At 43.6% G+C, this 71,800-nt stretch overlaps 4 protein-coding genes across 5 annotated transcripts; 3 read left to right on the top strand and 1 right to left on the bottom strand.

Annotated features, from left to right (window-relative positions):
- The first annotated feature begins 23,303 nt into the window (after nucleotides 1-23,303).
- On the top strand, nucleotides 23,304-24,817 carry LOC124162995 (putative nuclease HARBI1). The gene is made up of 3 exons (XM_046539778.1): nucleotides 23,304-23,782; nucleotides 23,964-24,207; nucleotides 24,524-24,817. Exons 1-3 carry the CDS (start codon nucleotides 23,304-23,306, stop codon nucleotides 24,815-24,817), a joined length of 1,017 nt encoding a protein of 338 aa, XP_046395734.1.
- Nucleotides 24,818-33,984: 9,167 nt separating this feature from the next.
- LOC124162300 lies at nucleotides 33,985-35,178 on the top strand. Its single transcript, XM_046538786.1, has 2 exons — nucleotides 33,985-34,155; nucleotides 34,365-35,178. The coding sequence occupies exons 1-2, from the start codon at nucleotides 34,046-34,048 to the stop codon at nucleotides 35,002-35,004; spliced, it is 750 nt and encodes a 249-aa protein (XP_046394742.1). The 5' UTR covers nucleotides 33,985-34,045; the 3' UTR covers nucleotides 35,005-35,178.
- A 1,297-nt stretch (nucleotides 35,179-36,475) lies between these two features.
- LOC124162994 (protein ANTAGONIST OF LIKE HETEROCHROMATIN PROTEIN 1-like) lies at nucleotides 36,476-44,120 on the bottom strand. Its single transcript, XM_046539777.1, has 3 exons — nucleotides 43,791-44,120; nucleotides 41,983-42,877; nucleotides 36,476-36,505 (listed from the first exon to the last, which is right to left on the bottom strand). Exons 1-3 carry the CDS (start codon nucleotides 44,108-44,110, stop codon nucleotides 36,476-36,478), a joined length of 1,245 nt encoding a protein of 414 aa, XP_046395733.1. The 5' UTR covers nucleotides 44,111-44,120.
- An 8,155-nt stretch (nucleotides 44,121-52,275) lies between these two features.
- Nucleotides 52,276-55,470, top strand: LOC124162326 (piggyBac transposable element-derived protein 4-like). Of its 2 annotated transcripts, none has more exons than XM_046538832.1 (2): nucleotides 52,276-52,910; nucleotides 52,990-55,470. In XM_046538832.1, the coding sequence occupies exon 2, from the start codon at nucleotides 53,164-53,166 to the stop codon at nucleotides 54,886-54,888; it is 1,725 nt and encodes a 574-aa protein (XP_046394788.1). In that variant the 5' UTR covers nucleotides 52,276-52,910; nucleotides 52,990-53,163; the 3' UTR covers nucleotides 54,889-55,470. The 2 variants fall into 2 exon arrangements, with proteins under 2 accessions (XP_046394788.1, XP_046394787.1); XM_046538831.1 differs by having other exon boundaries at nucleotides 52,276-53,079; nucleotides 53,155-55,470.
- The last annotated feature ends 16,330 nt before the right edge of the window (nucleotides 55,471-71,800 follow it).

Genomic DNA, 71,800 nt, shown 5'->3' with positions numbered 1-71,800 from the left:
GCACAAGCAGAGTTATCTTTCGAACCGTCAGTGTAAACGGGGGTAAGGTTGGGGTGATTCCATCGGAACATGGCAAACAAACGCTGGTATTCCGAGGGAGTTGTGGAAGACTTCGGTCGAGATCGTGAAAGAATATTCACCACCGGAGTGGGAGTGATCCAAGGGGGGTGTTCCGAGAATGAAACAGGATACACTTCAGGTAGCGTGAATTCGCATCCGCGAATAAAATCGTTAAAACGAACGCTTACTGGTCTGGTTGCTTTAGTCCTTCGGTTAAAAACATTAATAAAACGGGGTTTAAAAAGTAAACTATAACATGGGTGACTCGTCATTGCTAAAATTTTGGAAACGTAGCTTCAAAGAAGCCAGGTCCTTCGGTAGCATAGAGGAGGCTCGCCTGCGTCGGTATATATACTGGGAATCGGGCTGGTCCTAAACGCCCCAGTGCATAGTCGCAGACCTGCGTTGTGCACTGAATTAAGTGCTTTCAAATACGTCTCGCGAGCGGACGCATACACGAATGAGCCGTAGTCTAATTTCGACCGCACCAGTGTGCGGTAAAGTAAAATTAAGGTGGTGCGGTCTGCTCCCCAAGATGCGTGGCTTAAAAACTTTAAAATGTTCAAAGACTTCAAACAGTTTACCTTGACAGAATTAATGTGCTCCTTCCAGTTGAGTTTGTGGTCGAGGGTCATCCCCAGAAAACGGACTGATTCCACAAATGGGAGGTTTCTACCACCTAGGTGTAACGTGGGATTTACATGGACGCCCCGAGTGCGAGAAAAGTGAACGCACTTTGTTTTCTCCAAAGAGAAAAGGAAGCCGTTATTTTGGGTCCATTTGTGAAGTTTATTGATGGTGAGTTGCGCCATACGCGATGCATTCACGACCCTAGCTGATCTGCAGAAAATCGCGAGATCATCCACAAACAGTGACCCTAACACTGGCTCCTTGATGCAGTGAGCTATGTCGTTGATCGCAATAGCGAACAACGTCACGCTCAGAACGGAGCCTTGGGGAACTCCGTTGTCAAGAGGGTAAAAATTTGACAACAACTGTCCCGTCCTTACTTTAAAAACACGGTTGGTTAAAAAATTTTGTATAAAAATGGGCAAACAGCCTCTAAAACCCCACTCGCGTAATACGCGTAGAATCTTACGTCGCCAGACCCGGTCGTAAGCCTTCTCTAAGTCGAAAAATACCCCGACTACGTGTTGGCGGAGAAGGAAGGCTTCTTGGATGAAATTTTCAATCCTAACCAAGTGGTCCATTGTGGAACGGTTCCGTCTGAATCCGCATTGTATCCTAGAGAGGAGTTTTCGACGCTCCAGCCACCAAATGAGACGTCGATTTACCATTCGCTCCATTAACTTGCACAGGCAGCTGGTGAGAGAAATCGGCCGGTAAGAATTCGGATCAGCTCGGTCTTTTCCATGTTTTGGGATGGGAACAATGACGGACTCCCGCCAGGACGGAGGAAAATCCCCATTGGCCCAGAGCTGATTAAAAGTTTCAAGGATTTCCAGCAACGCCGATTCCGATAGATTTCGGAGGAAGGCATTGTGGAAAAATATGTATAAAACAATTTTCTTAATCTCATTAATAAGAACAATATAATGGAAATTTTAATATGTTGGATGTTGATTGATGCCCTGAAAAGCTTCTGAATTCTCATTTATTCTGTTTTTCTTTTTGTTTATTTGTTATTTTTAATAATTTTTGGACGAAATTTATGTTGCAATAAGTATAAAATGTTAACATTTAGAATAAGACTTTATTAAAAATACAGGATAACATAATTCACTCGCCAAAATTATGAAAATAAACCATTTCCTAATCAACACACATGATTTCCATGTGTGTTGACATCCATAGGGACATATATGTCCCTGACGATATCTCATAAACTATTAGAGATATCACTTTGAAATTGATATTTTTGGAATCTACGCACCAATATTAGCCTAAAAACGCCAATTTTGTTTTAATATTATGGCTACATTTCTTATGGACCTTAAAGGGTTAAGGAGACGCATCTAAACCCCACACAGCACATTCACATTCCCGATTTTAAAGTCTATCGTCGTGATCTCTCGAGCCGTGGCGGCGGAGTGTTGATCGCAGTTAAATCTTCAATCAGACATAAAGCACTGCCTTCGCATGCACTAGAAACCATTGGTATTTTTCTCCAACGGGCGATTTGTATATGTAGTCTGTGTACCAACCCGCGGCCAAACCTCTCCTCATTGACGAAGTTCGTTTTTGTTATCCGCCGACCGTAAAATCATCGCTTTCGGTGACTGGAATGCAAAGAACGTAGATTGGGGCTGTCAACACAATAACACGCGTGGGACAATTTTTAACGGTTTTGTCTCTATGGCCTGAGTAATGTCGAAGTGCCGCTATCGGCGAAGCATGTTGATACCGTGGGTAACATGGATATTCTTGATCTCTGTGTGACAAAAAATATCCACTGAATTTCTACTCCCAAAGTAATTGACGATCTTTCCAGCGACCACTTTCCGATACGCATATTTGGTGAGCGCCACAAGAGTTCTTTCTATCACCTTCAGTGAAATCCAATTGGCAATTTTTTGTCAATCATTAGAATGATTCCTTTTCCTAAATTGCTTTCCCAACCATAACATGAACAGTTTGGTTTCCGCAGGTGTCTGTCATGCACACAACAGATACGGAGTCCTTGATTACATATGTGACGGTTTTAACAAAAAAGAGACGACTGTTGGTGTGTTCATTGACGTATCGAAAGCCTTCGACAAGATGACACGAAGGTCTATTATACAAAATGAACGAGTGGGCTTCCCATAATGGATTTTAAATATGACGCGCTCTTATTTGAGCAAGAGGACTTTCGCGACCAGATGGAAAGACGTAACTAGTTCTGACAAGGTAATGACTGCAGGGGTGCCACAAGGCTCTGTGCTTGGTCCCCTGTTTTTAACATTTACGCTGCGGACTACCCTATAGAAAGAGATGACTGGCATATAAAAAACTGCATTATACGCAGATGACGCGGCAATAATAGCAAGGATCAAATGCCCAAATAAAGCTATCGAATACTGCCAGGAAGCTTTTGACGAGGTTATCAAATGGAATAGTAAGTGGAGGATGCGAATTAACGCGGAAAAGACAAAAGCAATTATGTTCCGAAAGCAGGCAACAATTGAAGACAATAGACGGGAGAGATTGAGGATTAGACAACAAGCCTTACCCCGGGAAGAACATCACATATTTAGGCGTAGAGTTTGATAGAAAACTTAACATGAGCCGCCAACTTAATTATACGATAGCGAAATACATAGGCACGAGGGTGTCTGTCAATCCCATTCTGAAAATCAACGCCACGCCGGTAACTACAAAGACAATAATATACAAGTCATACATCATCATCATCACTGGTCAACAATCCTAGGATTGGTTTGACGCAGCTCTCCACTCAGTTCTCCTATCAGCTAATCTTTTCACTCCTACGTATTTCTTCTCTTTCACATTCTTCTTTACTTGTTCCATATATTTTGTTCGAGGTCTTCCTTTTCCATTCTTGCCTTCCGTCTGTCCTTCGACGATTGTCTTCATCAGGCCATCATGTCTCAAGATGTGGCCTATAAGGTTGTTCCGTCTTCTTATTAAGGTTTTCATGAGGCTTCTCTTCTCTCCTACCCTTCTTAGGACTTCCTCGTTACTAACTCGGTCGATCCATTTGATTTTCATCATTCTTCTGTAGCACCACATTTCAAAGGCCTCTATCCTTGCTTTCTCCGCTGCGGTCATTGTCCATGCCTCACTTCCGTATAGGAGCATACTCCAGATGTAGGTTCTTATAAATTTTTTCTTTACATCCATATTTAAGTTTCCCGCTGTAAGCAGGTCTCTCTTTTGGTGGAATGCTCTCTTCGCCTGGGCTATTCTGCTGATAATTTCTTTCTTGCTTCTCCCGTCACTAGTTATCTTGCTTCCCAAATAACAGAATTCATCCACTTGTATCAGTTTTTGCCTCCCTATTTTAATGTTGGTCTTGACTTCTTCTCTTCTGCTGCTTACTAAGATCTTGGTTTTCTTCGTGCTTATTTTCAGTTGATATCTACTCATTACCCTACCCATATTAACCAGAATATTTTTCAAATCCTTCTCTGTTTCTGCTATAACGGCTATGTCATCGGCAAATCTTAGCATGCTTATTTTTTCTCCATGGATATTCACTCCCAATGCCTTTTCTTTGATTTCCTTAATGGCTTTTTCAATGTAAACGTTGAAAATTACGGGTGACAATGTACAGCCTTGTCGCACTCCTTTCTTAATTCTTGCTTCTTCACAGCTGGGCCCTGATTTTATCACGGCTATTTGGTTTTTGTATAAACTGTGGATGATTCTTCTGTCATTATAAAGAACCCCAATTTCCTTTAGGATTCCAAGCATTGTGCTCCAATCCAAGTTATCAAATGCTTTCTCTAAGTCCACAAACGCAACGAATGTTGGCTTGTTCTTTTCCATTCTCTTTTCTATGAGCAGTCTTAGGGCCAATATTGCTTCCCTTGTGCCTTTGTTTTTCCTGAATCCAAATTGGTCCTCATCCAAGTACTCTTCTGCTTTTCGTTCTATTCTTCTATAGATGATCCTTGTCAGTATCTTTGATGCATGTGTAGTAAGGCTTATGGTCCTAAAATCTTCGCACTTCTCCGCTCGTTTCTTCTTAGGAATAGGGATTATAATGTTCCTCTCGAAATCCTTTGGTATCTCACCTGTCGTATACATTTCACTAATGATTTTGTATAGCTGGCTCAACGTCCTCTCTCCTGAATTTTTGATTAGTTCTGCAGGAATGTCATCAATGCCAGACGCTTTATTTATCCTGAGGTCTCTTACAGCCGCATCAAATTCCGATCTTAAAATTGGGGCTCCCATGTCATCGGCATCCACTTCCCTCTCGTTTTCGATAGCATTCGTTCTGAGGCGACTTCCTTTGTACAAATCTTCCAGATATTCCTTCCATCTCTTCCCTTTTTCTTCGTTTTCAATCAATAGCTCTCCGTTTTTGTCCCTAAGGGTATTACATCTTACGCCCCTTTCCTTAAAGTGGTTCCTCACCTATAAGCGGCCTCTACTTTTCCATGTTTAAGATTGTTTTGCACGTCTTCGCAAATGCTTTTCATCCACGTTTCTCTAGCCTTCCGCGCTTTACGACATATTTCGTTCCTTATCCTCTTGTAACGATTCTGTCCTTCCTCTGTTTTCGCAGCCTTGTATTTTCTTCTTTCTTCAATGAGATCTAATACTTCCTGCGTGATCCATGGTTTTTTCATAACGACTCTTCTTTTACCAAGAACTTCCTCAGCTGCCGCCTGCAGACCACTTCTAATGGTTTTCCAACTCTCTTCCATTGGTTTGTTGGTCGGATCCTCCCCTATTTTATTTTCTACAGCCTCTTTAAAAGCCAGTTGATGCTGAACCTCCCTCAATTTTTCAACCTGCCATATGTTTTTCACGGCTTTCTTCAACTTTTTAAATTTAAGGTGGCATTTCATCATAACTAGGTTATGGTCACTATCGATATCTGCCCCTGGATAGCTTTTGCAGTCCTTCACCTGGTTCCTGAATCTTTGTTTCACTAGAATGTAGTCGATTTGGAATCTTCTACGGTCTCCTGGCATCTTCCACGTGTATCTTCTTCGCAGGGGATTTTTGAATAAAGTGTTGGCAACCACTAGCCTGTGCTCCGTGCAGAATTCAAGTAGCCTTTCTCCTCTTTCATTTCGGTTACCTAACCCATATTTCCCAGTTATTATTCCGTCTTGACCTTCGCCGACGACAGCGTTCCAGTCCCCTAAAATAATAAGATTTTCTTCCCCTCTTACCTGCTTGATAACTTCCGCTATATCTTGGTAGAAATCTTCTACTTCTTCGTCTTCATAATCTGACGTAGGCATGTAAGCCTGTACCACTACAGTAGCTACGGGTTTAGTATCTATCTTCACCATTACTATCCTTTCATTAAACTGCAGGTAGCTTTTAACACGCATCCCGGCGCTCTTTCTAAGCATTATGCCTACTCCAGCATTACCATTTAGCGATCCCGTGTGTATCATTCTGTAGCTTCCACTCCAAAAGTCTCCTTCCTGGGGCCACTTCATTTCGCTGATGCCTAATACATCGAGGTTCATTCTTCGCATCTCCACCTTCAAGTTCTCTAGCTTACCGCAGGTACGAAGTGATCTGACGTTCCATGTTCCTATCCGTAACATTCTATCTCGTTTGACCGATGTACCCTCTCGAGTAGTCCCCGCCCGGAGATCCGAATGGGGGACTAGTTTACCTCCGGAATATTTTACCCGAGAGAATTCCATCATGTCATTATATAAATTGAGTGGAGTAGCTGTGACTCCTCGGGATGATAATGTGGTGGTTTCCCCTTGCCTTCCACAACAAGTCATACATACAATCATAATTACTATACGTAGCACCGGCGTGGTGGGGCTTACTGACCAAAGAAAAAATCGATAAGATGTAGAGACGACACCTGCGCTCAATCTTTAAGATTGGAAAATGTTTGGGAAATGGAGCGGTATACAAAATAAGCCAAGTAACTGCAGCCAAGGAGGTGGTACGGAAAATAGCGGAAAAATATTATGACGAACTGGAGGCAAATGATAATGAAGCTATACAAGAAATTATATCATACGAAACCTTGCGGGATAAGTATAGAAGACCGGAGCAAATATTAAACATTAATTAATAGAAGTAGTAGGTTTGAGGTTACGGGTGCGTCGACAGCTAATATCATTAGCACCACACGCAATCAAATTGCTACATAAGCATATACTATAATTTCAGTTTAGTGCGGCACTGTTGCCAATATTGATGTAAACGTCAAGCCAATCAAATCGAATTCACAAGACCAATTTTCTTAATGAATTCTATGACGCGGCATAGGCGGCCAGGGTCATCGCCCAGAATACATTCTAGGTTGCCCCTACGCCTGCCCTGGCTCGCGTAAGCTGATATTCATCACACTCCGAAGAGAGGTGTCTCACAGTCAGGGGGCAGCCACAATAGCCACATCGAGGTGGGATCTTCTCTTCGGTGAAGAGATAGGTATGTGTCAGGGCGCAATGACCTAGTCTCAGTCTAGTAATGATGACCTACTCCCTACGATTCCTACCAACAGAAGAGGGCCACATTGACGTAACCGGTTTGATCATTCTTAGTTTGTTATTCGTTACGTTCGTCCATACCTCACTCCACTGCCGTAGAACTATTCTGCGCATGGCAGTCTGTAAGTCTTGATAAGTTACCGAAGTCGAAGTCTGCGCCGGCAGCGTGAGTGCCGCCTTTGCAACTGCATCTGTTTTTCATTTCCTGTTTTTCCCATGTGCCAGGGAACCCATAGGAATGACACTTTGCGTCCTCGTTTACAGATATTGTATAGGGCGATTTGAATATCTTGCACAATAGGGCGCGTCGGGAAAATAGTGGAGATGGATTGCAGAGAGTTCTTTGAGTCGGTGCATATGATGGTGGTAGGGTTGCAATCGTCGGCGACCATCCCCAACGCCTTCTTCATGGCGATGAGCTCCGCTGTGTATATGCTACACAACGGGCTGAGTCTCGTCTGCATGATGCCGTGGTATACCGAGGACACTGCGCAGGCATAGGCGGCTTCCGACTTGGATCCGTCTGTATACACGAGTCGACTGCCCTTATGGCGACTGACGAATTCATTAAAATGACACTGATACTCTGCGGTAGCGGAGTATTCTTTCTGAAGTCATGTAAAAGCATCATAAATTTTGGGATATGGAATTATCCATCGCGGGATGTCGGGGTAAACGATTGGAGCTACATCTGGGAGTTGAATTCCGGATGCTTCGATTAACTCTTTCGATCTTAATACTGGCTTAGTGGCTCTCGTTCTTATAACAAAAATTCTTAAAAACTCTGGATTAAAAACAATGTTAAAGCACGGGTGACCTCTTGAAGCTAGGATTTTCGTCATGTAGTTCAACATCAGAATGTTTCTTCGGCTCTGCAAAGGCGGCTCTCCAGCGTCAGCATAAATGCTGAGCACCGGGCTGGTGCGGAAGTCACCAGTTGAGAGCCGCATTTCTGTGTTGTGCAGCGTCGTCAAGGTTCTTAAAGTTGACTCGCGGCCAGACGAGTAAATGAAACTCCCATTGTCCAGCTTGGACCGAAAAAGTGCGCGATATAGTAAAAGCATCATGCTGCTGTCGGCGCCCCATGAGGAGTGGGTTAAAAACTTTAAAATATTTAGGGTCCTAAGACAATTATTACTTAAAAACTGAATATGTTCCCGCCAATTTAATCGGTGGTCTATGGTCATACCTAGGAACCGAGCCGACTACACGTACGGAAGGGGTCTGCCATCCAGTTTTAAAACTGCAGGGGCAAAGTAACCTCTCTTCCGCTGAAAATGTAAAACCAATTATCCGCGATCAGTTGCCTTGGTTATTTAATGCTAGCTGTAGTCGTCTGGCTACAGATGCAAGTCCGGTCGACCGGCAAAAGATTGCCAGGTCATCCACGAACAGCGAGCTCATAGTTGGGGCTTTGACACAATCCGCCACGACATTGACGGCTATCGCAAAAATTGTTACGCTCAATAAGGAGCCATGTGGCACCCCATTTTCCAGGGTATAAGATTGCGATACGTCTCGGCCTATTCTGACCTTAAAGGTGCGGTTCTTTAAAAATTTTCAATAAATATTGGCAGATGGCCTCTAAATCCCCATTGGCGGAGCGTCAAGAGTATTTTTCGGCGCCAGACCCGATCATAAGCCTTCTCTAGATTGAAGAAAATACCAACAACGTGCTGACGAAGGACAAAGGCCTCCTGGATATAGTTCTCTGTCCTGGTCAAGGTGGTCAACTGTCGATCGGTCACGTCGGAAGCCACAGTATTATTAATCGGGACTGTTGGGGGCACTTTCCCTTTCCCCTCCCCCCCTCCCCGCGGGACTGTTGGAGGCACTTTCACTTTCCCCTCCCCACTTCCCCGCCCCTCCCTCAGGACAGTTGAGGACGCTTCCCCTTCCTCAGGGGTTCATTCTCCCCCCTAATTTTGGCACCCCCTGCCACTACGTCACTCTCGGGGTGATAATTAGGTAAATTGCAACACATGATCCACTGTGGGCCCCTTACGTTACACCCACCCATCTGTCGCCGCCCCGTTCCCCCTGATGTCGCGCCTTCCCCTATTGTCGCCTATCAGAATTAATTTTAATATTGGAATAAAATACCTTGTAGTGGTCTCGAACGCGGGTCTCTTACTACCGCTACATCTCTTGGAAAAGGAAAATTATGAGGATGCTATGGGATCGCTGTTTCTCCCGCATTCGAATATTAAAGGCTTTAAAAGTTTAATATCTAAACCGGAAATTGATAATAATTGGCCAAGACGGTTTCAGGATGGAATGAGTTCGTAGGTTTGGCATGTTGATAATACAATTAAATGCATTGGATGGTTTTCAGTTATTTATTTTCATAACACAAGTACACAAGGTAAATAATCACCATTAGAATAGAAATGTCAGGTAGCAGTGTCTAATGTAAATACTTGATAAATTCGATGACAGTACACATGAGCAGTACACATGCAACACAAATTTTCAATGACCCGAAAATTTAATTAACAGATTGCACATTTTGATGGACCATGCGTAAAATCAAATGCTTTATCATTCAATGATTTGGATAAATTTCAATTCTCATTAAATGGGTACAGACTTTAAACACATTTCACACTGCTTTTTTTTCAATTAACTAGAATATCTTAGTTCAATTTCCTCCTCGAGGAATTGCTTTCCGTCACGCGTACGTAGAACTGAACTGATTTCCTCCAAGAGTATCGGTAGATTTAAAGAAACTGGCGTGTTGATAAGCTCCGATAATTCTATCTGATTACGGGAAACATCTTCCCATGGCATGCACTCCCGAATTTTACCTGCTTCTAACTGGTCTTGATAAGCACGAAACACTGAATTCACATAGAGATTCACAGCTTTCTGCGCGTGTGAAGACCACGAATTTCGCTCATCGCAACGGAGTCTGACACATTCGGCGTAGTTCAAAAGTCCGAACCACGAAGTTTCAGCTAGATATACACAGGGTGGGTCACTTTTATGATTAACTTCCTCCAATATCACTGATTTGACGCCGTATACCGTTTTGAATTTTAGAATGCACTTATCAATGGGGATGTTATGTGGTACGACGTCGTTGCAAAAATATGATGAAATCAGTTTTTCACTTTTCACTGGTTCGCACCAATCCGTGTATTCCAGTTTCACACGTGACCCACCGACCTTGCCAATTGAGATGAAAGGGAGACAACTATTTCTCACATCCACTCCGACTGTAATTCTTTTCGTGTTACTGGGGTTCACTCTGAATATGCACTCGAAGATGGCAAGGGGAACAGGGCGAGATTCATGCGAAGGCTGGGCCGTAGCTGTCTTCCTCCTCAGCGGTGCGCTCGACGGAAGGTTCGTATGCCGGGCGTCGATATCTCCCACTGGTCGGCGGACGGGGTGAATACGGTCGGGTCGTCAAATCATCAAAAATGAGCCTCTGGAAAAACTCGAACTTTAATTCTTTTATACTGAACCTCCTCCTCCACTGTCGAGTGTCGTTCGGATTCAACACGAGGCGTCTCCCGTTGCTGAGTTGAGACTTCTGGCTCGGTACGCGAAGAATGGTGGTACATTTGCAGCCGTTGCCTCAGCAAGGGAAAATCTTCATATGAAAGCTGTTGTTCTTGCTCCATCGGCTGAGGCGACGGCTGCTGTGGACGCGAACAAGCAGCCGGGGGCAGCGCTCGTTCACCACGTTGTAGCTCCTCCTCCCGCATCTGCTGTGGCGTAGGGTGTTGTGGACGCGAACTAGCAGCCTAGGGCAGCGCTCGTTCACCTCGTTGTAGCTCCTCCCGCATCTGCTGTGGTGTAGGGTGGTGTGGACGCGAATTAGCAGCCGGGGGCAGCGCTCGTTCACCGCGTTGTTGCTGCTACCGCGCGTGTTGTGGCGGCGGCTGCTGTGCTCGCATGCCCCGCAAGCACTCACCACATTCCACAGCAACCGCTGTGTGCTGCTGTTCTTGCTGGCGAATCAGTGGAGGAGGACAAATCACCATCGCCTGACAGCACTCTGCACACTCCGTCCACGGCCTCACACACATCGCCAAATTTCTATTACAGCAATCGCAGTTGAACACGCGAAGGTGCTCAAGGGAGAGAAGATGTCTCCTTTCCCTAACGTTCCACCCCAAACGGGATGCGCAGAACAAGCAGAGCATAGCCCTTGCTGCGACTAGATGGTACACGTCTATGATGGCACACAGCATTTCTGCGAGAGGCGACTGCGAAGGGAAGAGAGAGAGCTCTTGTCCGTGTTGTCGGTTGAATGGATGGAGGGACACTGAAGAGAGCTTTTTGCGCAAAGACTCAACGCATGTAATATAAGGAATTCGAAAAAGTACTTGGTTGAGAGACGATTGAAATATTAAAAACCAATTAAAAGGAATATACGCTAACATTTCGCCACAAACTTAGCTAAAACCTCTTTCACAAAACCATACGGAACTAAAAATACGAATTTGAAAGTATACCCCTACTTTACTATTACAAAAAGTTTGTCTAAGATACTAAAATTATGATTAAATACTCTTCTCTGACATTTAATACTCAAAATCACTTGACACATCATATTTTAACAATTTTAGGGTGGGTTTTGTTCATCATTTGTTCAAATCATTCCGATTATCTCTTGTTTTGCATTGGCCTAGTGCCCAGTAGATGGCAGCACCTGCGTAAGGATGTCCCAATTCATGCTCCCTTGTGGTTGGCTGCCCAGAATCTGGCTGGCTAAATACATGATGCCTAATGGCTAACGAGTTGGGACACGGCTTTAATAACTCTATGGATTTAACGCACGCATTCACGCCTGTGCTCCAGACGCTTCTGTGAAAACTAGGGTCCGAGGAGGAGCGAGTCATTGGGCGCATTCAGCCGACGGAGCAGCTCCGGATCCGCTCCGGAGCGATTCGGCTGAATGCGTGCGCTCAGTAGACGCTCAGTGAGAGCGGTCGGCCATCTTTCTGAGCGTAATAAATCATCGCTCAGTGCTCACGGAGCGGCAAAATATGGCGGAAATTTGAAGAGTATGTGTGTTATGTTGTATGCGTGTTGTTATGCAAGAATTTATTTGTCAACAAATTGTGCAATATAAAATCTTCAGTTTGACGAGTAAGTAACGAATATTTTAATTTAGTTCAAAAATAATTCTCATTAGTATTCGTAATACTGACGAAAATCCAGCTCTGCTGCCAGAATAATAGGTGATTAAACTTATTTACGACAGTGAATTCTTCCGTCACATCTTCCGCAGCTGCACATAGTAGGAAGGTTTGTAATGACGATTTTGTCCCTCGTGGTATAATACCTTCATACTGAATATAGAGGTTAGAATAATTGCCAAATCTCAAAATTTAACAATTTTCGTGATATCTATTGAAATGTTTACTCATCTAGTGTAGGGTATTTCTATGATGAAGATGCACTAAACATCGAATAAGATATTTGAATGAGTTCTCTCATTTTTAAATGTTTCTTTCAGTAAATCTATGGAGCAGACAATACTGTATGACCTAAATGGCAGTCGGTATGCCATCACGGATAGGGAGGAAATACATAAAAGAATTCAGGAAGGTAAATTTATTTTTTGCTACTTATCATTTGCATATTTTTATAGTAGTTGAATATTTTATGATGCCTGGAAAGTGAGATTCTAATATACATATTTTGAAGATAAATATTCAGCAGTTGAGTAAATTCATTTTCAAATGAATCATAGCACCATATCCGGTGAGTTTTGATCATACATTATGATATACAGGTATCAGGTAATATCTAGAAATACCAAGTTAGAGCTAATCAAATCATAAGTGATATTGGAACTTTGGGTTGCATTTAATATTTATCGTTTCACAGATGCGGCTTTTGCCGGTGAATATTTTAAGGGGAATTTAGCATCAGCTGAGCTACAGACTCCGTCCACAGAGGCAAGCTCGTGTGCAGGTTGGTAACAGTTAAAAAAAATTAAAGTACTGTAACAGCCAATCTGATTCTCTTGAAATACATGAAATTTAATAACATGAATCTTTACAAACAATATAATCGCTTTTTAGGTCCGAACTGGAAGAAAGAGCAGACCCTCTTGCTTTTGGAGGAGTATAGGAGGAGAGTAGACTCATTTAGAGATCCAAAAATTAAAAAAAAAGATTTATGGCAGGAAATTTCCAGAACTTTTACTGAAAAAGGCTACAATTTCTCCGAAGATGTTTTGGACAAAAAATTTAGAAATCTTAAAAGAACATTTACCAGCCTCAAAGACAACCATAAAAATTCTGGCCGAAATAGTGTACGGTGGGAGCATCACGATTTTTTCCTTGACCTTTTTGCCAATGACCGGACCGTAAATATTTCAAACATAATAAGTTCCAGCATTATTACAGACACCTCACCAACACGCCATCAGCCCCTACCCACAGAACCACAGCCTTCAACTTCCCACCCCCTTCCAGAAATAGATGCCGAATCCTCACCCAGCTTACATTAGAAAAGAGCCATGCCACCAAAAAAACACCTTCAACAAAAAAAACTTGATGCTTAACGTAAAATGCAATTGGATGTTGAAAAGGAAAAATTAAAAAAATTAGTTTCGGCAATTGAAAAAAATAATGCGATCCAAGAGGAAAGAAATCAAAATTTTAAGTGTATTGCTGAAAACATGAAAAAATGATATATATTACATTTAAATTATTTAAATCCTTCTTTATTTAATGATGTATGCCTTGTTCTTTGAAATTGTTCTTTTACTTATTAAACTCTCACTAATAAATCTACGATATAATTTCTTTTGTGCTGCCCTCTTTCATTTCCTTCCCTTTCATTGGGCATCATCTCTGCTGGAACCTCTTCTGCTGCTTCTTCCTCTAAGAATTCTTCCTCATTTAGCCGCTCATTATTTAAAATAAAATTGTGCAGAATACAACAAACTGCGACTGTCTTATTAATAAGGAGTTCATCACTCATGTCTAGGTACTTAAGGCGACGAAATTTTCCTTTCAATAGTCCAAAAGCTCTCTCAATTATGCAGCGTATTTTGCTCAGTTTAGTGTTGTAATTCACTGTTGCAGCATTAAGGTGTCCATTATTACGGAGAGGAGTCAGTAGGGAGCCAAGGAGGGGATATGCACTATCGCCAATTAAGTGGTTTTCAGGTGATATCAGAGGATGGGCAGCATTCATCATTTGTCTGTACAGGGGGGAATTTGGAAAGACTCTTGAGTCGTGCATTCGGCCAGGCATACCCACAGTAATGTTAGTGAATTTCATTTCGTGATCACATGCGGCTTGTAAAATTATGGAATTGTATCCTTTCCGATTGTAAAAATCTATTGGGTTGGCCTCAGGTTGTTTTATTGGGATGTGACATCCATCGATGGCTCCTATAACACCAGGCATACCATTCGAGCGTTCCTTAAATACCTGATGAAATAACAGGAGAAAATTGTAATTTTTATAGAACTGAAAATTAGCTGAGCAATTAATAACTTAAGCAGTTTACGTATTACTATTTCTTTCTCTTGTATCAACTTACATTTGCAATGGCTGTGGCTCTTTGCATGTTGGGCCAAGTGATTACATCATCCATCAAATTCATTACACCATCAACAATTTGACTATATATTGCATGAGCTGAACTTGGGGCAAGACCAAATCTGTCTCCTGCAGCTAAAAAACTCTCTGGCTTGGCCAGAAGCCAAATTCCCAAAAGAACCTTTTTCTCGAGAGGTATTATATGGACTTGCGGGTTATTTTGCCTCCCCAAGGCAAGTGTTATTAGCTGACAACAAAAAAATTTGTGTTTAAAATTCCATGTGCAGTTTAATAAGTAAGATGCACTTATAAATTCTTATGCTGAAATATATTTTCTACATCACATTTCTCTGAAGGATTGGGATAAACCGTTTAAAATGTGAAATAATAACGTATGTGCAGCTTAGTGGACAATGGTATCTAAAGATATGTTTGTGATAAAGTTAAAAGGTATACTTATACTGAAGACTACTAAGAAAAGCCATATCCCTACCTCAAATGTTTGTCGCTGCATCCTGAAATGACGATAAAAATCGTCCATTGTGTATCGAGGAATGGTTTCCTCGAAGTAGTTTTCATTTCGAGGGGGTACATCTCCGTTATTACGAATTATGTTCCTTCTGTTATCGTCAAATTCGCCGATTACGGCATTTGCAATATCCGGATAATTCAAATCTTGATCTAGAAATCCTATTGCAGCTAATAGCGCTTGCTGATCCATAATATTATATGTTTGCTGTCAATTCTATTTTAGAATGCAGCACAGACGCCACTTCGAAAATCTTCAAAACAAACTTCCCGCTCCGGATCGTAGCAACTGAGCTTCTCATTCACCGGAATGAGAGCGCTCGGAAACCTACCCTTGAGCCGCTCCAGAGCGGCTCCGACGGCTGAATGCGCCCATTTTGTGGCGGAAACTTGAAGGGAGTGGATCACAAATAATGGAAGGCATGGTAACCCTGCAACTTCTGGACGCGGAGTCAGGACGCGTCTTTTCGCTAAAAGTGATTCCAGCGGTAGCGGAAAAGGCGCACATGGGTAAGATATCGTACATTTATATAATTGTAATTGTTTTAAAAATTATATGTAGTGGAAGAGCTCGATTACAAATGCGAATTTTACCTCTTTCAGACATGGTGTTCGCCACTAACCTAATGAAGTCCGTGAGGGCACAAGGTATGTTACTACGTCTTTATGAAATGTTTTAATGAAACTATTTCTCTCTTTGGACATGTATTTCTTATTTCCGTGTTATTTTTATCATTTTAGAAGACTGTTTGTGAAACACATGGTCCGTACCACCGGCCACCGCTAGACCGTAAGTCAATGCCTCTAGCGTTTCATTATTACAAACTCGTGTATTATAATGTTATCTTTATTACTGCGTATATATTTTTCTGTGAATATTTCTCGAAAATGCGACGTAAGTTTCGTTCCGCTCTTCTATGCTATGACCATGTGCGTGTAGGTATCACTGCATCGTTTTACTATCTATTAGCTAGGTTTTCCCGTGTATTAAATACAGTTATTTCTTTATTTTATACTACTACAGTTTCGCTGCAATTCTGAGATTTTAGTAGAAGTAGAATTGAGATAAAGGGTGCGTCGACGGCAAGGTCATTTTGCACCACTACTCAATCGTTTGATTCAAGACTCATTATAAATGGATCTTTACTATGCAATTTTTTAACATAAAATAGAGGGAGGCTTTTAAATTTTGTTGAAAAGACCTATTTCCTTGAGAAACAAAATTGTACTATTTAGATTGGTGGGGTGGTCTCCTAGAATAGATTCTAGGTCCCCATCCAGATTGAACCGTGTCCGCGCATCACGGTATTTGTCGCACTCTGTCAAGATATGTCGGATGCTTAAAGGGCACCTACACTCGTCACATTGAGGTGCTTGCTTCTCTTCGGTAAAAAGTGTAGGAGGAAGGTGGACGCCTCTGACACGGTGGAAGTGAACGCATTTGGTTTTCTCAGTTGAAAATCTAAAACCGCTACTATGGGTCCATTGGTCTAATTTGTTCAACGTGAGTTGGATCAATCTCGATATGTTGGCCACTCTAGATGACCTGCAGAATATCGCCAGGTCATCAACGAATAGAGTGGCCATTATCGGCGTCTGGATGTATTTAGCTACGTCGTTGATCGCAATAGCGAAAAGCGTCACGCTCAAGACGGACCCCTGGGGTACTCCGTTGTCAAGAGGGTAGGGACGCGTTAGGAACTGCCCTGTCCTTACTTTAAAATACGGTTTATTAAAAATTTTTGAATTTAAAGTCGGTAGGTTACCCCTAAAACCCCAATCATGCAGAGTACGTAAGATTTTTCTGCGCCAAACCCGATCGTAGGCCTTCTCTATGTCGAAGAATACCCCAACCACGTGTTGGCGGAGGATGAAGGCTTCTTGGATATAATTCTCGATCCTCACCAAGTGGTCCAAGGTGGAGCGGCCCCTTCTAAATGCACTTTGAATATTGCAGAGAAGGTTTCGGCGTTCCAACCACCAAATGAGCCTCCGATTAACCATTCTCTCCATGAGCTTGCATAAGCAGCTGGTGAGTGAGATCGGACGGTAAGAATTTGGGTCAGTCTTATCTTTCCCATGCTTGGGAATGGGGATGATGACACTCTCCCGCCAGGATGAAGGAAAAGTGCCTGCTACCCAAAGTTGATTATAGGTTCGCAGGACTTCCAGCAACGCGGATTCCGGGAGGTTACGAAGAAAGGAATTGTGGATTTCGTCTGGTCCTGGAGAGGTATCATGTGAGTCGTGGATGGCAGAACGCACCGCCGCCTTCGCACATAGAAAACGGAATGTTGTAATCTGCCGTCATGCACGTCTCCTTAAAACAAATAGGGATGGCTTCTAGGCGCCGCTTGAAAGAGCGAAAAAATAGGCCGTAGCTTTCGTCGCTGCTTGTTTTGGTGAGTAGCTGGCCGAAGATGTCGCCGATGGCAGGAAGTGAAGTTATGGTGGTTCCGTTGACTTTCAAGTAGGAGACACCACATTGCTGACGGCTACCCGAAATTTGCTTCACTTTACGCCATACCTGATCTAGTGGTGTCCTAATATTAATACTAGAGACGTATTTCATCCGAGAGTTCTTCTTTGCCTCTTTCACAACTTGGCGGGCTTTCGCTCTCAGGCGTCGGAAAGCGGACAGGTTATTGGCCGTGGGATACTTGTTAAAAATTCTCAATGCTTTCTTACGTAGACGGATAGCCTTGGCGCATTCATCGTTCCACAATGGAACGGCAGGCCTCGATGTAATGCCCCGAGATCGTGGCACACTTATGTCCGCCTCGTTGATGATAGCTGCCGTTAAACATTCGACATTGGAGACGCTATCGCGGTATTCATCACATATATACTTAAAGTTTTCTTTAAAACTATACCAGTCGGCTTTCTGGATAACCCAGCTGCCCGGTCTGATAAATTCAGGGTTAAAATTTAGGTCCTTGGAGAGTAAAATAGGGAAATGGTCGCTTCCACTAAGGTCGTCGTGAACGCGAAATGAAATTTTGTTGACCAAACTAGTCGACAAAATACACAAGTCAATGGAGGAGAAATCGCCGCTAAAAGAGTTAAAACGGGTTTTCTCGCCATTATTGAGTAAAAATAGGTTAGTCACAAATAAACCTTGATAAAATACGTCCCCTGCGGTTGCACTGTCCCGGGGTGCTTCCCCATAGACGATCGTGAGCATTAAAATCTCCGAGTAAAATAAAAGGCTGAGGTAGCTGGTGAACAAGGGATTCTATATTGAAACGGGTGACGGGTGCACCCTCCGGCAGGTAAACGTTGCACACCGTTATCGCCTCGGGAGCGTGCACCATCACCGCTACCGCTTGGAACGGTGTGTTAAGATTTATTCGGGAGGTGTTAAGTGCCTCCCGAACAAAAACCGCCACTCCACCATGGGCTCGTTGGCCGCTGGTATTGTCCAATCTAAAAGCGTTAAAATGTTTTAAATATCCCTTGTCCGTGTCCTTAAAATGTGTTTCCTGCAAACATATACAGGACGGGTTAAAATCTGATTAAAATGTCTAGCTCCTCCTTATGCCGATAAAAACCGTTACAGTTCCACTGTATGATAAAAGCCATTAAAAATTGTAAAAATTAAATAAATAAATAGATTAATTAATTTAAAACTGCCAGAGGGAGAGTCAACGCTTAATGCGTCTACTCTCCTTAGCCTTCGCCCGGATGATTTCTGACTCGGAAATATATTCGTCTTCTTCCATAGACTCTGGTTGGCTACGCGTAGGCGAACCAGATGGACCCGGGGACAGATTTTCCACGCCTGCTTTGCGTGGCCACGGTGGGTGTTGTGGTTGGGTTCTTCTTTGAAGAGCCCCGACTAGCATCGTTTTTTTCCGGCGGTGTGCCCTTCTTCGTTGCCGGCTTGATAGCCTCATCCGGCTTGGCTTCCTTTACATTCTTAATGGTATGTTCTTCCTTATTTTTCTCTTGCGTGTCTGTATTGTTATTTTTCTCACTATCTACTACGGCAGCATACGAACGGGAGAACGTAGGCGCGATGAGTGTTCTATATTTTTCCGGGCTTCATGATATGGCAGCTTTTCCACTGTCTTTATCTCCATTATTTTTTTCTCTTCTCTCATCTTGGGGCAATCTCGAGAGTAAACCGGATGTGATCCCTTGCAATTCACACAGGTTGGTTCAGAGGTGCACGCGTCACCTTCGTGTTTCTCTTTGCCACAGCGCGGGCAGGTGGCCTTGCCCTCACATCTGGTAGCGATGTGGCCGAAACGCTGGCATTGAAAACACCGCATGGGGCTAGGAATGAATGGCCTTACGGAAACAGATTCGTATCCTACATAGACCTTGTCAGGAAGTTTGTCACGACAGAAAGTGAGGATGACGGACGTGCTGTTGATCAGCTCACCGTTCCTCTTTGTCTTAAGACGGCGGCAGTCTATTACACCCTGAGACGCCATCTCACTTTATCTCATCTTCAGAGACGTAGAGCAGGTCGTAATGCGAAATGACTCCCCGACATGTATTGAGTGTTTGGTGCACCTGGACCTTAACGGGTATTTCGTTAAATTTTGTCATTTTCAATAACTTTTCGCTTTGTGAACAGTGATCCATCCCTTAATTTTTTGGCCGATTCTAAGTCACCGGGTATCGCTGCCGACAGAACTCGTCTTATTAGAAAGGGAGATACCTGTGTTAGGGTCTCACCATCATTAGCACATCTCATAACAAGGAATTTCCGACATGTGGTAGACTTACTTTCTCCCCCGCCCACTTCCGGACGGGATCTTTTCGTTGGAGGAAGAAAGTTGTAATCCATGGACTCAAAACAGAAATTCATCCCCTGGGCTCCCCACTAGGGTGGTGCGAAAAAAGTCAAGTTGCAAATTCAGTGCCGTAATAGCGCGGAAAAGTTGCGATACGTTAGTACAAGAAAAACAAAAAAAGAATTATTAAAATCGGACGTCATCTTCCGATCCCGCAAAGCACCTGAAAAAATGACAAAAATGAAAAAAATTGTTTTTTTTTTGTTGTACAAAATATTAAATAAACTTTATATTTTTTTAACGCTATAGCTAAAAATGATTACAAATAGTATAGATTATTAGTAATATATACATATTCATGGCTTTAAACAACTATATCCGATCGCGAAAAATCATTAAAAATGTATAAAAATTGCAAATTAGCCGATTTTTCAGAGTTGTGTAATAATTACTTGAGGTAATATTTTAGTCTAATATACATGTTTGATTATGCAGCTCTACCTTTATTAGGATATGATTTAATAATATTTAAACATCCCAGAACTCTCCGGGGGGAGGTGGCCTTACTTCGGGTTCAACCCTTTCCCTTCCCTCAATCCAACCAATGAGGGTTAGTGCTACTTACAATATTTACATTTTTTGTCCTACTTTTAGCTTTTAGTTTTTGAACGCTACTTTATACTACGATTTGGAGGTGACGTCTGACATAATGGACCTTGATTTGAATATAGCCCTAATAAATCCATCTCTGGATAGATAACCACAAAGCTTAAGGGATGCCTCTGTTACCAATTTCACTCACGGCTCCACTGCTTGCGTGTGACATGGGAAGATTTAATATGCCAATCTGTTTTATCGCCTGATTCAATGAAGGGAGCTATTTCTTCATTGGTCATTCTCCGAAGAGCAGGTGGAGTAGACAGTTTTACTATATTCCCGTCAATCTATATATTCAGTTGCTTTGAAGTCCATGGTAGGAGTAATTAAGTTTCCGATGGGTTTGCCTTTTGGTTAAGTCTGTGGCTTTTAATACTCTTTTTAGCCCTTGCTCTCTAATGTGCCTTCTATAATAAAAAAAACATCGCCATCAATACGTTCTCTGGGTGAGCAAAGTAAGAGTTCCGTTCAATAACCGGGAAAACTACTTTATTTTAATCTTAAGTCAAGAATCAAGAGGTTTCTATTGCTCTGTACACACGAACAGGCATGTAAGATTTAAAATAAAAGTAGCTACGTCTTTAAAAGCATCTGAGGGGTTTTCGGTACTTACATTAAGTCGGAGAACTCGATTTGGATAGATAAGCCATCTAGCATGTGAAAATGGTCCTGGTTCACGGTTTGCTAAGTCCTTTGGAAAGTCACCACAAATAATTGCTTGACTTATGTTAATAAGGTATCTTTGGCCCTTTCTCAAAATTTATCCATCCATATTGTAGAATTTCGTATTCAATTGTTTGGAAATGCAGTATTGGAAGCTTTCCATAATCATTCAGTTTTAGAATTCCCACTTAAGGATTTTTGGCCATTTATTCACCATACAAATACTGAAAAAGACGGCGGAAAAGTAATTCAATGGAATGAAGTAAACCAACTGCCCACTGCAGCGGATGTACAACGTGTTCTTCGATCTCTCTCATAGTGCCACCTTTCTATCCAATGTTGGTGTTGTGCCATCACAGCAAACTAAATCTAAGTACTTCAACGATACTCCTTGATCAGAGAAATGAGATAATATGAAGGCCAAATGTCTTTAGCAGACCCGGAGCTTGGATAAACATGACTTACATACACAGAGGACGGTTCTTTTATAAGGGAATGGTGCTCCTCATTAACTGTCCAGCGGTACTCCTTCCAATCAATAATTTCTATTACTAGGGTATCGTCTATCCTTCCCTCTCAAGTATTACCCGTGTAGTTCACCTAAATCAATTTGCAATCACAATGCAAAGCTGTAGTTTGTAATTTTACCCCTCTGGATTTACTGTAAATCGCTTTTAGTATTTCTTCTTTCCCTTCTAATATCACATCATTCAATGAACTTGAAGTATCTCCTTCAGCTATAACACCAATGTCTTCAAGTGCACTTGATTGTATAACAGCAGCTGCACGGTCACAATCACAATGCAAAGCTGTAGTTTGTAATTTTACCCTCATTTGCCGTGGTGACAAATTTTTCTTGGATGTACTAGACATTTAATCGTCAACGTCATCATATTGCTCCTTGATTGTTAAATTTTGCGTGGCGTCATTTAAAACCTCAACATCTTCACTCTCGATTTCAACAGGGTTAACATGCTGCTTTTTTAAAGCACAATTTTGCCTTTCAAGTCTAGTGGTCAGCTATATTGTCTCTTTTTGATCTACTGGATTAACAAAAACTTCACTAAAATGTGTCATAAGTAATTATTAAATAACTCTGAAAAATCAGCTAATTTGCAATTTTTATACATTTTTAATGATCTTGCGCGATCGGATATAACTGTTTAAATCCATGTATATGTATATATTACTAATAATCTACACTATTTGTAATCATTTTTAGCTATAGCGTTAAAAAATATAAGGTTTATTTCATTTTTTTTACAACAAAAATAAACAATTTTTTTCATTTTGGTCATTTTTTCAGGTGCTTTGCGGGATCGGAAGATGACGTCCGATTTTAATAATTCTTTTTGTTTTTCTTGTACTAACGTATCGCAACTTTTCCGCGCTATTACGACACTGAATTTGTAACTTGAGTTTTTTCGCACCACCCTACTCCCCACCCACCACGGAGCCACATATTCGGGACGCCACACCGAGATCCGGTGTGGTCGCCAGGGCTACCCGAGGGATATAGGAACCTTTGATAGGGGATCTCTCTTGGGTTAGAACCTCCAGCGCGGGGGCCCTCCGAACCCACGCACCTTCGGCCGCCCTACGGAGACCCCCATATCTCCAGCACTAACCCGTCCTGGCGTACGCTCGGAAGGAGCCGCCAGGAGCCGATTGACCTAGCTGGGATCTTCTCGGCCGCCCGTTTTTCGGGGAATCCAGGGCCGAAGTGGGGTATTGAACTACGGCCCATACCGGGTTTCCGACGCCCAGCTGGGTGCCGGAGAACTCACCCACCAGGATCCCCTTCTCCCCCTTGTACGGGTGTTCACGCACGGCAAACACGCGGGTGATCAGGACGCCAGATATTTCGGCTACTCAGCACAGCAGAGTCACATGCTGTCTGGACGCTATCCTAGCGTACGAAGGGTTTTTTGACGAGGTTGTCTCCCCGGTGGGCTCGGGTCCGTGGGGGCGCGACTCCCCAAAGGAAGAGATTACTCTCTTCCCCCGTGCGGGGAACTGTGACATGGTTAATGGATTTGTTGATAGGGGGAACCATGGTCGGCTCCATATTGTTGCCCGACAAGGCCTAGTTTTTATAGCCAAAAGCGTCAGTGGGTCATGGAAACAGCCAGTGGCTTATTATTTAAGTGAGGCTGCTACCAATTCTTCTATTTTGGTGGACTTGCTCAAGCAAGTCATTGTTGCCCTGAGGAGAGTTGGGCTGATCACAGCAGCCACAGTTTGTGATATGGGGCAGAACAATGTAAAAGCCTTGAAAAATTTGGGTGCTACGTATAAAGAGCCTTTGTTTGAAGTTGTTGGTGAAAATTTGTACACATTTTTTGATTCTCCCCGCTTCTTGAAATGTTTCAGAAATTCACTTCTGAAGTATAATGTGGCCACAGACATTCACATTGGGAATGAGGTGGTGAATTTACAGGCCTCTTGGGCACACATTAAAATTTTAGCCGAAGAGTCTGCTGTTAGCAGCCTATTTGATCCGTAAGTAATTATAATATTTGTTAAAAATTATTTTATAGTGGGTGCATCATTTACCTTAATAATACAGGTTATCAAATTTACATTTTCTTATAGCCAACAATGAAAGGTTTAATATTCCTTGATACTTCATCAACAATTCCTAGGACACCTATTGCCTTTCTTAATTAACCTCTAACTTCAGATCAGAAGCCACGGCAGTGAGAGCTGTGAGGAGAGTGACTCTCGCTCTCACAACATTAGCCAAAAAGTATTTAGTGTGGCCAACCGGGGAAGCAGCTGTGGGTGTCATTGATGGATTCGCACGGTCAAGTGGTTTCCCCGGCGTGATCGGTGCCATCGATGGCACTCATATTGAGATACCGGCACCAAGTGAAAGTGCTGCAGCCTATGTAAATAGGAAGGGATACCACTCTATCCACTTACAGGTGTGTATGAACTTATTAATTCCATTGATTGCTAAGAAAGAAACTTTGTGAAATATTTGGCATTTTATATGGGTATCCACGCTCAGTTTTTATGGATTATGAAATGGTTTTCATGACATCTATGCAATTGCTTTTCTGTCTGACCTTTGCTTGTTGCCTTTTAAACGATGATGGTGTCATCTGTAATTATATAACTGGGGTAGTTTGTGGGAGAGATTCAGGCTGATAGTCTGTCCTATTGGCACCAAAATTATTCTGATTATCTGATTCATTTCCTGTTAGTTTATGTCATAAACTAATTTATTCATCTTTTTAGGCCGTCTGTAACAGGGAAGCTGTATTCACTCACTGCTATGCGGGCAATGTGGGCTCTGTCCATGATGCCAGAGTCTTTCGGCTTTCAGCCGTTTATAATTTCCTAAACGATCAAACGAAATTCCCCAATGACAGCCATATCATTGGGGATGCTGCCTATGGGTTACATCCCCAGCTCCTGACCCCTTATGCTGACAATGGCCATCTGTCACAAAGGCAGAAAAATTTTAATTTCAGCCGTTCTTCAGCCAGAATGGCCATCGAGAGAGCCTTTGGCCTCCTTAAAGGCCGATGAGGTCATTACTTCACACCCTGGCTATGCGGGACTTAGATCAGGTGCCAATAGTCAATTTATCCTGCTGCGTGTTGCACAATATCTGTGCGATACGGAGAGATAGGCTGCTGGCCTTGGCTGATGGTCGGCCTGCACAGCAATTTCAACCTGGGCAGGAAGAAAGAGCTCCTGATGGCAGAGATGCAGGGAGGTTGAAAAGAGATTTAATTTGTGCGCGTCTGGATGTAAGGGACGTTTAATTAAGATGTCTCTAGTAAGTCTATATAATGTAAATGTCTCTATAAAATTTGAAACTTTTTCATTCATTTGTATGATGGTAGGTAGTAGTTAAAGCCTTATACAGGATTTTAATGTATTGAAATTTAAATTGTATGATGCAAGTTTATGTTGACCTCTGATACTTCTATATTGTGTTGTTTTTTTGGTTTAAGCTGATGAAATTGTGATTTATATATGAAATACAAAATAAATTGAAAATAAAACCCCTTACTTATTTTTTTGAAACTACTCTTTAATAGTAGCTATAATGCATGGAAGTCTTTCCTTCCACGATGCTCACCCGATCCCGTGTACCGGGGTGGGTCTCCCTACCACCCCCGGAGGTCGCGGAACCCGCGACAAGTGATCACTCTGGACTCTGAGGAATCTGACCACGAGGAAGCTTAGTCAACAACATGTGAATCAGCATCCGCGGAAAAGCATTTTCCACCTTCGTTTTGGTCTCCTAAAATACGAAGGTAGGAGGACGGAGGATTGCGATTGCGATAGTGATTGCGATTCACAGGCATCCACTGTGATATTGAGGATAATGTTTAATCTGCTGAGGCAGGACCCCCTAGGTCAAAAGCCATCTTCCATGTACACAAAAACAAGATTGTGAGAATTTAAATCGAAGTGAAACGAGTGACTTCGAATTACCTAGCCTGCGATATGAATGGTTCGCGGATGACATGTGGGAAGTTGTGATGAGTGATTTTATACGTGTTTGTGACGATTGCGTTGATCGAGTATATTGTGCCAATGTTGGACAATCCCCAAACTACATATAAGCCATTTTCACAATATCAGTTATTTCAACTACCCCTTTGAATAACGACACTTTGTCTGACTGACTTAAAATCATCTAACCTTGCTAGTATACCGAAAAAGGTGATCGCTTGAATGGTTGGTGGGACTTGGAGGGGAGGCAGGTGAACCTGTGATACGCTATCAGTACGAGCTGGAACTCGCTAGTCACGTTGGTTTTCCGTAGTGATTGTTTGGTGAAGCAGGTTTTGCTCGTGCGTTGTGAAAGCGTGTTAACGACCCGATGTGTTTGTGATCACTTGATATTTTGTAAGTAAAAGTATTGTTTTCAATCAGTGAACAATGAACATGTCAGTGGAATTACGTTGTTTTAAAAAGGGTATATTTTTAATAGGGTGCGTAAATCATCAAATAAAAGGTTCAAAACTGCCCTCTAATGAACAAGTTCTGGCAGTTTTATTTTATAATATCCCTTAAGTGACTTTAACTGTCAATGAAAGTGCAAATCTCACTATTCGCGAATGTATTATCTTTTGGGAAAAGGCGCGTATACCTACCAAATCTTTCCCTAATTGTGTGAAGAAACTAGTGAACCTATATTCATTTTGGAGGGAGTTACAAAAAAATTCACAAAAAATCCAGAGCGTATTTAAGCAGCGCCGACAAGAGTTTGTCAACAATTTAGATAATTTGTTTGACATTGCACACGCCGATGCGCTTCAATTAATAAAAATTGATGAAGACAGAATCTTCTTACAGCGACAGAGAGCCAGGTCGGCCTGGTCACTTAGCTGGAGTGGACAAAAAACTGGCTTATAAAGAGGAAAGGGCGCGCCTCAGAACTATTGAAGAAAAAAAGCGACGTGCTACATATTTTTCCACCTCAACTCCTTCAACATCATCTTATGACCCGTTACAAAACGACTCATCTTCTGATTCTAATGAAAATGACATGCATTTAAAAGAAGATTTTCCACCTCTGATCCAGAACACACAACCCGGAACCAGTAAAACTACTTTGCGGAAAAATTTCATTACTCCAGAATTAGTAGCAGCGCTAGATAGGTGTCAGTTAAACATGAGATATTCAGTGTTTATTCTTGAAGCTACCATTGAGGCACTTGGATATAATACTGATGAATTTCCCATAAGTCAGTCCTCGTTTCAAAGAATTCGTACGGAAAAACGGAAAGAGCGTGCGGAAGCCATAAAAGTTCGTTTTCAAAACGAGGTACCAGATGTTGTGACTATTCACTGGGATGGATTGACTGTTGCCTGCTTTAGATGCTCGAAAATCAAAAGAAGAACGTCTTCCAATAGTTATTTCATATGCAAATAAAGAACAACTTATTAATGTGCCACGGTTGGAAAGCTCTTCAGGAAGCGGACAGGCGCAGGCTGTTTGGAACGCGATTGTAGACTGGAATCTCGAAGATAAAGTGCAAAATCTTTGTTGTGATACTACGGCTTCAAATACGGGTCATATCAATGGTGCCTGTGTGCTTCTTGAACAAAAACTTAATAGAGATATGCTTATTTTTGCTTGCCGCCATCACGTGCCTGAATTGGTGTTAAAAAGCGTGTTCGAAGTAAAAATCAGTCAAGTGACAGCAAATCCCGACATTCCACTCTTCAAAAAGTTCCGAGATAGCTGGAATGGTGTCGATCCAGATAAAGCACAGTGCTATAAAGAAAAGCTCGCATTGCACCTGACTTTCCGAAATTGACAGTCTCCTTGAGTTTTACCGAACTGAACTGACCAAATAAATAGTCAGAGATGACTATCGAGAGTTTATAGAGCTTTCTGTGATATTTTTAGGCGGAGACACACAGAGAAAATTTAAAATTCGACCTCCAGGTGCCATGCACCAAGCTCGATGGATGGCGAGAGCAATTTATTCCCTAAAAATATCATTACTAAGTGATCAATTCAAAATTATGATCAAGGATAAGACAGCGCTGTTAGACGTTTGCCTGTTCATTGTGACATCCAATGTCAAGCCATGGCTCCAATGTATTTTGGCCGTAAAAGCACCTTACCAAGATTTGTGCTTTTTGAAGTCAATGAAGGCTTACGAAAAAAATTGATTAAAGCATCTCAAAAGCAGCTTTACAGAAGATCCAGCATTTATGGTACTTGACTGATGAAATTTTTGTCTTGTCACTGTTTGACGATGATGTGGATCAAGAAACTTAAGGCAAAATGGTTGAAAATTTAACCAAAGCGTATTTATCAACTTATGGCAAACGTTACATTCCATCTAATTTCTTCATCCAACATCCAACATCTTCTTTCTTTGCAGTCCATTGTATGGTAAGTTAAATAAGTAAATATAGAAGTTGTTTCTTTAGTTTTCTGTTTAGATCACAATTTTGTGAGCTGACTTTCTCTTGTTATATTTCAGAAAAAAACATCTACGACTTCTATTCAGTCAGAAGAAAGTCATTGTTCGATCGCCTCAAAATTGATAAGTTTTCGCCACGAATGTCCTGCTGCGTGGTCAAGTAATGCTTCGTTTCAAGAAGCCAGAAAGAAGGTTTCAACGATGAGGGCAGTCAACGATGCAGCTGAAAGAGCGGTCAAGTTGATCCAAGACTTTCACGGTGTAATCACGGTGGAGGAGGAACAAAAGCAATTTTTATTACGTTGCGTACAAGAACACCAGAAGATTTATCCTGACCGCAAAAAGCAAACTTTAAAAAGAAAATCTAAAGAGTAATTTTATGTACTTGTCGAACAGTAAACACGATTTGGGTATATTGTTGTTGTATTTAATACATAAGCTATAATTTCTGGAACCCTTCCATACTAAACCAGGACAAATTTTCATTTCTCATGTTTGGGATCAAGTCGGCACGTGTTATCATAATTCAATCGCAATAATATTTATTATGTGAGTTTTTTAGGCCAAACAGAAAAACACAGGGTATGCGTATTTGATTTCGCGAAAAAAAAATGTTCCATTATGTCTTGGGACACCCTAACACACACATTTACACAAACTTACTGTCATCCAAAACAATGCCCCAAGGAAAAATACGGATGACCCCTGGTTCGTCCGCAACTACTACACATATCAGAATCTCAAAATCAAAACAATTACACAATGCTTACACGACATTGCCAAACCATTTGAACAGTCTTGACTGAACACACAACACGCTGTTGCGACCATTATGGAACTACAACGAAAACCCACACTTAAAACAACCGACAAGAACGAGCAATTACACACAACGTTCATACAAAATTAACCGCACACACAACATATTAACGTCATAACACTAAAAACTCCAACACATCGATCACCAGCAAACGCTGTATATCGCGACATAACTGTTTCACAGTTACAAATACAGCGTAGCGTAGAGCAAGCTAGAATGTAGGCCCTGAAGTTGGGGATGGATGGCTCCATAAATCAAAAAAAAAGGTGGAACTTGACCTCACTGAAGATTTGTGGGGAGGAAGTCTCCGTGAATCCTGATGTGAGGAGAGTTTGAGTGAGAATCTTAAGTTTTTTAATGAGGGAGGGCTACAGTCATTTTTAAAGGACATTTTTAATATAGACGAATTGGGATCTTTTGAAGTTTGCGTCCTGACCGCACTCTGGCCGTAGAGGGAGAGGCGTGCCACGGTGTTAAATTAGTAAGGAACGGTTTACGGTACTCCTGTGCACCAATAGTGACGGTTCGGAGAAGTTGCCTCCGTTTGTGGTGGATAAGTTCGCCAAACCGCGCTGCTTTAAAGGCGTTAAGGTGATGCCTTGCCCCTACGGAAGCAGCAAAAATGCTTGGATGACGGCGGCATTATTTCTGTGGTGGTTGGCGGGTGTTGATGCGCGCATGGGGAGGGGAAATGGAAAAATAGTGCTTTCATCAGTTGCACGGTCCACAAAACATTGAAGGACTGACTTGGTACGTGCGGGTAATTTCCTTTCCCCAAAATTGCACCAGTAAACTACAGCCCTTAGACCAAGAGATAATTTCGGCAGTGAAGCGGCATTACTGTGGAATACTAGTAGTTTTTGGTGTTCCGCATGGATGGAAGTGATGGCCACAATTTAAAGTGGACTGTTTTACAGGCAATGCAGCGGCTTTGCGAAGCATGAAAGTTTGTGACATCAGTCACCATTTCCAATTGTTTTGAAAAAGCCGGGTTCGTTGTCCACAGCGAAACCTGCGACACCTCGGCCTGGAAAGGTACGTATTTGTCATTTCTTTTGTAATGGGTTTTTAATGTTTCCAATTAGAGGGCCAAGACATTGTGAGATTTGTCAAGTCACAGAGACTCAGATGGATGGGACATTTGATAAGAATGTCAGAGGAGAGAGTGGCCAAAAGAGATTGGGAGGGAAAATTATTCAACGTAAAAAGAAGAGGACGTCCACGCCTAAAATGGCAAGATGGAGTGGAAGCAGACCTGGCTACTTTGGGGATAAGAGGATGGAGAAATAAGGCCATTAAGAGGGAGGAATGGAGGAAGATTGTATTGAAGGCCAAAGCTGACAAAAAGCTGTAGCGCCAAGGAAGAAGAAGAAGAATTACGCCAGTTATAATTCAATAATGAATTATATTACAGGTGAGTAACGCTTTAACAGATACTAGTGCCATGACGTGCTACGTCTGTGGCGCTAAAATATCTGAAATGAATAATTTGGAGCTCATTAAAAGGAGGCCAGCGGATGAATCCAAGTATTCGTTCGGCTTATCCCTCCTCCATTGCTATATAAAGACTCTTGAGTGTCTTTTGCACATAAGTTATCGTTTAGAAATTAAGAAATGAAAGGTCAGTTGTATAAATAATTATTAATTACTCTCAATCATTATAATTTTAAAAGTGAGAAAGAAGTATTAATTTAGACTTTCATTTCAGGCAAGACATGATGATGGGAGCAGGGAGCTGATAAAGGAAAAGAAAAAAGACATTCAGAGATAGTTTAAATCAAGAATGGGATTAATAATCGACGCACCAAAGCAAGGCTCTGGAACATCGAACGACGGAAACACGGTTCGTCGTTTTTTCGCAGACAGCAAGACATCAGCTGAAATTACGTGTACGTATAAAATTATAATAATAAAGTAGGAATTGAAGGAATAAAAACTTTGCTTCTTCCATATGGTTATTTATTTTGTCCGACCATCGTTTCGTTATGGCGTAACATTTTAATAATGATAAAAAAATAATAATAAAAAATAATGGAGCTGTTTCCATAATTTTGAAAAATCCACGAACAAATTCTTATGATGCGTTAAATGTCATTATTTGATTTGCAATTTTCATTACAGGCATCGATGAAAGACTGATAAATCAGTATTCTGTGATATTAAGATCACTATCCAGCGGCTATGAGATAAATACTGAAGCCTTCCACCAATATTGCACGGAAACAGCTGAGCTGTACATCCAACTTTATAGCTGGTACTACATGCCATCCACATTGCATTAACTTCTGATTCATGGAGCAGCAACAGCCAAAGAATCCCTTCTTCCCATTGGAGTTCTATCGGAGGAAGCATAGGAGGCCAAGAACAAAGACATGCGGAAATTCCGAGAGCATTATTCAAGAAAATCTTCTAGAATATTAAATAATGAAGATGTCTTTCGGAGACTCATTTTAACGTCCGACCCATGCATTTCAATCATATCAGGAATTCCAAAAAGAAACGAGGTCAGTCTACCAGTTGAGGTAAAAAATCTGTTAAGTATAAGTGATTCGCAGGGCAACAATGAGTCTGACGATGTCACATCGGACGAAGATTTTCTCTTAATTAATTTTTTTGTGAGAAATAAGTTTTTTATTGAAATCTAAACATTATTCTCCTCAATGCCCTATTTATTCTCAGTTAGCCTTTTTTGTTAAGCCTTATTCTCAGTTAATTTACATATTCTTATGTAACTCATCAACTGCATGGAAGCCAAAAATGGAGTGAGTGTGAGTAGTCTTCCGATTTAGGTATCTCGCCGATTAATCTGATGGTCGCGGGTTCGAATCCCGTCAACTTCATGTCGTTAGGCCCCTATTAGCCGAGGCAACCAGACGCGCAACCGGTTGCGCGTCCGGTGGAACTGGCCAGTCGTGGGGCATAGAATCAAATGAGTCCTATTAGCCGAGGCAACCAGACTTTCCAGTCGCCTGAGCCCCGCAACCGCGCCTTCCACCTTGGGTTGCTCAGGCCCCTATTAAGGTGCGTTGTCACTGGTGCGGCTGGAACGATAATCGTTGAACTACAGTCGTTGGAAGATAATCGTAGAGCGCCTGCTGTGCATTGTCTTCAATGGCGCCGTTGTCACTGACGCGACTGTCGCCAGAGTCGCTGACTGCAGTCGTACGGGTCTGCTGCTGGAGCAGTCATAATCGCAGTCGTTGGCCGATTTTCGAGGGGTGCACATGCGAGTTTGATTGAGTGCGTAAGTGTGTTTGTGCAATGTCATCCAAAACAGCTCTAAAATTAAATTTTACACCTGAGGAAGACGAGAAACTAGTAGAGGCGATTTCTCCTCACCCTTTGATTTATGACCTGAGAAATCCCCAGTATAAGGACCAAAGGGCTAAAGACAATGTTTGGGTGGTTATATCTGAAGAAGTTGGAAGATCAGGTAAGTGTATTTCACATAATTAACTAATATAACAAACTAATAACCCCCACAGTTTGATTATGCTCTTTTTTATACTTTAGAATACTTTCTTTCAGAAAATATCATATTTTTTGCCTTACAAAATTTAAAAAAGCAATAAAAAATAACTGTAGTTGATGATACTCGTTTTCTATATCTGGAGGTCTCCAAACTTAATTATTCCTATCGGGAAGCAAATAGGGGCGATTTTTTTACCAATTTTTTGATATTTTATACCTATATCTTTTTTACCTATAGGTTAAGTAGTTTTTTAGACAAGAGTACCTAAAGAGGAATTTAACAATTCGGAGGTAGGCCTTAGTGGCTCGCCTTAAGCGGTATGCCAAGTGATCACTCAATTTACAAGAAATAACTGTGATAGTAAAGAAACAAAAATACAGCAAAACCTTTTTATTAAGACATAAAAATGAACATTTAAATGTTTGTTTCGTTAATAAACCAATAGCGTAAACTCTCAAGACATGTTGGTTTAGGATCTGTTTTGTGTACACTTGATTCTTGCCAACTTACTTTCCCCTCTTCCACAAAGTATGAGGCAAAAGTGCTCCTCACGGTGAAACCCTTAACGTTTGCATAACCACCAGTAGCTCTTAGGGGGATCAAATTTTCTGTCGGTAGGGCCTCGGTTGGGTCAAGTTCGTAGTTCGCTCTTCCACTACGAGAGAGATAGCCTTCCCTCATCATGTTGTGCAAACAACAACTGACAACTATGACATTGTCAACAGTTTCTGGGAGTAGATTGATTGGAGTATAAAAAACTCGAAATACCTGGCTCAAAATGCCAAAGGCGTTTTCAGAGGTTCTGCGAGCACGGCACAACCGGTAATTGAACGTGCCTTTAATATTGTTTGCAAGAGCATCTTCTTTTTGGTAAGGTTTCATCATATTAGGATGTAGCTTGAATGCGTCATCTCCTATCAACACATGTGGCAGCAAAAGTTGACTGTTTGGAAGCCTTCGTGGAGGTGGAAGTAGAGTGCCATTGAAAAACGCTTTCCCCAAGGTAGATTTTTCAAAAATCCCGCTATCTCCCTCTTTCCCGTAGGAGCCGACATCAATAAACATAAACTTGTAGTTAGCATCAACAACTGCAAGCAATACTATAGAAAAGAACCCTTTGTAATTGTAGTACAAAGAGGAAGACTTCATAGGACACCTGATTCGTACGTGTTTTCCGTCGATGGTTCCGATGCAGTTTGGGAAATTCCATTTTACATAATATTCGTTAACTTCTCTTCCAGTCCTTCTTTAGAAATGTTTGGTAAAAACAGTGGCACTAGCTTCTCCTTCAAAACAGCCAGTTTGTTTTATAATACGGCTTATTTCACTAACTGAAATCCTGTACTGAAATCTTAAAGAGTGATATGACTCTCCAGTAGCCAAGAATCTGGAAAAAACAAGAAGTAACGTTAAATTTCTTAGTAATTTTGTAATTACAACTATTTTTTAACTATGACATACTATCTAAATTATGCATCTAAAAGGAAACTTGCATAAAAATATTTGTCTTTTTCAGTTGCTGACTGCAAGAAACGGAGAATATAAAAGATACACATGACAGGAAGATGCGAGAAAACAACAAAACTGTTTCTGAGGCCCCACCATGTAAAAAAGGGAAGAAGTGGCAGTTACAAGAACAACTTGCTTTCCTCCATTCTGCGGATGTTAAACGAAAGTAAGTTAAATAATATACTAAGGGTTAACGTTGATGGTATATCAATATTTGTATTGAGAATATGTTTTATTCTGGTTAGTAGTGTACCTTCCACGCGCACAGATACTTTGGGCCAACTGTAAACTGTAAAGGCCTAGCAGTTTATGTTTTCATTATTAAATCTTTTATTACGAGCAACAGGTTACCTAGTATTTTTTATTTGTTTTCAGAAGCTTCTGCAACATCACCGAGGACAACGAAGGGAGTGCTTATGACGAAAATGATGACTCAGTTCCTTTCGATGTATCTGAAATTGAGCAAGAAACGCAAACAGATGCAGCAGCTCGATCCTCGCCTCAGCCTGTGCCTCCGAAACAAGTGTCCACCAAAGAAGTCTTGTCTAAGAACGAAACTACTCTGCCAAAGAAAACTACTTTCCGCGATAAAGTTTGTTTTGCAATCGAAAAACGCTCCAAAGAGAGAGATACAATGATCAAGAATCTGCTTGAGAAGGATGAAGAAACAGACGATATAACTTTATTTTTTAAAAGCATTGCAAAAACTGTTCAAAAGATGCCCCCTAGCTTGCAACAGCGAGCTAAGTTGGAAACATTAACTTTAATTTCAAATATAGAATCCGATATGTGGGCGTCACGTCAGGGAACATCTGCAAATAACCAAATGTTTATGATCTCTTCGCCTTCGTCTTCTGATGCCAGTTTAATGTCATCAACGTCCCAATATGGCCAAACTCAGCAGTGTGGTGGGCAAACTTTATCTACCCAGCAGTATGATCAGAGTACAACAATTATGGATCCATACAATATGCCCAGTGGAAAATCTCCAATGTTCACTAACTTCATGAGTTAGTTTATTGAGACTTAATTTGATTTAAAGAGACTAAGTGTATTTGATAATTATTTTATCGGAGTTTATATCTCACATCAGGTTTATTTTTCTTCAAATTACTTTTACTTATCATTTTGAACACCAGAACAGAACTTATGCGTCTGCTTGTTTATTCTTGTGTTAATAAAATTGTGTTATTTTCAAAATGAGCAATCTCAGTTAATGAATTTACTTTCCCTTGTTCAACCTTCCCTCCTTTGCTGGTCCCATACATTATGAAATATTCTTGAATTTCAGGTGTATTAGGTAATCTTTGCAATTAAATAATCCAACATGATGCGGCTGGGTTTTTATATGCAAAGATGTATTTAAACCTAACCGAAGCATAAAACCTTTATACTCTCACTCCTTAAACAAAAGCTCTACTTGAACCTTTTCCTATTACAATATATGGGTTTTTATAATCATTCTAAAAAATCATTGCTTTACAAAAATTAAATAAGAATAAAAAATATATCCTACCTTAACGTAAGAGCTAACTTCTCATCTCCTGTGATTGGATATGGAATGTAGTTTGAAGACAACTTCTTAAGGTCCTCATTGATTAAACTAGACACAAACTGAAACTGAACTTTGGAAAGTCTAAAGAACTCAGAAAACATTCTCTCATCAGCTTGCAAATGATTGTTTATTAATATTTTGAAGTAACCTTCTTCTGTTCTCTTTGTGAATATATTATGTGTGTTAAGTCGTGGTACACTTAACATTTCTAAAATATCTTCATCTTCTAAATCTTCAACTAACAAATAACTCAGTAGCCGTTTCTTTAAACTCATCATTCAGTACTTCACTTAGCAACAGTCAAACCTCAACTGAACTAATGTTTATTAATCGCATCAGTGACAACGCACCTTAAGCATTTTCCAACACGCGACTATTGCGGGAGTCGCTTACTTTGATCGCTGGGCGATTATGGTATCCTGCCCAGAGAGGGGTAGGAATCGCAGTCGCCAGCGATTATTTGCCGGTGAATTAAGTGATATCATGGCGTGCAGCACCACAAAATTGAATTTTTCATCGGAAGAAGACGAAAAGTTGACTGAAAAGGTGAGAGACCATCCAGCACTGTATGATTTGCACCATCCACTATACCGGGACATGCGTGTGAAAGACAATATTTGGAAAGAGATCGCAGAATATGTAAGAAGACCAGGTGAGTTCATCACAATCTAAAATTTCCTTGAGTTTGTATCTGCTATTTCTTGAACAGATCTAGTTCGTTAACCATTTTCAGATCATCTTTTCGATTTGTTAGATAATGACTATTCTTTCACCAGATTGCAGAATTTTTTAATTGTTATATTATGCCATTTAACATTTTTTGGATGCTATAATTACGATTGATTCCAGTTGATAATGACCACCAAGTGTAGTTATGAATGAGACTAATGAAGTTCCTTTGCTGCAACTCAGTAAACATATTTGATAACTATTAGCTTAATCCCGTCTCCTGGATGAGATTCTAAGAATTCCCATAGATATACTCCTAATAAGTTACGGACTCTTTTAGTCTATGACCTTGGATTCTTAGCTGCACGGCAAAAAGGGAAAATTTTCTTCGACTGTAGATGTGTAACTGCGCCGGGTTTCTTCTAGCACGAGTGTGGATATAAGCTGTCATTAAATACCTACTACGTAATTCCTAATCGGCAATTGGCTTCACTAATATAATACAATATTTAATTAATTGCTAACTTGGGACTGGTGGATAATAACTTCAGTGGTAAGGGCTTTGTTTCATATCAAGGCAAAGTTTCCAAAGGGTAATTTTGCATAATTTCAGCACCGCTTTCAGTAGGAATCCGATAGCTCCGTGGGCAACACTTTACTTGCATTTCGATGGCATATTATAAATGAGAAATTTGATGAATTGGTAATTCTTTATTCATAATAATACATTCATAATATTTTTTCTCTCCATATGAATAATAGACAATAAGCATTTTGAATATTTACGAGCAATACATCCACAAATTACAAAATTTCTCTTGCGACCTCAAGTGATTTCATTTTACCTGTATCTAATGCCTTGGCTGACATATTTTAAATGGATCGAAGTAATTTCTCCGAGTGCTTTATGTATGCTTTAAATTTATCAATAATACTACTTGAATCATTTAAAAATAACATTAAAAAATTGGAGGGCATTAATTTTTGTCCGTTCTGTTCACATGATGATTTTGCCATCCTACACTGCCCTCTCCAATAAAAGTAGTAGTAGTATTTGGATTTAGGGTGCGTCGACGGCAAGGTCATTTTGCACCACTACTGTGCTATTTAATTACAAAAGTTATGTATAAAGTAATCTACTGCATCTGATGTCTTCGTTGAAAGTGTACATAATTAGACTTTATTAAAAAAGTTTATTTCTCTGAGAAACCGAAATGTACAGATTAAGTTGGTAGGGTGGTCTCCTAAAAGGGTTTTTAGGTCTCCCCCTAGATTATTTCGTCTTCGCGCTTCGCGGTACTTAACACAATCTAGCATGATGTGTCTAATACTTAATGGACATTTACAATCCCCACATTGGGGAGGTTCCTTCTCTTCAGTAAAGAGATACGCATGGGTCAGGGGGCTGTCCCCTATCCTCAATCGTGTGAGTACTACTTCCTCTCTCCGATTACTACGAGCTGAGGAGGGCCACGCTGCTACCATGTCCTTGATGCCACGGAGCTTGTTATTATTTAGAATCCTCCATGACTCCCTCCATTTTCCAAATACCACGTTTCTTAGAGATGCTCGTAAGTCCTCGTGGGGAACCAGCGTTGAGACAAGAACTTCGTTATTCAGAGCTTCCTTGGCCATAGCGTCTGCTATCTCATTCCCGGCTATCCCCTCATGTCCCGGTACCCACAGAAAATGGATATTCAAACCCTTTCTCGAAAGGGTCAGCAGGAGAGAGTGTATTTCTTGCACGATCGGGTGCACGGGTGAGAAGCCAGAGATGGCTTGTAGCGAGCTCCTGGAGTCAGTGCATATGACAAAGGAGCCGCCGTGGTCACCTAGGGCTTCTAGAGCTGTCCTTATGGCATAAAGCTCCGCCGTGTACACACTGCACATCGGGTGAAGCTTTGCTCTGATGTTCCCGTGGATAGGGGAGAACACTGCACATGCACAAGCAGAGTTATCTTTCGAACCGTCAGTGTAAACGGGGGTAAGGTTGGGGTGATTCCATCGGAACATGGCAAACAAACGCTGGTACTCCGAGGGAGTTGTGGAAGACTACGGTCGATATCGTGAAAGAATATTCACCACCGGAGTGGGAGTGATCCAAGGGGGGTGTTCCGAGAATGAAACAGGATACACTTCAGGTAGCGTGAATTCGCATCCGCGAATAAAATCCTTAAAACGAACGCTTACTGGTCTGGTTGCTTTAGTCCTTCGGTTAAAAACATTAATAAAACGGGGTTTAAAAAGTAAACTATAACATGGGTGACTCGTCATTGCTAAAATTTTGGAAACGTAGCTACAAAGAAGCCAGGTCCTTCGGTAGCATAGAGGAGGCTCGCCTGCGTCGGTATATATGCTGGGAATCGGGCTGGTCCTAAACGCCCCAGTGCATAGTCGTAGACCTGCGTTGTGCACTGAATTAAGTGCTTTCAAATACGTCTCGCGAGCGGACGCATACACGAATGAGCCGTAGTCTAATTTCGACCGCACCAGTGTGCGGTAAAGTAAAATTAAGGTGGTGCGGTCTGCTCCCCAAGATGCATGGCTTAAAAACTTTAATATGTTCAAAGACTTCAAACAGTTTACCTTGACAGAATTAATGTGCTCCTTCCAGTTGAGTTTGTGGTCGAGGGTCATCCCCAGAAAACGGACTGATTCCACAAATGGGAGGTTTCTACCACCTAGGTGTAACGTGGGATTTACATGGACGCCCCGAGTGCGAGAAAAGTGAACGCACTTTGTTTTCTCCAAAGAGAAAAGGAAGCCGTTATTTTGGGTCCATTTGTGAAGTTTATTGATGGTGAGTTGCGCCATACGCGATGCATTCACGACCCTAGATGATCTGCAGAAAATCGCGAGATCATCCACAAACAGTGACCCTAACACTGGCTCCTTGATGCAGTGAGCTATGTCGTTGATCGCAATAGCGAACAACGTCACGCTCAGAACGGAGCCTTGGGGAACTCCGTTGTCAAGAGGGTAAAAATTTGACAACAACTGTCCCGTCCTTACTTTAAAAACACGGTTGGTTAAAAAATTTTGTATAAAAATGGGCAAACAGCCTCTAAAACCCCACTCGCGTAATACGCGTAGAATCTTACGTCGCCAGACCCGGTCGAAGCCTTCTCTAAGTCGAAAAATACACCGACTACGTGTTGGCGGAGAAGGAAGGCTTCTTGGATGAAATTTTCAATTCTAACCAAGTGGTCCATTGTGGAACGGTTCCGTCTGAATCCGCATTGTATCCTAGAGAGGAGTTTTCGACGCTCCAGCCACCAAATGAGACGTCGATTTACCATTCGCTCCATTAACTTGCACAGGCAGCTAGCTGGTGAGAGAAATCGGCCGGTAAGAATTCGGATCAGCTCGGTCTTTTCCATGTTTTGGGATGGGAACAATGACGGAACTCCCGCCAGGACGGAGGAAAATCCCCATTGGCCCAGAGCTGATTAAAAGTTTCAAGGATTTCCAGCAACGCCGATTCCGATAGATTTCGGAGGAAGGCATTGTGGATCTCGTCGGGTCCTGGGGACGTGTCGTGGGAGTCATGGATGGCAGATTTCAGCTCCCAAATGGTAAATGGCATATTGTAGTCTGCCGTTGTTATAGGCTCCATAAAGGATATAGACACGTTCTCGAGCCTTTTCTTGAGGATCGCAAAAGAAGGTTCATAGCATTCGTCGCTGCTCACTTTGGCGAGTAATTGGGCGAATACGTTCCCTATCGCAGCTGGAGAAGTGATAACCTTTCCTTCGACTTCTAGGAAGGATATACCTAGATGCTGGCTGCTACCCGATATGCTCCTCACCTTACGCCATACCTGTGCAAGTGGAGTCCTGTGGTTGACACCGGAGACAAAATTCATCCAAGAAATCCTCTTTGCGTCCTTTATTACCTAACGCGCTTTCGCTCTTAGTCGCCGAAAAGCGGAGAGATTATTTGCTGTAGGATACTTGTTGAAAATTCGGAGAGCTTTCTTACGTTTTTTAATGGCTTCTGAGCAGGTTTCATTCCACCATGGCACCGCATTTCTTGGAAGGATGCTTCGAGATCGTGGTATGCTAATTTCGGCGGCTTGAATGATGCTGGATGTCAAAAGATTTACGTTTGTTACACAGTCGTTGTTTTTATCCCACACGTAGTTAAAATTTGAGTTAAAAAGATGCCAATCAGCTTTCCGGACAATCCAACAGCCTGGTCTAATAAAATCGGCTTTATCCTTGTTTGCCGGATCTGTGGCCTTAGCCGGCGCGGCCGATTTTTGTTCTCCAGCCTTCTTGTTCAAATTTTCTTCCGTCTGAGTCGAGATGGTGATTTTAGCGATAGGAGCGGAAGCTATTTGGGCGAAAGATCTGGAAAAAGTAGGAGCTACTTGAGCTCTGTACTTTTTCCTCGCCTCAAAGTACGGGATCTTTTCTACCGTCTTGATCTCCATTATTTTCCGCTCTTCTATCAGCTTCGGGCATTTGCGGGAGTACACGGGATGAGCACCCTCGCAGTTGACGCAACGCTGGTCACCATTGCACTCACCCTCATGCTTGTCCAGGCCGCATCGTGGGCAGGTGGCTTTGCCTTGGCACCTCGTGGCCATATGACCGAACTGCTGGCATTGGAAACATCTCAGGGGTGCCGGTATGAATGGTCGCACTGGGACCGATTCGTATCCGATAAACACTCTGTCAGGGAGTTTGTCACGCGCGAACGTGAGTACGACTGATGTCGAGTCGATTTTCTCTCCGTTGCGCCTTGTAGTGAGTCGACGAGCATCAGAGACTCCTTGGGAGGCCATCTCACGTTTGATCTCGTCGATCTCAACGTACAGCAGATCAAAGTGGCTTATAACTCCCCGACAGGTGTTTAGAGTGGAGTGCACCTCGACCCTGACGGGAATATCATGCAGCTTATTAACCTTAAGTAACTTTTCGCTCTGGGCTTCATTTTCAGTTTCAATGAGCAGTGTGCCATCGCGAAGCTTTTTAGCTGATTTCAGCTCCCCGGGAACCAAACCCGACAAAACTTTACGAATAAGGAAGGGGGACACCTTTTTCAGGTTCTCCCCTTCCTTCTGGCACCTCATTACTAGGTAGCGCTGACTAGCGCCTTTAACTTTAACTCTCCCGTCGTCTGGACGGGATCTTTTTGTTGGAGGTAGAGTTTCTTCAGCCATCCAAGTATATAGAATTCATCCCCTGGGCTCCCCACCCACCACGGAGCCACACATTTGGGACGCCACCCACAAGCCGGAATGGACGTCAGGGCTACCCAAGGGATATAGGAACCTTTGACAGGGGATCCCTTTCGGGTTAGAACCTCCAGCGCAGGGGCCCTCCGAACCCGCACGCCTTCGGCCGCCCTACGGAGACCCCCATATCTCCAGCACTAACCCGTCCTGGCGTACGCTCGGAAGGAGCCGCCAAGCTCCCCAGCCGCCAGGAGCCGATTGACCGAGCTGGGCTCTTCTCGGCCGCCCGTTTTTCGGGAAATCCAGGGCCAAAGTGGGGTATTGAATTCCGGCCCATACCGGGTTTCCGACGCCCAGCTGGGTGCCGGAGAACTCACCCACCAGGGTCCCCTTCTCCCCCTTGTACGGGTCTCCACGCACGGCAAACACGTGGGTGATTCTGGACGCCAGATGTTACGGCTACTCAGAGCAGCAGAGTCACATGCTGTCTGGACACTATCCGAGCGAACGACGGGGTTTTTTAACGAGCTTGTCTCCTCGGTGGGCTCGGGTCCGTGGGGGCGCGACTCCCCAAAGGAAGAGATAACTCTCCTCCCCCCGTGCGGGGCCTCTCCAATAAAGTAGTCTGCAAAAGAATCTCTCACAGAAAAACCTTCTTGATTTGCAAAACCTCCAGTGCCAGCCAAACTAATTAGATTTTGACAAGGCAAATCTTTTGCCGGTTCAAAATCACAGTTGGTTTTTCCATGTGATGAAATGAAGTCATCTCTTAGCAGGTTGTGTAAGCAGCAAGAAACGATGATGGCGTCATCAACTCGTGAAGGTAGTAAATGAATGGGAGTGTAAAAAATCCTGAAGGTTTGGGACAACAATCCAAAAGCGTTTTCGGAAACTCGACGAGCACGGCTAAGCCTGTAATTGAAAATAGCTTTTCGCTCGTTAGCTGCTGCATCAGTTCTTGGGTAGGGTCTCATCATATTTGTATGTAATCTGAAGGCTTCATCACCAACTAACACACATGGAAGTACCTTATCAGAATTAGGTAGTTTACGCGGCAAAGGAAGCAGGGACCCAGTAGCAATTTTTTTCCCAATGTCTGACCTATCAAAAATTCCGCTATCACCTTCCTTTCCGTAGGAGCCAACATCAATGTACATGAACTTATAGTTGGCGTCAACCAAAGCCAGCAGAACGATGGAAAAATAGCCCTTATAATTGAAGAAAAGGGAACCAGTCTTACTAGGACAGACAATCCGAATGTGCTTTCCATCTATAGCACCCGCACAATTTGGAAAATTCCATCTTTGGTAGAACTGATCTGTTTTACTTAATACTTCTTCAGGCGATAACGGTGGCAAATACAATGGCATTAGCTTTTCTCTCAGGACGCTCAATGTAGAAGCAACAATCTTGCTTATTTCACCGGCAGATATTCGGAATTGAAACCGTAGAGAATGATAAGACTCTCCAGTCGCCAAAAACCTGCGAAAAGTAGAGTATAATTATACTTTTGTTTTTCAACAATCTTTATTCAATACTTGATAAAATGTTTTCCTTATTTCAGTGACAGATTGTAAAAAACGATGGAAAAACATTAAAGACACTTATGACAGGAGAAAAAGAGCAAGGTCACCGACAGGCTCAGCGGCTGCTCCCGATATGAAAAGAAAAAAGTGGCAGCTAAAAGAAAAGTTATCTTTCTTACAATCAACGGAGGCCCCCAGAAAGACCATATCCAATGAAAAGGATACGGCTGATGTAGAAATCACATCCGAGAGGGAAGTAAGTGAACCCCAACCTGAATGTGAGCAGATCGAAGGAATATGCGTAAGTGGGGAATCTGGTTCCTCGGTGAACTCGGCAGACAGAGTGAATGTTGGTGGAGCCAATAAAGTGAAAAAAAGTGCTAAGGATAACTTTTTAATGCACCTAAAAGAAAGGGACCATGAACGCAAAACTATCATAGAAAGTTTATTAGCGGAAGAAGAGGATGAAGTGGACTTATTTTTTAAAAGTATTGCTAAAACAGTTAAGAAACTTAGTCCAGATTTCATTACCCAAATAAAATTACAAACTTTAACGCTTGTTTCAAATTTTGAGACCGAAATGAGAAGGCAAGTGGAGCGTCAGCTTCCCAGTCCTTCCTTGTCCACTACCTTTTCCACTCCCTCACCAGCAACTAGTGGATTAACTCCACTTAGTGGGAATTCTCTACCAGCTTCACCAAGTGATTATGGTAGGCATGACATTTATGAAGGAGCGGTTGTGAATTCTTACAGTTTTTAAGGTAGTTGCACTGATTTTAATAACCACTTTATGTATCCAATTCATTTTAGAATAAAGAGATTTCTTGTCAACAACTCCAAAATGTAACATGAATTAATTTCCGACTTACCTCAAAGTAAGTGCAAGCTTTTCATCAGGTCTGATTGGATAGGGATGTCTGTTGCAATTTATCTTCCTTATGTCATCCTCTATTAAGCTTAAAATAAAATTAATCTGGGAGGGGTTCAGACGGAAAAATTCGCAAAACTTCTCACTGTCTCCTCGCAAATGGTTTTCGATCAGCATATGTGAGTATCCCTCTTCACTCCTTGTTTTATATATCTGATGCTCAGACTTTCTCTTGGAAATAATGATTTTCTCTGCAATGTCGTCGTCGTCTTCTTCCTCACTCAGTAAAAACGCTAGAATACGCCTCTTTTTATTACTCATGCTCTCACGCACTTGCACATGTAAAGAGTTTGGAGACTACTGGGTTCTCGCTTCAGAAGAAAATCGCAGTCGCTTTTAAGAAAACACCAAGGCGGCCGCTAACCAGCGATCATCGTCCAGCGATCATCGGTCAGCGATCATCGCCCGGCGATCATCGCTACAGTCGCTCCTTGGAAAACGTACCTTAAATAAGCTAATTTTGTCTCATCTCTTCGATACGCTCGAATGACTAAAAATCGCCGGATCATCCGAAATTAACTTCATTTATAATTCTTATAACTTATAACATTTTGTGGAACATAAAGTTATTTCCTACAGGTGCTTTTACTATTTTTAGGACTTTGTAAGTAAACTTTTTTTTCAACAACGTGAATTACAATAGTGTTTGAGCGACAAGGCGATTTTTATCATTTCTGTGTACTTCTTAATTAAATTTTTATGCACACTCCCAGCTTTAATTTTAAGTGCTCTCGGAAAAGGCTGTTTTCATTTTTGGTTTTAAAATTGATCAGAATAAGCTACACCGAACATTAAAGTTCGGGGGAACACCAACCCTTTCTAGTGCAGTATTCACTCATAACTCCGCGTTGGGAATAGGCCTTGTAACGTTTTTTTATTTTTCTTTGGTTTACTCCACTTTCAAATACACTTTTAAAAAAATCAATCTCGGGAGAGACACCCGTCGGCCATTACTCTTACAATGCAACTTCTCTTTCCATACACCTCCTCCCGCGCCGTCCACAACCACAACAATCACCTCCCTCCACCTCTGCTGCTTATTATTACCTTCCCCGGTTCACGTCACACCAAAATCCACAACAAACAACTTAAATTTATATGTTACAGCCTGCTGAAATACCAAAGAACCATTACGAAGGTAAAAAAATGTCTCCTCCAACCTAGGCTTGCTGCAATTGAAATTAAATCGAAACCGGGGGGAAAAAAGGAAGAAAAAAATCGACCTCACCGGGCCGCGAACGCAGGACTCCGCGGTGGGAGTCGTCAACGCTGACCATTCACCACGGCCTTTTTTTCAAACAATTTATTTGCCAATAAAATTTAGAACTCTTTGTTACACGTACATTGTTACAGGTATATTTTATATACAAGGGAAAATTTCACTGAAAACAGGAAATTAGTTGTTACATACATTACAGTGATTGTTATACCCTTTCAGAATATTCCTTGCATCGTCACAAAGGATTTTTAAATCCGTACTTTCAAAGTTATCAGAAATTTTTCCATTATTTTTAACAACGTTTTTAATATAATTTGCTGTTATTAGACCCATGGCTTCCGTTTTAAAACTTGGAAAGAGCTAATAGTCCAAACAAAATCTTAAAATCATTTATATCATTTTCCCCAAAAACATTTAGTTTTTTATACATCATCTTCACCTTCCACCATTTTTCTTTCACTTCATCACAGAGTAATTGCTTGTGTTGTATATCTTCTTTCACTTTACAAAATTCACAGTTCTCCGAATTTTCTTTTCCAATTTTTTTTCAGTTTTTCTTTTGTTACACACAGATTGCTGGCCACATTAAAGATACACAATTTGTTTTCAACACTGAGATTTACATTTTTCAAATGACTCCACTCTTGTATAATTAAACATACTCTTATTTGCAGTCAGGCCCACGGTCTACCCATCCTTTTACCCTTTTGAGAGATGTGTGTAAATTGCTTTGACATTTCTAAGTTTTTCTATGTCTACATTTTCAAGGAGGTCTTTTGCACCATTGACATATTTTTTTAAAATTAGGAGTTTTTCCTAATAAGTTAAGGGAAGTCTTTGCAAGAGATTTTTCCCAAGTACCTGAAGAGTCTAAAGTTTTATAAATACCACAGTAAAATAAGGCTGTTACCTTGTTATAAAAATCTATTAGCCCTAAACCACCTTCTCCCCACTTTTTTACCGCTTGTTTTCTTGCCAGTATAAAAAAATAAATTTTCCACACAAAAATAGTTATATATTTCACTATTTTTGCCGCTATATGAACAGCCTCGCTTGAAGAAAGCACTGAAATTCTAACTTGTTATACGGCATCTTGAAAGAACCGCACGAAAAATAATTAATTACAGCCAAACTAAGGCCCATTCAATGGAACCACTACCAGTTCAGATATGTGTTTGCCATTCCGAATGCCATAAAAAATACGGCATTGGAAAAGGCGGAGCAAGTTTCGTGGTCTACCCTTGTTAGTAAGGATTAATAACTTTGTGGATTCCTTAGTTGTTGCGAAATAACCACTGGAGTTGCAAGGTATGGTGATAAAGGAGCCTCAGATTCTTGAACCAATGTGTAAAATTGCACTGATGATGGAGATGCTGTGGAGAGATGAGCTGGATGAACATGACATCCAACATTTTTCCCCTACAAATTACTTCCTGTAGCATTATTTTGATGTTTTCCCAAAGCATCCCTCCGTAATGGATAGTATGTGGAAAGTGATACGCGAAGTGACATTTCTACGGACGATTTAGAGGACATTGAACTCTCTGGTTCGGAATCCAGCTCTTCCGAGAATACGGATGCCAATCCCGAGGAGACAGAGGATGAAGAGCGGACGCCAAAAAGGGAATGGAAGGAAGTAAAGAGGTCATCAGGCACTCCCTCACCTGCACCTTCAAGGTTCACCTGTGAAGGTAATTCATCAGTAAAATTTACGTTGATCCAAATCGTGGAGTGCAGCAATTTTTCGAACTGTTTTTTGATGACCAATTGATTAAATTTATTACCGATGAAACAAATCGGTATGATGAACAATATTTACGGAAAAATCCTTCCAGCTCAACAGACCAATGGCGAGCTGTGAGTGCTGCTGAAATGCGTATTTTTGGCATTGATAATGTTAAAAAGTCTTGTGCGAAAACCTGAGTAGGAACATTTTTGGTCAACGATGCGAATATTGAATACCCCTTTTTTTGGTGAGACGATGTCTCACCGGCGATTTGAAAATATTCGCCACTTTTAGCATTTTTGTAACAATTATGAGAACGATGATAAAAATCATCCCAACCCAAAGCTAAATCAAATTTGGGTAATTTATCAAATTTTGAATGGTAAATTCAGCAAGTTTTACACTCCAGAAAGGGATGTGGCAGTAGACGAAAGCCTCTTGCTGTATAAAGGATGATTGGGTTGGTGTCAATATATTTCCCAAAAAAGAGCTAGATTCGGCATAAAAACTTTTGTCCTCTGCGAGTCCAGCACTGGATACGCCTGGTCAACAATTACATACCGGGAAAGGCACTACTCTGGACACAGACTTTGAAAGTAAGCCAATGTCCTCCCAAGTAGTATTGTCACTGATAAAACCACCATCTGAAAAAGGGTATTGTGTCAAAACGGACAATTTTTATACCTCCCACAACTGGCTGCTGAATAATTTCTCATTCCTGTGTTACATACGGATCTGTGCGCGGAACGCGAAAGGGAAATTCTAGAGGGGCTGAAGAAGAAAAAAATTAAGATAGGTGATGTGGCAGCTTTCCATAAAGGTAAACTTTTCGTTCTTCGCTGGAAGGACAAGAAGGAAGTGACGTTACTCTCAACGGTTCACAATAGAGAATTGAGAGAGGTGCAGAAAAGGTGGTTATTTAACAAAAGGCAGTGGTCGAATACAATGAGACAATGGGGGTGTTGTCAGGGTGGATCAGCATTTGACAGACTAACCAATCCCAAGAAAAAGAGGGAAAAATATCATAGGAACTTATTTTTTCATTAGTTGGACATTTGTCTATGGGATTTATATGTTTTATATCGAAAAACAGGTGGTAATAAAACATTTCCAATACTGGCTTGACCTGATAGATAAAATGATTGAACTATACTTCCCAAGCGTTCCCTCTCCTTAGGCAGGTAAGCCACCCGCAAAATCCCATCTCCACCGATTTACCGAGAGGCATTTCCCAGACCTAATCCCACACGGAAAATAAGGCAAACCCAACTAGGAAGTGTGCTGTGTGCTCCCGAAAAGCGTGATGCTCATGAAAAAAAGTGAGGAAGGAGAGTCGCTATTTTTCTCCGGACTGCATTGTGCGTCTTTGCGTTGCCCCTTGTTTAAAATTGAACCACACAAAAATAGACTTTTAGTATGTAAAATATTAAACTGTGTTTCAAAATAGGAGTTTATATTAATTTTTTCTCACATCGTCTGTTTTTATATCGAGTAATTTTTGTGACTAATTTATATTGAAATATTTTACTTGATTTATATGCGAAAAATACATGGAAAGTGATATAATAAGAGTAAATTATAAAATAAGTAACTTGGTAAAATAATTAAAGAATATATTTTATTTAATATATACCCGTATATAATTAAAAAACGTACTAAATTAATATGACAGTTGTTGTGATATTTGTTTTGAAATATCCGTCAGTGAATGGGTTAAAAAACAACCTATTTACATTTTCAGGTCCAGCGAATAAATTCCAATATGTGGTTCCATCCTCTTCATATGAAATGCTATTAAGATTCTGGAGAAGCCGTGGAGAGTAAAATATTGAAATTGCCTACTCCCCATCATGAGGCTGTGCGAGTATTTTGCTGCCTCCCTAATAAAGAGCACCAAGGGTCGGCGATACCCACTCAACTAGGTTTACGAATGCCTTCTGCTTAGAATTAAGAGTAGGAGGTCATATGAACATCTTAGAACCCAAAAGATATTGACCCTTCTCAGCATTAATACAATAAGTAGATATATTCGAAGGACACGGCCTCTGCTGACAGTAGGGGTAAAGCAGCTGTAGCGTGTTCAGTCCATTTTTTGTTGCTGTACATCTTTTTCCTAATTATTTTTGGCAGGCACTTTGATTCTTGATGAAATGAAGCTATCCAGGAGGGTTGTGTTCGAGAAGAGCACTCTGCAGGTAAATGGCTTCACGGATTCGGGTGACCACACTCCACTTCATCAGAGAATACAGCGTGGGGACCATGCTCTAATCATGATGTTTCAGCCCTTCCGAGTTCGATGGGTGCAAGAATTGGCTTGTTTCCTCAGAAAGGACTGTGCATCAGGTACCAACCTGAACCACTTGGTTTTAGAATGCATCATTTTGCTGGAGAAAGCGAATTTCCATGTGGACATCGTCACGTGTGATGGTGCCCAATTGAATCCATGGAAGCCATGTGGAAGCAGTTTGGTATCGTTGATAACAGTGCGAGCTGTGGTCGCCCTTTCAGTTCATGAAGAAGATTTCGTTTTCCTCAGATTTTCCATATCTGGTGAAAAACATGAGGAATTTCATCGCTGCTCAAGAAGAAACATGGGTAAGTAATGATGCTAAGTAATAGGTTAACTTACTATTTACCTACGTATTCTTATGTATGTATAATTCATATTAATTGAATACTTATGGCATATTTAGACACCAGACGGCATTGTTAAACTGCCGCACTGGAATGCAGTGCTAAATATGGATAGTGTAAGGGAATTCCAGCTGAAGGCTTGTCCGAAATTAACTACTGACCTCTTCCACCCAAAGCCATATCAAAAAATGAACGTGGCGAAGGCATTTTAGGTATTCATCCAAAAATAAATAATTGTAGTGTGATTTCTCTTTGGTACCCTTATTATTTCGTAAGTATAATATTCTATTATTTACATATCAAATAATATTAGCTGAATGCTATTTCCAGTCTAATTTAATGGTTCTTTTGTCTTTTTAGTGTGTTCTGGATTGTTGTTGTGAAGTTGAAAATTTTTGTTGAAATGATTTTAGTTCCTGCCCTATCTCAAAACGGCAAATGAAACTCGGTTGGGTATTCTTTTTCATTTGCAGGTCTTATGCCAAAATGTTGCCGCTGGCATGCACTCGTACAGGGTTCAATGGTATAATTGATCTCTCTGCTGCCTTTTATCAATCCAAATTCACGATAGTAATTGGAAATTTTAAGGTATTAAATATAAAAATGAAACATATGCCTTCACAAGGCTGCCAATGGGCCATTCCCTCAGCCCGGCAATTTTACAAAGTTGGGCGGAAGATTGTGCAGTGTTAATAACCCAAAAATTACGAGTGAATGTAGTGTGCTACCTCGACGATTGGCTGTACACACAAACTCAGTTTCAACCCCTTGACATAGTGAATTATTTCACAGAAGAACTGGGAATCACGATCAACATGACAAAATCAAAATTATCCCTAGTGCATGAAATAAAATATTTAGGAGTGCTTATCAACAGTACAAATCACACCCTACAACTCACACAAAGTGCAAAAACAAGAGTTAAAACAGTGATCCCGTTAATACCTCGGCTCCGCAAACAAGACATTCCAAAAGCTGCGGGCTACTTAGCATGGATCTTCTGGGTCCTAAGATTTCCCTCATTCCTGGTGACGCAAGTGTTTAGAAGAGACGTGACGTAGTGGACAAAATTATAAGAAACTGAGTTCTTTTCCAAGATAGTGTCAGTGCCAAATCCCACCAATGACATCGACGTGTACACAGACGCAACATTAACCACTGGAGGAGTGGTAATACCTGAATGGAATTTGTCGCAATCGTTTCCTATTCCCTTATTATCGTCAATTAATGCATGCGAATCCTACGCTGCCTTAACGGTGTTACAGAAGGCCCTGGACCTGATCAATGCTTTTGGTTTAATCAATATGAATGTAAATTTATATGTTGACAACACTGCTGCCCTCTATTCCTTATCCAAAGGAAGAGGTACTGTATATAGACTAAATCCTGTTCTTATTGACATGTACATCCAAACATTACTATAAGAAGGCGAGTCACACCGCGTGACCTGGCTCTCGATCCCGTCATCCTTCAATCCGGCCGACCAGCCCTCGTGGGCCGTGCCCGTCTAGATATGCTGGGGTCGGCCATCTTGGCTTCCAGCCTATATAGGCGGGCGCGCCCTTGGTCAGATCACGAGGGAAGAGCAGCAGATCGAGGATCATCGAGGGAGACTTCGCCGAGAGGATCACCGAGGAGCAGCTCATCGAGGGACAGCGGCAAGGAGGCGAGCGTACCGTCGACGACCCGCGTCAAGGAGATAGGACAACACCCGCCAAGGAGGTTCCGTCCGAGGAAGCGCTTGCCGCAACCGAGGACAGCCGCCAAGGCGTGCCAAGGAGGGAGAGTCCATCTCGGGCTAACCCACCTACCACCAATCTCCATTGCTTAAGGTTCTTTTAAGGGCCTACACAGTCGGTCCGACCGACTAACCTTCTTCCACAGGGGACAAGAGCGAGGACCGACCGAGGAAGGAGGACAACACCGCCACCAAGGGAAACCGCCTGAGGAAGCGCTAGTCGCGACCGAAGGCTACGAGCCAAGGACCGGACAGGGAAGGAAGACCACCAGCCTAAGGACCAGACTAGGAAGGAAGTCCACCACCAGGAGGAGGGAGGCAGCCTATTCTCCTTTGCTTAAGGTCCTTTTAAGGGCCTATACGGTCGGTCCGACCGACTAACCTTCTTCCACAGGGGACAAGAGCCAGGACCAACCAAGGAAGGAGGACAAGGAGGACAACAGCGCCACCAAGGGAAACCGCCTGAGGAAGCGCAAGTCGCGACCGAAGGCTAGGAGCCAAGGACCGGACCAGGAAGGCAGACCACCAACCTAAGGACAGGACTAGGAAGGAAGGAAGTCCACCACCAGGAGGAGGGAGTCACCACCAGCCTATTCTACCCGGCTACTTGGTCCTCTTCGGGGCCATTTTCTCTCCTGTCTCTTTTAGGCCAGTGCAAGGAACTTTCTGCGGGCCCTACGGGTAACCCAAAGTTTGCACCCTTGTGACTGCAGGGGCATTCCCCCGCCCGGGGGAACTAGTATCTGCCCAAGCGAAGTCTGCAAGTGGAGAGGGTTCGGTCCTCCAATCGCCGGCTGGTACACGCAAAACCTCTCATTCGACCTACCCCGACGCACTCGTTGGCCATAGGGTGAGAGTCCCCATTTCCTGAAGCTTGCACGCTAACGCACTCGTTAGCAGCTGACGGACCACCCCTTCACAAACATTAACGGCGCCCACGTAACGTGCGGTGGGTTCTCCAGCCGTGGGGCAGCGATCATCGTTGGGGCTATTCTGCTTGTCTGCGGGCAAGTAGTCCAATAGGTACACAGGGGTTGGGGAGGACAACACAGCGCTAGGCGGCCCTCCCCCGACAGGGGAGGTCCTGACACCAGGGCCTTAACCCTTTGACTACCAACGGGACATATATGTCCCACAAAGGAGTATTGAGATACCAATGGGGCAAAAGCTTTGGAAAAACCCATATGTTTTTGTCCCAATGGTTGTTTTGGTACCAATTGTTATTTAGGTTGAATTTCCGGCAACAGGTAGCAGCATCTACCTTACTTTAGTGAAATACCTTTTGGTCGTCACCCGTTAGCTCTCCAGTGAACTTACGCTCGTACTGAATATTCTTTATTTTGTAAAGTTATACTTCTCATTTTTATAGTATGCACATATCATAATCATTTGACAGCATTCATTTTACGTGAAGAATTATCAATTTCGCATCCACTGAAATTAGAGTGGCATTTATGAATATATTTTACTGTACAACATGTCATTATGGGAACTCTACATGTCAGTGTGCATCTGTATCTTCTAATCGAGTACCAGTGTGCAACTATATCTTCCTTCCCGACTCCTCTATCCATTTGGTAAGTAAGCTTTCGCTAATATTTGCTGATGTAGTACCTAACCTATGGATAAATTTTCTGTTTTGATTCATGTATTTTCTCTGCACCAGGTTTTACCAGCTAAAGGATCGTGTGGACATCACAAAACGTATTCTTCTCCTGTGATTTCAGCCCATGTTCATTTCATGGTAAATGAAAACCTTATATGATTTATATTGTTTTTATCATCATGAATGTTTTTTTACACAAATTTTAACTCTCTTTCAGATCATTGAATGCTATCCAGTGTTTTTCCTTTGTTGCCCTTTTGACCTATGTCAAAAGTTCAGTGTATGCAGTTCATCTCAACCCGCAAGAGTAAGTAAAGAAGAATATATTGTAATAATTTCACAATATCCAATTTTATAATCAACAGAATTTTTTTATTTTTAGACGTGAAAAATGAGCAATAAAAGGAAATATTCTGAAGCAGAGCTTTGCCAAATACTGGATGAATCTGAAGAAGAATATTTTTCGGACGACTCATCAGATGGGGAACATCAGCCCGAACATGAAAGTAGTACAGAGAGTGATAGTGACTGCTCTGGAGTGAGTCAGGATGCTGAGGACAGTTCGTTAGAAGCTCATGGTGTCAATCTCCTGCACGGGGTGAGTGGCGATGAGGTTCCTTATCCGGCTTCATCTAAAAAAAAGGTTTCTAGTGAAATATGCTGGTCTCCACCGAAGGTATTATTTATTCCTAGACACACTGTGACATTACATCGTAGAACAGCCTCATTATGCAACTTGGATATGTCATCTGACGAAATGGCATACTTTCTAAAAGTGTTTCCTCGAAGTTTGATCATTTTTATCAGCCAGTGTACTAACAAACGTTTGGATATATTACGCAAGAAGAAAAATTTGGTCAATCTCTGTGAAACTGATCCAGGGGAGATATTGTTAGTTCTTGGATGCATGCTCGTGATGAGCTACAATAAAGTTCCAAGCATTTCGGACTATTGGTCGCATAATCCTTCCTTGGGAAATGAGGCAATCAAAGGAGCCATTTCACGAAACAGGTTTCAACTGCTTATATCAAAGCTCTACTTCACAGATCCTGAGCAACCTGCCAGCTCCTCAAAGACATACTATATTGATGAGGTAATATCTTGCCTAAAACATACATTTTCCAAGGCTAGAGATGAAAGCCCCTACCAGAGCATTGACGAATCTATGACGAAATTCAAGGGCAGGTCAGCTCTAAAGCAATATCTTCCCCTCAAGCCTATAAAACGAGGAATAAAAATTTGGGAGCGCTGTGATGCAATGACTGGATATGCATATGATTTGAATGTATACTCTGGCAAGGAATTGGGACAAGACCTACCGGAGAGTTCCACTCTGGGGGAAAGAGTTGTCTTATCTCTAACAAAAACAATCAGAAATCCAGATGTTACTCTTGTTTTTGATAGGTTTTTCACGAGCGTGCATCTACTAAATAGTATTCAATATCCAGCAGTAGGTACTGCTATTAGTACAAGAAAAAATATGCCGAAATTTCAAGGGAAATTGAAAAGAGGGGAATTCGAATTTCTTGCAAATCACCAACGAACAATGGCAGCCCGGTGGCAGGATAGCAAAGAAGTAACTGTTCTCAGTAATTGCCATGATGCAACAGTGAATACAGCAAACCGAAAGCAAAAGGATGGAAGAAAAGTAAAGGTAGACTGTCCAGAATTAATTTGCTTCTATAATAAATACATGGGAGGAGTAGATCTTTCAGACCAGAAGGTGGGCGTGTATGACTTCGATAGGCGATCTAATAAGTGGTGGAAAAAAGTATTTTATAAGGTACTTATGTTAGCAGTGGTAAATTCATGGATTTTGTATATGGACACAACCAAAAAGGATGTAAGGCTATTGCAGTTCATCGTGCCTTTGGCAGAAAAAATGATGGCAATGGGTAAGGAACAAAGCAAAGTAAAACGGAAGCGATGCAGAGGCAGACCATCAAAAATAGCAAAGCTTATGCTGAACGTCGGTGACCACCTTCCCGTTGAGGGAAATACAAGGAGACGGTGCATGAGATGTGCACAGAACAAAGTAGAAAAGAGAACAAAAACTCTGTGCACAATGTGTCAAGTGCCACTCTGTAGACAATGTTTCACTTCCTATCACACATAGCAATTGTATTCCCGGTTTACTCTGTCTTTTGAAACTTATAAATGTAATTCCCTTTTCAGTGACTACAATATAATTAGAACTGACATTGTCTGCTGAAACTATTGAGCATTTTTGGATATAATGAATATTTGTTTTATGTGTACCAGTATAATTACTTTCAATCATTTCCTCTTATTTGTAACAAAATTGTTATGTTGATATTTGAAAGAGATTTGTGGGAGTATCTTTCAGCTTTGAGTATCAATCTACAAAAAAAACATCAAGATGTATAGCTAATAAATACTTTGAAAACATCATGGTGTTTTTGCTTTTAGAATGGATTGTTACGGGAATATACAGCCAAAAATCTAACGACCATGGGACGCATGCATCCCACCCTCTAAGACCAGTGGGACACATATGTCCCACCCTGTAAGACCAGTGGGACACATATGTCCCACGCCGTAATACCAGTGGGACACATATGTCCCACCCCTCCATCTCCGCCCCCCCTGATCAAAAGTTCATAATATTGAATGAATATCTTCATTGGAGTAAACAAATCGAAAATATAATGAAAAAGAGCAAGAAATATAAAGGAAAAAAAAGGTAGTCAAAGGGTTAAGCCACAAAGTTCTTGGCAGCCTTTCCAAAAGGACCCGAAGAGGGCCTTTTCCGTACTTACACTTTCGCTCCAAATTTTCTTTTCGCAAAGGCATCAGCGCCTAAGTTTTTGCAAAGGCATCAGCGCCTAAGTTTTTCAAGGCATCAGCGCCTGAGAATAGGGGCCTGATTTGAGAGGCATCAGCGCCTCTCAGATCTAAGCGGGACTTGGCATAAGAGCCACCCCGCTTTTCTTTCAAAGGCCAGAGACTTAGTTTTTCACAAGGCATCAGCGCCTAAGTTTTTCAAGGCATCAGCGCCTGAGAATAGGGGCCTGATTTGAGAGGCATCAGCGCCTCTCAGATCTAAGCGGGACTTGGCATAAGAGCCACCCCGCTTTTCTTTCAAAGGCCAGAGACTTAGTTTTTCACAAGGCATCAGCGCCTAAGTTTTTCAAGGCATCAGCGCCTGAGAATAGGGGCCTGATTTGAGAGGCATCAGCGCCTCTCAGATCTAAGCGGGACTTGGCATAAGAGCCACCCCGCTTTTCTTTCAAAGGCCAGAGACTTAGTTTTTCACAAGGCATCAGCGCCTAAGTTTTTCAAGGCATCAGCGCCTAAGTTTTTCAAGGCATCAGCGCCTGAGAATAGGGGCCTGATTTGAGAGGCATCAGCGCCTCTCAGATCTAAGCGGGACTTGGCATAAGAGCCACCCCGCTTTTCTTTCAAAGGCCAGAGACTTAGTTTTTCACAAGGCATCAGCGCCTAAGTTTTTCAAGGCATCAGCGCCTGAGAATAGGGGCCTGATTTGAGAGGCATCAGCGCCTCTCAGATCTAAGCGGGACTTGGCATAAGAGCCACCCCGCTTTTCTTTCAAAGGCCAGAGACTTAGTTTTTCACAAGGCATCAGCGCCTAAGTTTTTCAAGGCATCAGCGCCTGAGAATAGGGGCCTGATTTGAGAGGCATCAGCGCCTCTCAGATCTAAGCGGGACTTGGCATAAGAGCCACCCCGCTTTTCTTTCAAAGGCCAGAGACTTAGTTTTTCACAAGGCATCAGCGCCTAAGTTTTTCAAGGCATCAGCGCCTAAGTTTTTCAAGGCATCAGCGCCTGAGAATAGGGGCCTGATTTGAGAGGCATCAGCGCCTCTCAGATCTAAGCGGGACTTGGCATAAGAGCCACCCCGCTTTTCTTTCAAAGGCCAGAGACTTAGTTTTTCACAAGGCATCAGCGCCTAAGTTTTTCAAGGCATCAGCGCCTGAGAATAGGGGCCTGATTTGAGAGGCATCAGCGCCTCTCAGATCTAAGCGGGACTTGGCATAAGAGCCACCCCGCTTTTCTTTCAAAGGCCAGCGACTTAGTTTTTCACAAGGCATCAGCGCCTAAGTTTTTCAAGGCATCAGCGCCTGAGAATAGGGGTCTGATTTGAGAGGCATCAGCGCCTCTCAGATCTAAGCGGGACTTGGCATAAGAGCCACCCCGCTTTTCTTTCAAAGGCCAGAGACTTAGTTTTTCACAAGGCATCAGCGCCTAAGTTTTTCAAGGCATCGGCGCCTGAGAATAGGGGCCTGATTTGAGAGGCATCAGCGCCTCTCAGATCTAAGCGGGACTTGGCATAAGAGCCACCCCGCCTTTTCTTTCAAAGGCCAGCGACTTAGTTTTTCACAAGGCATCAGCGCCTAAGTTTTTCAAGGCATCAGCGCCTGAGAATAGGGGCCTGATTTGAGAGGCATCAGCGCCTCTCAGATCTAAGCGGGACTTGGCATAAGAGCCACCCCGCTTTTCTTTCAAAGGCCAGCGACTTAGTTTTTCACAAGGCATCAGCGCCTAAGTTTTTCAAGGCATCAGCGCCTGAGAATAGGGGCCTGATTTGAGAGGCATCAGCGCCTAAGTTTTTCAAGGCATCAGCGCCTGAGCATAGGGGCCTGATTTGAGAGGCATCAGCGCCTAAGTTTTAAAGGCATCAGCGCCTGAGCATAGGGGCCTGATTTGAGAGGCATCAGCGCCTCTCAGATCTAAGCGGGACTTGGCATAAGAGCCACCCCGCTCTTGCTTCGAGGCCCTGGTAAGCCGCGTAACGGCATCGGTGCCCGTATTTTTGGTGCTTCACACGACCGTCGACGACTAGCTCGCATAACGAGAAGGCCTTCGGTTGCGCTGCGTCACGGACAACCTGTTCCAAGACTGTTCCGCATCACGGATGCCGGGCTCCGCGTCACGGAGCCTGGTAAGACCTAAGAGTCGGCGCGATGGAGCGAGTCGTCTCCGGGCGACTCACCAACCGCCCCTTATCATGCCCGACCATCTATAACCTGAGGTCTCGCGGTTCCCCCAGGGCTCTGGCCTTACCACGGATCTCCGGATCCCCCCCTGCGAAGCCGGATGGCACAGGTGCCCGGATCTCTTCTCCGCCGTCTGCGGGGACAGAGGCCGAGTCTCCTGAATCCCCGGACTCTGCTGTGCCCTCCGCGCGGCCTAGTTCGAGGGCTCGCCCAGCTCACGCCCCTCCATCAGCGGACGAGGCAGGTACCTCCTCTGCCGCTTCTTCCTCTTTGGCTTCCTTTCCCAACAGCTCCATGAGGTCGCTCGCCTCACCCCCCCTCTTCCAACCAATCAACCCAGCGGCAACCTCCACCCCCACCATCGTGGCCACTCCGGTGGCTGCATTACCATCCCTGATGGCTCTCCAAATGCCTACCCCTCCCTCCATCCTGAGCAACACGTTCAGCCTCGTTACGAGGAGGCAGCCATCCGGTGCCCCAACTCGCACCATCCCACCAACTACGGCACCCACCGCCGCGAGACCATCCCACACCTCCGCCACGCCCCCGACCCGCACCTTCCAAGTTCGCATCGCCCGTCTCCCAAGGTCCTGCAGTCAGCGCAGCTTCTTTCAAGCTTGGCGCCAGGCCTATCCGGACTTTGCAAATGCCCGGATCTTCGTCAACACGGAACGGCGCACCGCAATTGTGAACGTAGATAGTAGAGGTGTGGAGACCCTGAGGCATGAATATAGACGTTTGGACCATGCCATAGGGGAGCCACTCCAATACGATCTGCCCCCTGCACGGCGCCCAGCCGCGCCATCTCCTACACCCGTGAGTGAACTCGTCGACTTTGTCATTTTAGGTGTGGACTACGCCACGAGAGTGGACCACCTAGTGGAGAGACTACTGGAATTGGACATCCCCGTGAAGGAGGTCTGGAGAATCTACACGCGGAGACGGAGGAAGACGACCGTCGTGAGGGTCCTCGTCCCAGCAGCCAGTTGGAGGGAATGCGGGAGAACCCTGAGCGGCGGTTTCTCACTAGACGGCCGCTTGTATCGATGCGAGCCGGCCCGCCCACCCCGAAACAGGAAGCCCACCCGCACCCAGGCGCGGCCCCCGCCGCAACATGGTGCTTCTCGTGTCCAGGGTCGGCAGCCTCCGCCTCTGGACACACGTGAACGCGCTGTCTCCCCGGCTCGCCCTGAGCGCCCGGCAGAGCAGCGCCATGTAGCGGCCCCTGAGGTAGATTTCTTTTCGGATCTTTTGCAGGCACAACCAGGGGACCAGCCAGCGACGAGGAGCCAGGTGATCCGCTTCATGTCGCAGGTCATCCGGGACACCATTCACCCTGGCGTCGCAGAGGAGGTTGCGGACGTCATCAGGGTAGCGGCAAGGACCATCTTCGGATGGAAGACCTACGCGGGAGCGACGCGCCGAGACTAGGAACCCAACATGAATCAGTCCCCAAAAGTGTCGTTCCTAAACATCAACGGAGCCGTGGCCCAAAAACGGTCACTGCTCCGGGAACATATGAGGAGCAGGAAGGTCGCCATCATGGGGCTGGTGGAGACCTTCCTCAAACCCTCCACTAAAATTAAAATCTCTGGCTTCCAGGAGTTCACCATCCCGAGGACTAAACCACGATCCGGTGGAGTCGCAATCTTGATCCGCTCCGACATCGCGGCCAAACAACTTGACATCCCGGAGAACTGCCTGCCAGAAGGGAACGACGCAGTGATGGCGATTGCGCGGCTTGGACAAAGAGACGTGCAGATCTGCGTGCTCTACTGTCGACCACGAGCGCCGCTACCGATGAAGCTCCTGGACTTCATCGCTGACAGCAAGAAACCCACAATACTCCTCGGGGATTTCAACGCACGCCATCACGCCTTCAGGGACCACGCTACTAACGCCAATGGGCGCAAACTACTCTCTTTTCTCCTCCGCAGTCCCATGGTGCGGCTGGACATCCCTTCCCCCACTTCCATAGGGAGAGGAGCATCCAACCCTGATCATGCAATCGTCACGGGTGACCTTACGCCTCTATGCGGACAGGTCAACGTGGACGATTGCATTACATCCGACCACCTCCCGTTCTCTTTCAGGTGGGTGAAACAGCGAGGGAGCTACGTCATCCAGAGACCAGACTGGAAGAAGGTGGACTGGGAAGCCTTCAACAGAACGGTACAGGCCAAAACAGGAGACATCGGAGAGCTACACAACGTCACGGAAGTTGATGCAGCCATAGAGACTGTGGAGAGGGCCTTCGCCGAAGCCACCGCTGCTATCCCGATGAAGAAAATTGACACCGCCTGTCCGCCGCTCGCCCCACATATAGTGAAACTAATCAAAGAAAAGAGGGCACTCTACAGAGAATGGATCCGGTACAGAGACCCGGCGGTCAAGCAAGAGTGGAACAGGCAAAACGCTGTGATACGCAGAAATGCCATCGAAATGAAAGAAAAAGCCTGGGAAAATGCCTGTAAACACCTCGACTACCGGGACGGGGGTGCGTTCTGGAGAAAATTCAAGATGCTGACGGGACAGCTGACTCAGACGCACACCTCGTTGAAGGGTCCCGATGATAACCCGATAGCAGAGCCAGCAGAAAAGGCAGAAGAATTCCGGAGAGTACTGCAGGACGTCTACTCTCCGATGCAAGACCCCCTGTTCAATAATAAGAACATGGAAACTTGTGCCTTCCACGCCAGATGGAACAGGGGGCGATTCCTGCCACGGGAAGAAATACCTGAGGAACAAGAAAGAACAGGCATTCTCAGAAGCATCACCGAGGAAGACATGGCATCTGCTAAACCGAGGAAAAACAAGGCACCCGGAGACGATGGTATAAAGACCATACATCTAATGCACTCACCAGCGTGCTTACCACCTCTACGGAATATCTTCAACGCAGCGCTTGCACTAGGATACTATCCCCAGGCTTGGAAGAAAATGACCATGGTAATGATTACCAAGCCTGGAAAGGACAATTCGAAAGCTGAAAACTACCGACCCATCAGCTTAACCAGCAACATCGGAAAGTGGTTCGAGAGAATTATAGTGCAGCGCTTGACCAAACAACTGGAAGAAAACGGAGCCCTACCACAACTACAGTATGGATTCAGGCCCCACCGGTGCACCACGGATCCCCTCACTCTCCTAACCAGCACGGCAGCAGAAGGAATCAACAGGAACAGATACACAGCAGCACTGTTCCTGGACATAGAAAGGGCATTCGACAGCGTGTGTAACGACGGGCTTATGTACAAGCTGGAGAAGCTGCCCGGGATGGAACAGGACCTCCTGCGGCTTATTAACTGTTTCATCAGAAACAGAAGCGCGAGGGTTAGAGTCGGGCCCCAGCTCTCCTCCGCTTTCCCCCTACAAGCCGGTGTCCCTCAGGGCACCGTGCTGTCCCCCCTACTCTTCTCGCTGTACTGCCACGACATACCCACGGACAAGAAACAAAGAAAAACCGTGGAAGTAATCCAATACGCCGACGACACAGCCCTATGGAGCACAGCCCTCACACCGCGGACGGCAGTGAACTACTTACAGAACATGCTGTCGCGCCTAGAAAAGTGGTTTAAGGACTGGAGAGTGAGGCCAAACCCAAAGAAGACGCAGCTGATAATCATCAAACCTCTTGGGAAGAAGCACCATCAACAACACCAAGTGACGCTATGGAACCAAAGGATCCTCCAGTCCACCTCAGCCACCTATCTGGGAGTGCTAATCGATCAAAACCTCACTTTCAGGAAGCATGTCGGCAACATCATGGCGAGGTGCAACAGAAGGAGTAATCTCATACGCGCGGTTCGAGCAAGGGGACGCGGAGTATCAGAGAGGTGCGGCCTGCTCCTGTACAAGTCTTTCATTAGACCAGTTATGGAGTACGCCGCACTTGCTGTACTCCCGTACAACGATTCCCTACAGAGATACGCCTCGTTTGAAAGGCGTGTCCTACGGCAGACCTTCTTGTTGCACCCACGCACCAACAGGAAGCAAGTCTATAACATCACTAATATCGAGCCTCTCCTCCACAGATTATGCCGGCTACGGAGCAACGCCGCAGGGAGGATTGCAGAGCACAACCGACTGTTCGAAGACATCATGCTTCCTGGGAACGGAGTCGTCACCAGATCCATCAAGCAGAAACTATACTCCGCTCCGAGATTCATCAACGACCACCTTCACCTATACCTGCCCGACGTCAAACTGCCTCCGTCATCATCCATTTCACCAGTGATTCCCGCCCCCGCGACGATGACCATCACACCAGGGCTCCCTCTGCGACCCAAGAAACGGAGGCAAAAGAAGCGGAAGACCAAACCACCCAACCCCCACCCCAGCGAGGACGACACCGTCCCACAGCCCCCACTCCCCCCCGTGATCCCTCAGTGATACCAGTGCGACCAAACCAGTGAAATAGTAGAGACAATCTACCTCTTTATTTATTTATTTAATATTTATTATTATTTATTTGGACATCCAGTGATATCAGATGAAAGACTATTTTGTTATACATGTATATATTCTATTATTGTTATCATATTAGCGTATTTTATCCTTGGCACGTTAATAATTCATAGTTTATTGTACCGTGGTGGCCTGACGGCGGTTTTACGGGTTTCCCGCCGTCCTTAGGGCAAATGCCGGGCCGATACCACTCCCGTACCAGTGTTCAACCCCAGTAGTGCTGAAGAGGCGTGAGCCTAAACAGCTCCACGAGATGTTGTTGTATATATTGTTACTGTTATTGCTATTGTTCATATTTTATGTTGTCTCGTGGAATAAACTTTGTTGAACTGAACTGAACTGGTCAGATCTGTCATAGCTGCGCTCTCCTGCGGCACCAGCTGGGACTCTCCTTCAATCCGCCCTGCGACAACCGTCGACAACTGCCCTGCGCCAACCGGCGATAACATCGCCGACCGGCGACAACACCTCGGCCGTCGAGGACGCCATCCGGCGTTGTCCGGCCACAACCACGCCATCCTCCAAAGGGCAGCCAAGGCCCTTAAAAGGACCAATTTCCAGAATTTTGGACTTGGTCAACAAAACAGCGCCACGACACCAGGACATCGTGTCAAGTCCAGCGCCCTCAAGGAAATTGGCCTCCGAGGCCCTTAAAAGGACCAATTTCCAGAATTATGTACGTGGTCAACAAAGCAGCGCCACGACACCAGGACATCGTGTCAAGTCCAGCGCCCTCAAGGAAATTGGCCTCCGAGGCCCTTAAAAGGACCAATTTCCAGAATTATGTACGTGGTCAACAAAGCAGCGCCACGACACCAGGTCATCGTGTGAAGTCCAGCGCCCTCAAGGAAATTGGCCTCCGAGGCCGTTAAGAGGACCATTTCACAAGGAGCTGCCACCGCAGAAGGGACCGTCTGTCGCCAAAGGGGCACCCGGGGGGCCGCAGCTGTCTGGGCTCGTACCTACCGATCGAACCCGGACACTGTGGTTATCACCTCCGGGTGGTGCCTTTGCCCAAGGCGACATTTCCCAGGTTGTCTCGACCGCTACCCCAGGCACCGAGGTAAAACTCATTGCACGCCTCGGGGACACGGTCGGGTCCCCTCGATAGGGAGTTAGGCCCCTTGCCCTCCCATGTCCCCCCCTTAGCCGCCAATATGGGTTCGAAGCTAAAAAACAGCCCTCTTCTGGACCCCAACGGCCCTCTTAAGGACCGATCCAACTGCGAATCGACATTACAGACACTATACACCACTAGAATGTCTGCTCGTACTGCCAACGCCGTCCCACAAGCCACTGAGCCAATGCTAAACACGTCAAACGGCCCTCCTGAGGACCGTTCCCACTCAGACATCGAAATACAACCAATAAACACTAATGATTTAGCCGCCTCTTCTCCACTCACCCCAACCGACGCACCTGTCCTTCAATTCACTACACCCAGCACCTCTAACCCGAAGGTTAACAATCGTCACATACCAATTGCCTGTGATCCTAGGCTTCAACAACTCATGAAGGAAAGAGGCGATGAACTCACCGCCTTCATCCTGGAGTACAGCCAAACCAGCGTCATAGCTGAAAACCGCCCGCACCAGAACCACAGTGGTCCAGCGTGCCAAACAAACGTCGCGCCATCCGGCCACCAAGCCCTCAGCAACCAGCAATCCCAACGATCCAAAACAGATTCACCGCCATTGCCCCGACGGACGATGACAACACAACCGAAATGCAGGACTTGGAGCCTGAAGATGAAGCAACCGAACCCAACACGCGAATTCCTCCGATATTTCTGACGCTCCTGCTCAACCACAACAACAAGCGACAAATCAACCCTCACTTCAAGAAACCATTGCTTCCTTCTTCACTCCCTCCATGAAATCGTAACTTTTCTCCTAGCTCACTAATCTCGTAAAGAAATTAATCACTCCCTCAGAAAAATCAAAAACAGATATAATACTAGAAGAAATTATCCAAGCAGCATTAATTTTCATCAATGATGACTAAACGCAAAGCCACACAGTTACGAGTACTGCAATGGAACATCAACGGAATCGGGTCTAAAACAGAAGAGCTCAAGAACATTTTACAGGATAACATAATAGACATACCTAGCAATTATTCAGGAAACATGGCTAACGACTTTGAAGAAAATCTACACTCCCCGCTACCATCAACTCCGACGCGATCGCGAAGGGAAATCAGGCGGAGGCGTCCTAATACTAATAAAAACCTGCCACATCTTCAACGACATTCCCTTCCCGGACTTGCAATCGCTAGAAGCCATAGGCGCAACTATAGGAACGAGCATCGGCAATATAAATTTTTGGAGTCTTTACTACCCACCGAAGAAGATCAACATGGAAGATTTAAGATTCATCACAGAAACCTTATCAGGAAAAACCTTTGCTGGCGGTACCTTAAACGCCAAGCACACCAGCTGGGGCGCTTCCACAACTAATGCAGCAGGAAGAAAAATACATTTTATTAGCAGTTGGTTTCATGCTTGAATGTGTGCCGTAAACTTTTTTGCGTTTACTTGTTTTTGTGTTCATTGGATCCTCTACTGAATACTGCCGCGAAGTATACTTCGTTCTTTTATTTGGTGAGTCTTTTCACTTACAATTATAAAATTTATCTTATTTTTACAATCATTATTTCGATACCTAATGCTTCATTACGTTTTATAAATTTTCAACGCTTATTTCACCATTATTTTTCGTTACTTCATTATTTCGAAGGAGATTATACGCAATATTTCTTTTATTTTTCCATTTTAGGGAAGAATTTCATCCCAAAATTCGTATAACTTTTTTCTCTTGGAAGTGATTGCTAGTGGGAAGCCTAGAAATTCTCTAGAGACCTCGAGGTAAGTTCATGTCATTTTCAATTTCTGATAAATGAAAAATTTAAATTTTAGGAATCACTGAAAATCGTAGTAGTAGTATTTGGATTTAGGGTGCGTCGACGGCAAGGTCATTTTGCACCACTACTGTGCTATTTAATTACAAAAGTTATGTATAAAGTAATCTACTGCATCTGATGTCTTCGTTGAAAGTGTACATAATTAGACTTTATTAAAAATGTTTATTTCTCTGAGAAACCGAAATGTACAGATTAAGTTGGTAGGGTTGTCTCCTAAAAGGGTTTTTAGGTCTCCCCCTAGATTATTTCGTCTTCGCGCTTCGCGGTACTTAACACAATCTAGCATGATGTGTCTAATACTTAATGGACTTTTACAATCCCCACATTGGGGAGGTTCCTTCTCTTCAGTAAAGAGATACGCATGGGTCAGGGGGCTGTGCCCTATCCTCAATCGTGTAAGTACTACTTCCTCTCTCCGATTACTACGAGCTGAGGAGGGCCACGCTGCTACCGTGTCCTTGATGCCACGGAGCTTGTTATTATTTAGAGTCCTCCATGACTCCCTCCATTTTCCAAATACCACGTTTCTTAGAGATGCTCGTAAGTCCTCGTGGGGAACCAGCGTTGAGACAAGAACTTCGTTATTCAGAGCTTCCTTGGCCATAGCGTCTGCTATCTCATTCCCGGCTATCCCCTCATGTCCCGGTACCCACAGAAAATGGATATTCAAACCCTTTCTCGAAAGGGTCAGCAGGAGAGAGTGTATTTCTTGCACGATCGGGTGCACGGGTGAGAAGCCAGAGATGGCTTGTAGCGAGCTCCTGGAGTCAGTGCATATGACAAAGGAGCCGCCGTGGTCACCTAGGGCTTCTAGAGCTGTCCTTATGGCATAAACCTTCGCCGTGTACACACTGCACATCGGGTGAAGCTTTGCTCTGATGTTCCCGTGGATAGGGGAGAACACTGCACATGCACAAGCAGAGTTATCTTTCGAACCGTCAGTGTAAACGGGGGTAAGGTTGGGGTGATTCCATCGGAACATGGCAAACAAACGCTGGTACTCCGAGGGAGTTGTGGAAGACTTCGGTCGAGATCGTGAGAGAATATTCACCACCGGAGTGGGAGTGATCCAAGGGGGATGTTCCGAGAATGAAACAGGATACACTTCAGGTAGCGTGAATTCGCTTCCGCGAATAAAATCGTTAAAACGAACGCTTACTGGTCTGGTTGCTTTAGTCCTTCGGTTAAAAACATTAATAAAACGGGGTTTAAAAAGTAAACTATAACATGGGTGACTCGTCATTGCTAAAATTTTGGAAACGTAGCTACAAAGAAGCCAGGTCCTTCGGTAGCGTAGAGGAGGCTCGCCTGCGTCGGTATATATGCTGGGAATCGGGCTGGTCCTAAACGCCCCAGTGCATAGTCGTAGACCTGCGTTGTGCACTGAATTAAGTGCTTTCAAATACGTCTCGCGAGCGGACGCATACACGAATGAGCCGTAGTCTAATTTCGACCGCACCAGTGTGCGGTAAAGTAAAATTAAGGTGGTGCGGTCTGCTCCCCAAGATGCGTGGCTTAAAAACTTTAAAATGTTCAAAGACTTCAAACAGTTTACCTTGACAGAATTAATGTGCTCCTTCCAGTTGAGTTTGTGGTCGAGGGTCATCCCCAGAAAACGGACTGATTCCACAAATGGGAGGTTTCTACCACCTAGGTGTAACGTGGGATTTACATGGACGCCCCTAGTGCGAGAAAAGTGAACGCACTTTGTTTTCTCCAAAGAGAAAAGGAAGCCGTTATTTTGGGTCCATTTGTGAAGTTTATTGATGGTGAGTTGCGCCATACGCGATGCATTCACGACCCTAGATGATCTGCAGAAAATCGCGAGATCATCCACAAACAGTGACCCTAACACTGGCTCCTTGATGCAGTGAGCTATGTCGTTGATCGCAATAGCGAACAACGTCACGCTCAGAACGGAGCCTTGGGGAACTCCGTTGTCAAGAGGGTAAAAATTTGACAACAACTGTCCCGTCCTTACTTTAAAAACACGGTTGGTTAAAAAATTTTGTATAAAAATGGGCAAACAGCCTCTAAAACCCCACTCGCGTAATACGCGTAGAATCTTACGTCGCCAGACCCGGTCGTAAGCCTTCTCTAAGTCGAAAAATACACCGACTACGTGTTGGCGGAGAAGGAAGGCTTCTTGGATGAAATTTTCAATCCTAACCAAGTGGTCCATTGTGGAACGGTTCCGTCTGAATCCGCATTGTATCCTAGAGAGGAGTTTTCGACGCTCCAGCCACCAAATGAGACGTCGATTTACCATTCGCTCCATTAACTTGCACAGGCAGCTGGTGAGAGAAATCGGCCGGTAAGAATTCGGATCAGCTCGGTCTTTTCCATGTTTTGGGATGGGAACAATGACGGACTCCCGCCAGGACGGAGGAAAATCCCCATTGGCCCAGAGCTGATTGAAAGTTTCAAGGATTTCCAGCAACGCCGATTCCGATAGATTTCGGAGGAAGGCATTGTGGATCTCGTCGGGTCCTGGGGACGTGTCGTGGGAGTCATGGATGGCAGATTTCAGCTCCCAAATGGTAAATGGCATATTGTAGTCTGCCGTTGTTTTAGGCTCCATAAAGGATATAGGGACGTTCTCGAGCCGTTTCTTGAGGATCGCAAAAGAAGGTTCATAGCATTCGTCGCTGCTCACTTTGGCGAGTAATTGGGCGAATACGTTCCCTATCGCAGCTGGAGAAGTGATAACCTTTCCTTCGACTTCTAGGAAGGATATACCTAGATGCTGGCTGCTACCCGATATGCTCCTCACCTTACGCCATACCTGTGCAAGTGGAGTCCTGTGGTTGACACCGGAGACAAAATTCATCCAAGAAATCCTCTTTGCGTCCTTTATTACCTGACGCCCTTTCGCTCTTAGTCGCCGAAAAGCGGAGAGATTATTTGCTGTAGGATACTTGTTGAAAATTCGGAGAGCTTTCTTACGTTTTTTAATGGCTTCTGCGCAGGTTTCATTCCACCATGGCACCGCATTTCTTGGAAGGATGCTTCGAGATCGTGGTATGCTAATTTCGGCGGCTTGAATGATGCTGGATGTCAAAAGATTTACGTTTGTTACACAGTCGTTTTTATCCCACACGTAGTTAAAATTTGAGTTAAAAAGATGCCAATCAGCTTTCCGGACAATCCAACAGCCTGGTCTAATAAAATCGGGGTTTAAATTTTGCTCCCTTTTGATTAAAAGGGGAAAGTGATCGCTCCCACTAAGATCCTTATGCACAGAGAGTTTGAGTTTATTGACCAAACTAGTCGATAAAATACTCAGGTCAGTGGAGGAAGAATCGCCGCTATAAGAGTTAAAACGGGTTTTCTCGCCGTTATTGAGTAAAAAAAGGTTAAAATCACTAATAAAACTTGATAAAATACGTCCCCTGCGGTTGGACTGTTCCGGGGTGCTTCCCCATAGACGATCGTGAGCATTAAAATCTCCGAGTAAAATAAAAGGCTGAGGTAGCTGGTGAGCAAGGGATTCTAGATTAAAACGGGTGACGGGTGCACCCTCCGGCAGGTAAACGTTGCACACCGTTATCGCCTCGGGAGCGTGCACCGTCACCGCTACCGCTTGGAACGGTGTGTTAAGATTTATTCGGGAGGTGTAAAGAGCCTCCCGGACAAAAACCGAAACTCCACCATGGGCTCGTTGGCCGCTGGTATCGTCCAATCTAAAAGCGTTAAAATGTTTTAAAAATCCCTTGTCCGTGTCCTTAAAGCGTGTTTCCTGCAGACATATACAGGACGGGTTAAAATCTCTGATTAAAATGTCTAGCTCCTCCTTATGCCGATAAAAACCGTTACAGTTCCCCTGTATGATAAAAGCCATTAAAAATTGATAAAAGGTAAATAAATAAATAGACTAATTAATTTAAAACTGACAGAGGGAGAGTCAACGGTTAATGCGTCTTCTCTCCTCAGCCTTCGCCCGGATTATTTCTGACTCGGAAATATATTCGTCTTCTTCCATAGACTCTGGTTGGCTACGCGTAGGCGAACCAGATGGACCCGGGGACTGAGATTTTCCACGCCTGCTTTGCGTGGCCACGGTGGGTGTTGTGGTTGGGTTCTTCTTTGAAGAGCCCTGACTAGCATCGTTTTTTTCCGGCGGTGTGCCCTTCTTCGTTGCCGGCTTGGTAGCCTTATCCGGCTTGGCTTGCTTTGCATTCTTAATAGTATGTTCTTCCTTATTTTTCTCTTGCGTGTCTGTATTGTTAGTTTTCTCACTGTCTACTACGGCAGCATACGAACGGGAGAACGTAGGCGCGATGAGTGTTCTGTATTTCTTTCGTGCTTCTTGATATGGCAGCTTTTCCACGGTCTTTATCTCCATTATTTTTTTCTCTTCTCTCATCTTGGGGCAATCTCGAGAATAAACCGGATGTGATCCCTCGCAATTCACACAGGTTGGTGCAGAGGTGCACGCGTCACCTTCGTGTTTATCTTTGCCACAGCGCGGGCAGGTGGCCTTGCCCTCACATCTGGTAGCGATGTGGCCGAAACGTTGGCATTGAAAACACCGCATGGGGCTAGGAATGAATGGCCTTACGGAAACAGATTCGTATCCCACATAGACCTTGTCAGGAAGTTTGTCACGACAGAAAGTGAGGATGACGGACGTGCTGTTGGTCAGCTCACCGTTCCTCTTTGTCTTTAGACGGCGGCAGTCTATTACACCCTGAGACGCCATCTCACTCTTTATCTCATCTTCAGAGACGTAGAGTAGGTCGTAATGCGAAATGACTCCCCGACATGTATTGAGTGTTTGGTGCACCTGGACCTTAACGGGTATTTCGTTAAATTTTGTCATTTTCAATAACTTTTCGCTTTGTGTTTCGTTGCTGGTTTTAATTAACAGTGATCCATCCCTTAATTTTTTGGCCGATTCTAAGTCACCGGGTATCGCTGCCGACAGAACTCGTCTTATTAGAAAGGGAGATACCTTTGTCAGGGTCTCACCATCATTAGCACATCTCATAACAAGGAATTTCCGACATGCGGTAGACTTACTTTCTCCCCCGCCCACTTCCGGACGGGATCTTTTCGTTGGAGGAAGAAAGTTGTTATCCATGGACTCAAAACAGAAATTCATCCCCTGGGCTCCCCACCCACCACGGAGCCACACATTCGGGACGCCACACCGAGATCCGGTGTGGTCGCCAGGGCTACCCGAGGGATATAGGAACCTTTGATAGGGGATCTCTTTTGGGTTAGAACCTCCAGCGCGGGGGACCTCCGAACCCACGCACCTTCGGCCGCCCTACGGAGACCCCCATATCTCCAGCACTAACCCGTCCTGGCGTACGCTCGGAAGGAGCCGCCAAGCTCCCCAGCCGCCAGGAGCCGATTGACCGAGCTGGGCTCTTCTCGGCCGCCCGTTTTTCGGGGAATCCAGGGCCGAAGTGGGGTGTTGAACTCCGGCCCATACCGGGTTTCCGACGCCCAGCTGGGTGCCGGAGAACTCACCCACCAGGATCCCCTTCTCCCCCTTGTACGGGTCTCCACGCACGGCAAACACGTGGGTGAATCTGGACGCCAGATGTTTCGGCTACTCAGCACAGCAGAGTCACATGCTGTCTGGACGCTATCCTAGCGTACGAAGGGTTTTTTGACGAGGTTGTCTCCCCGGTGGGCTCGGGTCCGTGGGGGCGCGACTCCCCAAAGGAAGAGATAACTCTCCTCCCCCCGTGCGGGGGTTAAAGCTATTCCTAAAAGCTGTAATGAAGATTTGGTTAAGTCAATCGGTGACCTTACTTCTAAATTGAATCACTTAATACCTCATCCTGCAACTGAACCTTTACTCCATCACATAAATAACTCTCTCAAGTTACTGGTTGACAGAAGTGAGGGATTAATTCAGAACCAGGATCACTTAGAAAAACCTACTTCATTACAGCATGAACCCCTTCCCCCGAATTCTAAAATGCCTTCTCAGCAAGGCCTCTTTCAAACTCTGAAAATCCGCAGACCAGCTATCCATCGCTTTCCCAGGCCCAGTCCTAAGAGAAGATTAGAAATTCGAACTTCTCTTCTTCAGTTTAAGGATGATTAAACGGATTCGTCATATTGTTTCACTGAACCTATTACATCAAAAACCAATATTTTAAAAACGTTGTTCCAAGTTGGTCCATTTTCAATCAACGAACTCCAAATAAAATCTCTTGAAATTCATGTTAATCGAGAAGAAAGAGAAATGTTGCTCTCTGTCGCTCCAGATTTTCATCCAGGTTGGCTCTACACCATAATTGCAGCTTTCTTTCATAAAATCTGTGCTCTGAGAACAGAAGTGTCATTTGTGGATCCAGCTATATCTCAGTTTGTTTTAGGAGATATTTCACTTGATAGACTATTAATTATATTTACTGAATTAGTCTTGAATGGTTTCTCTAAAATAGTTATACCAATTAATCCAAATGGCAACCACTGGATGTTGTTAGTAGTATGCCCAGAGGAGAAAATTGTATCATTCTATGATCCTGCTTCATCAGCTATCAGAAGTTGTTACATGGACCCTATAAATAAATGGATTAGATTTCTATCCCTTAAGACAGGCATGAAATTAGATGAATGGAGGTTAAACACTCCTAAACACTGTTTGCAGAAAGATAGCCACAATTGTGGTGTATTTATTTGATGGTATGGTGAAAGG

The sequence above is a fragment of the Ischnura elegans genome, chromosome 7 (genome assembly GCF_921293095.1).
Source record: "Ischnura elegans chromosome 7, ioIscEleg1.1, whole genome shotgun sequence".
Classification (NCBI taxonomy): domain Eukaryota; kingdom Metazoa; phylum Arthropoda; class Insecta; order Odonata; family Coenagrionidae; genus Ischnura; species Ischnura elegans.
The sequence above is the reverse complement of the archived record's forward strand: the minus strand, read 5'-3'. Positions and strand labels throughout refer to the sequence as shown.

Coding starts and splice junctions, on each gene's coding strand:
- LOC124162994 (XM_046539777.1), bottom strand. CDS start 44,110: ATGAGTAATAAAAAGAGGCGTATTCTAGCGTTTTTACTGAGTGAGGAA. Junction 42,878..43,790: donor AAGCTTGCACTTACTTTGAG/GTAAGTCGGAAA, acceptor TACTTTTCGCAG/GTTTTTGGCGACTGGAGAGT. Junction 36,506..41,982: donor CCCCGCACGGGGGGAGGAGA/GTTATCTCTTCC, acceptor GGGAATTCTTAG/AATCTCATCCAGGAGACGGG.
- LOC124162300 (XM_046538786.1), top strand. CDS start 34,046: ATGCGAGAAAACAACAAAACTGTTTCTGAGGCCCCACCATGTAAAAAA. Junction 34,156..34,364: donor TCTGCGGATGTTAAACGAAA/GTAAGTTAAATA, acceptor ATTTGTTTTCAG/AAGCTTCTGCAACATCACCG.
- LOC124162995 (XM_046539778.1), top strand. CDS start 23,304: ATGGTTAATGGATTTGTTGATAGGGGGAACCATGGTCGGCTCCATATT. Junction 23,783..23,963: donor GTTAGCAGCCTATTTGATCC/GTAAGTAATTAT, acceptor CTCTAACTTCAG/ATCAGAAGCCACGGCAGTGA. Junction 24,208..24,523: donor ACCACTCTATCCACTTACAG/GTGTGTATGAAC, acceptor TCATCTTTTTAG/GCCGTCTGTAACAGGGAAGC.
- LOC124162326 (XM_046538832.1), top strand. CDS start 53,164: ATGAGCAATAAAAGGAAATATTCTGAAGCAGAGCTTTGCCAAATACTG.